This window comes from Aegilops tauschii, chromosome 1 (genome assembly GCF_002575655.3).
Source record: "Aegilops tauschii subsp. strangulata cultivar AL8/78 chromosome 1, Aet v6.0, whole genome shotgun sequence".
Taxonomy (NCBI): domain Eukaryota; kingdom Viridiplantae; phylum Streptophyta; class Magnoliopsida; order Poales; family Poaceae; genus Aegilops; species Aegilops tauschii.
The window spans coordinates 295,351,188-295,421,199 of NC_053035.3; the positions used below are offsets into that span (position 1 = coordinate 295,351,188).

The 70,012-nt window shown below is 50.1% G+C and overlaps 5 protein-coding genes across 5 annotated transcripts; all 5 read right to left on the reverse strand.

Moving 5' to 3' along the window:
* Positions 1-19,292: 19,292 nt before the first annotated feature.
* LOC120972665 (uncharacterized) lies at positions 19,293-21,183 on the reverse strand. The gene is made up of 2 exons (XM_040398139.2): positions 20,907-21,183; positions 19,293-20,374 (listed from the first exon to the last, which is right to left on the reverse strand). Exons 1-2 carry the CDS (start codon positions 21,075-21,077, stop codon positions 19,553-19,555), a joined length of 993 nt encoding a protein of 330 aa, XP_040254073.2. The 5' UTR covers positions 21,078-21,183; the 3' UTR covers positions 19,293-19,552.
* Positions 21,184-26,793: 5,610 nt separating this feature from the next.
* LOC109784646 (plastidal glycolate/glycerate translocator 1, chloroplastic) lies at positions 26,794-29,687 on the reverse strand. Its single transcript, XM_020343245.4, has 8 exons — positions 29,173-29,687; positions 28,743-29,058; positions 28,359-28,620; positions 28,078-28,193; positions 27,851-27,960; positions 27,562-27,739; positions 27,328-27,457; positions 26,794-27,252 (listed from the first exon to the last, which is right to left on the reverse strand). Exons 1-8 carry the CDS (start codon positions 29,503-29,505, stop codon positions 27,102-27,104), a joined length of 1,596 nt encoding a protein of 531 aa, XP_020198834.1. The 5' UTR covers positions 29,506-29,687; the 3' UTR covers positions 26,794-27,101.
* Positions 29,688-29,942: 255 nt separating this feature from the next.
* Positions 29,943-32,437, reverse strand: LOC109784648 (choline-phosphate cytidylyltransferase 2). The gene is made up of 8 exons (XM_020343246.4): positions 32,053-32,437; positions 31,756-31,869; positions 31,226-31,321; positions 31,096-31,138; positions 30,856-31,011; positions 30,633-30,701; positions 30,385-30,495; positions 29,943-30,278 (listed from the first exon to the last, which is right to left on the reverse strand). Exons 1-8 carry the CDS (start codon positions 32,241-32,243, stop codon positions 30,180-30,182), a joined length of 879 nt encoding a protein of 292 aa, XP_020198835.1. The 5' UTR covers positions 32,244-32,437; the 3' UTR covers positions 29,943-30,179.
* Positions 32,438-35,265: 2,828 nt separating this feature from the next.
* Positions 35,266-39,584, reverse strand: LOC109784645 (4-coumarate--CoA ligase-like 3). Its single transcript, XM_020343244.4, has 6 exons — positions 38,489-39,584; positions 37,414-37,603; positions 36,712-36,848; positions 36,539-36,606; positions 36,328-36,430; positions 35,266-35,696 (listed from the first exon to the last, which is right to left on the reverse strand). Exons 1-6 carry the CDS (start codon positions 39,539-39,541, stop codon positions 35,541-35,543), a joined length of 1,707 nt encoding a protein of 568 aa, XP_020198833.1. The 5' UTR covers positions 39,542-39,584; the 3' UTR covers positions 35,266-35,540.
* A 1,040-nt stretch (positions 39,585-40,624) lies between these two features.
* LOC109784644 (CSC1-like protein At1g32090) lies at positions 40,625-46,952 on the reverse strand. Its single transcript, XM_020343243.4, has 11 exons — positions 46,413-46,952; positions 43,847-43,999; positions 43,548-43,683; positions 43,356-43,457; positions 43,136-43,255; positions 42,979-43,059; positions 42,508-42,848; positions 42,172-42,417; positions 41,600-41,924; positions 41,275-41,508; positions 40,625-41,179 (listed from the first exon to the last, which is right to left on the reverse strand). The coding sequence occupies exons 1-11, from the start codon at positions 46,715-46,717 to the stop codon at positions 40,817-40,819; spliced, it is 2,406 nt and encodes an 801-aa protein (XP_020198832.1). The 5' UTR covers positions 46,718-46,952; the 3' UTR covers positions 40,625-40,816.
* Positions 46,953-70,012: the final 23,060 nt, after the last annotated feature.

A 70,012-nucleotide genomic window follows, 5' to 3' on the forward strand; every position in this document is an offset into this window, starting at 1 on the left:
AGGCACGTATTGAATTGTTGCCATCGAGGATAACAAGATGGGGTTTATATCATATTGCATGAGTTTATCCCTCTACATTATGTCGTCTTACTTAAAGCGTTACTCTGTTCTTATGAACTTAATACTCTAGATGCATGCTGGATAGCGGTCGATGTGTGGAGTAATAGTAGTAGATGCAGGCAGGAGTCGGTCTACTTGTCTCAGACGTGATGCCTATATACATGATCATACCTAGATATTCTCATAACAATGCTCAATTCTGTCAATTGCTCAACAGTAATTTGTTCACCCACCGTAATATTTATGCTCTTGAGAGAAGCCACTAGTGAAACCTATGGCCCCCGGGTCTATTTTCCATCATATTAATCTTCCAACACTTAGCTATTTTCATTGCCTTTTATTTTACTTTGCATCTTTATCATAAAAATACCAAAAATATTATCTTATCATATCTATCAGATCTCACTCTCGTAAGTGACCGTGAAGGGATTGACAACCCCTTTATTGCGTTGGTTGCGAGGAATTATTTGTTTGTGTAGGTGCGAGGGACTCGTGCGTGGCCTCCTACTGGATTGATACCTTGGTTCTCAAAAACTGAGGGAAATACTTACGCTACTTTGCTGCATCACCCTTTCCTTTTCAAGGGAAAACAAACGTAGTGCTCAAGAGGTAGCACCCATAAAAATCATCGTGAAGTTTCGTGGCATTTGGACTTCGTTTGATATTGATTTCCTGCGATGTAAAAAAACATGGAAAAAAACAGCAACTGGCACTTGGCACTATGTCAATAGGTTAGTACCAAAAGATGATACAAAATGACTATAAAATGATTATAAAACATCCAAGATTGATAATAAAATATCATGGAACAACAAAAAATTATAGATACGTTGGAGACGTATCATACCACCGGAGCCAATCATCGGCCGACAGACCGACCACATCGGCCTCCTCATCGAGTGCCTTAATCTGGTCCAACAGGGCCCCTTTATGGGCCCGGAGGTTAGCGCCAAGGTTAGCTCCCCATCCTCACATGAATTAGCGAGCGACCTTAGTGCAGTGATGCCATATGTCCGTGGAACAAAAATGCCTTGGCGGGGTGGCTACGACTTCGACCCAACGGTCTCGCACCATCTCGAAGAACCCCGGATGCAACAGCCAAGACGGTTCGAAGTGGAAGCGTCTCGCTAGTGGTGGTGCCCCTTCCTTTGAGGAAAAGAGCAAAGGGTCGTGGTCAGACCCAATCCATGTGACCGCCTTAAGTGAGCACAGCGGGAACATGACTTCCCACTGGACAGACACTAGGACCCTATCCAACACGCTCCGAAATAGGGTCAGCTTGCTTATTAGTCCACATGAATCTAGCCCCTACACGGGCTATCTCCCGTAGGGCCAAATTGGCAATGCAGTCATTGAACAAGTGCATACACAACCGATCCACATTAGGAGAGCTCTTGTTAGCCTCATGCCTAATAAGGTTAAAGTCTCCAGCCACCACCACTGGTGTGGTGCAGCATTCGACCTTAGCCATAAGCTCGGCCAAGAAGTCCACTGACCGTCCGTGGTCCATCGCTTCGTTTGCTGCTTCTCTTCATGTCCCTCAAGGAATATCATCTAGTAGATTCCGTAACTCGGGTCATCCGGCAAAATTAACCGTCGGTTTACGGGACGAGCTTGATTTTTCAAAGTAGATCTCGTAAAATCGGTCGTCCCCTAATTTTTTCATGGGACCCTGTAAAGTCCGGACCATTTCCTCTATATCTGCGATACCTCCCCCTCTTTTTACACAGACCTCTAAAACAAGAAATTTTGGTGGGAGGAAACTTTCACCTCCCGCCATGGTCTTTCGGTTGCTGCCCGCGCACTGCCGCACACCATCGCACGCGACCTACTACTGCCCGCCGCCAGCGCGAGTTATGGCTGCTGCCCACCGCCACCCTGAGCTGCTACTGCTGTCGGCTGCTGCCCACCGCCACCCTGAGCTGCTACTGCTGTCGGCTGCTGCCCATGAGTCGTTGTTGCTGCTAGCCATGAGCTGTTGTTGCTGTTGTCGTGGCCGCGAGCTGCGACTGGTCGCGGCGGCGAGGTCGTCGCTGCTGCCCGAGAGCGAGCACATGGTGACAAGCGAGGAGGAGTGGAACAGTCACGGCTTCTCAGCGTCCCGACCATAGTTAGCGCCGAAGCAGCTTCCGAGTGTCGGGAAACGTAGTAGAAAACAAAAAAAATCACGCCTACGCACACCCAAGATTAATATGAATATGCATAACGGGTTGTGATCACGATCATTGCCATCGTCGAGTTGCAGCAGAAGAAGAACGTGTCGGTGTAGATCGTACTTGGTGTCCCTCGAACCGTCAATGAACGATCCCGTGAACCGCCCACGAACAGTGCCTCGAACTGAAGACCAAAAGCACGGACTCTCTACTTGGTTGCAAGCGTGCAGCCTTCACGATCCGGCAGTGCTTCGGCGTCCAGAGCTAATCGTCACTGAAGAATTAGAGGGAGGAGATTAGAACCACAGTGGACTTCTAATTATGAGGATTAGAGGAACTAGACCAAGCTCTAATTAGTCAACTAGGACCAACTAGGACTAGGGCTAGATGAACTAGAAGAGGCTCCAAAACTTGTGTATAGAAAAGGGTCAATACCTCATGTATACATAGGTTGGAGGGGAGGAGAGGCGCCACAAGGGGGGAAGGACTCCCCTCCCCTTGCGCTAGCCAAGGGGGGAAGGAGGAGTTCTTCCCCCTAGGATTCAGCCTCCCTCAAGGGGGAAAGGGGGCGCCTCCCCTATTGGGCCTTGGTGGTCCAATTCTTCCTCCACCACTTGGCCTTTTTAGGCCCGTTGATATTAAATTAAATATAAAAGCCCTTTAAATATTACTAGATAATATTATATGTAATTTAACATCACCAGAAACATTTTTAACCTATATATTAATTATCGGTAATACCCGGTATTACCCGATAAACTCCGAAACCCTTCCGGTGACCTCGAAACGCTTCCGGTTCCTCTCAGAACTATTTAGAATATTAATGTAACAATTCCACAAATATATTTTGATCACTCCTGCCCTACTAACACTCAGTAGATCGTGATTGCCTTAAGCTTGTGACCCCGTAGGTTCGGTAACTCATAGACATGAACGAAGCCCCTTCGTTCAGTGATCGACAATGGGACTGTGGATGTCCATATCGATCCCTATGAGCACACAAATGATATTCGAGTGAACCTTTGGTTATCATGTGATATTCCCTTTGCTCTGTATATTTCACAAAACCCAAGATGTATCGGTATCCTCCAGAGTCATCACATGCTCACTATACCGTTAACCTCGTTACTGGTTTTGTTCTTCTTTCTCGTTGTTATGTTCCAGCATCCCTGTGAAGTAGTCACCTGTGTCTGGCCAGACGATGATGGATGCCATCACATCGAGAGGGCTCTAAAAATATCTCTCCATCATCGGAAGAGCAAATCCCACCCTCGAGCTATCTAGTCCCTTGTCAAACTTTCCGATGAGCCTGTAAGTTGTCGTTATGATCACCGTGTTATAGGTGACGTTTGAGCAACTCCAAAGTCCACCGTGCGGTAAGAAGTGACTACGATACCCTCATGGTCTAGGAAAAATCACACGTTAACACTCCGTGTTATTACAATTGAATACAAATGATATTAACTCAATTCATAACAGACAACTTTGGGTCGATTCAATATGATCATTCTTCCAACGTCATAATCTCAATGTTGTTTTAGGACTATCGTGACACTTAATGATATCCTAAGATCCGGAAAATGTGATCACCAACAACACTTGAGCTAGTCCTAGAGGCAAGACTAGGAACCTTTTATTTTACCGTTTATCATTCCACACGTCGATATGTCCATTTTGCATTATGCTTTCCTATTGTTATTTATTATGTTTCGGGTCAATATTTTACTTTATGATGCCATTCTAATGTCTTTTCTCTCTCATTTTGCAAGTTTCACATTAAGAGGGAGATTGCCGGAAGCTGGAATTCTGGACCTGAAAAGGCTACAACATAGATAGATATTCTTCACAGCTCCAAATGACCTGAAAATTTACGAATAATTATTTTGGAATATATAAAAATATTGGCTGAAGAAAGACAAGGAGGGGTACACCAGAGAGCCACGAGTTTAGGGGGCGCGCCCTATGAGCTCGTGGGCCCACCAGCAGGCCTCCGGTTCCCATCTTTTGCTATATGAGGCTATTTGCCCTAGAAAAAATAAAAGGAAGACTTTCGAGATGAAGCGCTGCCGTCTCGAGGCGGAATCTGGGCAGGACCACTTTTGCTCTCCGGTGGAGCGACTCCACCGAGAAAACTTCCCTCCAGGAGGGGGAAATCGAAGTCATTGACATCACCATTGATCCTCTCATCATGGGAGGACCAATTTTCATCAACATCTTCACCAACACCATGCCCTGCGCGATGGGATTGCAACTCTGGAAGGCGAAGACACTGTAACGCCCGGATAATCATGCTACAGTAATCCCACGCTAATGGTGCCACGTCACCACGGTTACTTTGCTAATCTACCATTAGGTCAAACCGTTTAAAAATTCAAATTCAAATTAATGTCAACGATAAAAGTTTTTCCAAATTTAAAACAAAATTGTTCGGGAGGTGCCATATTTTGCATAAGTAAATATGGTGTAATAAACACATTTTTATAAATTCCTAGATAAATTAAAATGATTTAAAACAGAAAAGAAAATAAATAAAAGACAAGAAATTACAAAACAGAAAAAAAAAAAAAGAGAAAACCCCCTAGGCCGTGGCCCAACTGGGACAACCCATCAGGCCCAGCCGGCCACCCACTTCCCCCCCCCCTTATCCACTCATCATCCCCCACCCAAACCGCCACCGACACTCCACTTCCCCGCGCAAAATATCTCTGCCCCCCCCTCTCCCGATTGGATCGGGATCGAGAGGAGGAGCCAGACGCCACCGTCGACGACGACTCCTACGACACTGGAGGTGCCTACTACTACGTGCAGCCCGCTGACGACGACCAGGAGTAGTTACGGGTAGGTTTAAGCTATGCGATGCTACTTGGAGGACTTCAATCTACTCTCTTCTACATGCTGCAAGATGGAGATGGCCAGAAGCGTAGTCTTCGACAGGATTAGCTATCCCCCTCTTATTCTGGCATTCTGCAGTTCGGTCCACCGATATGACCCTTTACACATATACCCATGCATATGTAGTGTAGCTCCTTGCTTGCGAGTACTTTGGATGAGTACTCACGGTTGCTTTTCTCCCTCTTTTCCCCTTTCTATACCTGATTGTCACAACCAGATGCTGGAGTCCAGGAGCTAGAGATCCCGAGGATGATTCTACGTGGAGTTCGGCTTCGAGGAGTAGTTAGGAGGTCCCAGGCAGGAGGCCTGCGCCTCGTTCGATCTGTATCCCAGTTTGTGCTAGCCTTCTTAAGGCAAACTTGTTTAACTTATGTCTGTACTCAGATATTGTTGCTTCCGCTGACTCGTCTATGATCGAGCACTTGTATTCGAGCCCTCGAGGCCCCTGGCTTGTATTATGATGCTTGTATGACTTATTTATGTTGTAGAGTTGTGTTGTGATATCTTCCCGTGAGTCCCTGATCTTGATCGTACACATTTGCGTGCATGATTAGTGTACGGTCAAATCGGGGGCGTCACAAGTTGGTATCAGAGCCGACTGCCTGTAGGAATCCCCCTTCCCACACTCCTTGGCCGAAGTCGAGTCTAGACATTACAAAACTTTTACTAACATGGCTCTGTGTCTTACGGGCCCACGTCGCCATTGGGTGGTACTAGGATCTTTTATTCCTCGACCTTTACTCTGGGACTCTGAACTCTCTTCTACTCGGGTTAAACGAATTTACTAACTCTAACACTAGGATCCCGTGACCGCATTCACCCCAAAGTTGGATAAGCCATAGTTATTTCTTAGAATAGTATTTTGAACAATTCACGCACTGTCATTTGACTCCTTTGAAACATCTTTGCTTTTAGATGGAACCCACGAGGCAGGTCGTGCGCCACACGACGGCCATTAGTGCCTCGGGATCACCTGCTGTGCTAGCTGAGATGATGACCTATCTGGGTTATTGCTGGCACCCTGATTACACCGTCTACGAGGAGTACCAGGACTTTAACCAGGAGCAGTACCGTGCCATCGTCCACCTCTACTCGCGGGAGTATGACTCCACTACTGTGCTGCACACCGCTCATGGTGTTGGAGTGACCATCGATATGGCTGTCCACGATGCTGCCTATGCTGCTCTGACACGTCTTCATGGAGAGTATCGGGAGTTGGACACCTCACCTTTCAGGCACATTGCTATCGCATCTGATGTTGGTGCGGAGGGATACTATACTGCTGCCTACTCCACTGTCACCCGAGAGCCCTTCTACCATCAGAACCTGGTTCTGCATGCTGATGGGCTGGATCGAGCTAACCGAGCTCTTCGCCACAAGTTGTACACCACCCGTCAGCACCTTTACCGTGCTCTGACGCTGTTGCACCCCTTTGTCCGATCTAGGGAGCTGCCCCGTTCTGCGATCTACCCAGCCAGGACTGTGATGCCTCAGGGTGTCGGCTGGCCAGATGTGAGAGGCCACTCTCCCGCACTTGGACCTCTTCTGCCTCCTGAGCGTCAGGTTCTGCACCAGAGTATTCACGGACCCCAGGTTGCTGACGTGGAGTTCCCGATGCGACACTACCAGCTTTCAGGCTACACCTACCTCCACAGTACCTCTTGGGACTAATGTAGGCTTGCTTGTTGGTGTTAGATGCATTCGCCGCGAGCCTGTGTGCCGCCTATGTTGTTTTAGTCTATGTACTGAACTCTATGCATGACCCCTTTTGTAAGTTATGCCGACTACTATGTAGTAGCTATCGTGCTCCTTTCATTATGCATGTTTCATCATGAATGATTCTTGTCTTTGCAAATTTCTCAATGCTGAACTACCCCTGTTATATATTAGCAGGATGGTTAGACCAGGTGGTCGTGGTAGTGGTGGCATTGCCCCACCACCACCTGAGTACATGGCTGGTATGATCCAACAGTTTGAACTGAACCGCCAATTCATGGAAAATATGATGGCTCAGTTTCCTCGCCCCAATATGGACCAGCAACCAACCCCAGTAACTCTGCAGGATTTCATGCGCCTCAATCCAACTGTGTACCGCAGCTCAACTCAGCCTCTGGATGTTGATGACTGGCTCCGTGACATCACCTATGAGATGGAGTCTGCCGATGTAGCGCCTGCCAGCTATGTCACCTTTGCTTCCTTCTTTTTGAAGGGACTCGCAGCTCAATGGTGGGACAACCACAGGCGTACTCTGCCAGCTGGAACAATCATCACCTGGCCAGACTTCCAAGTAGCTTTCCGTGCCCGCTTCATTCCTCAGGGAGTCATGGACCGGAAGAAGCGTGAGTTCCGCAACCTCATCCAAGGCAACAAAACTGTTGAAGCTTATCAGCGGGAGTTTCTGGACTTGTCTCGCTATGCTGAAGAGGACATTGCAACTGATGCACGCAGACAGGAGAAGTTCCGTGACGGCCTTCAAGCTGACATCAAGCTTGCACTTCTAGTGCATGACTTTGCTGATTTCGCCACCTTGGTGAACAAGGCCATCAATGTCGAAACTGGTCTGCAGGAATACCAGAGCTCTCACAGGCGCAACCGTGACACGGGCTCATCTTCGGGCCCGCCCTCACAGAAGCGTAAGATATGGATCCCGAACAGCATGTACCGTCCAAATGCATCTGCCCCAAGGCAGACCTATGCTGCACCTCGTCTGCCTCCACCACCATCTAGGCAGTCAAGACTTCCAGCTCCACCACCCCAAGCTCCTGTTCCCACTCCCAATAATGGTTTGTGCTTCAGGTGTGGTCAACCAGGACACCGTGCTAGAGAATGCAACCAGAATCAGAATCAACTGGCCCTTCCAGCAATTGGCCATGGAAGCAACCAGCCCCGCAGCAACAAGGCCAAGTCTTATGGTCGTGCTCATGCCAACCACGTTGATCTGAACGAAGCTCAAGACCAGCCTGCTACTGTGATGGGTACACTCCTCATAAATTCAGTACCAGCATCCATTTTATTTGATACAGGTGCATCACATTCATTCATTTCAGAAGATTTTGCATTCATGCATGGCATTAAAAGCGAAGACATGAATGCTTCACTATTAGTACACACCCCTGCGGGCCAATGTCGAACCTCCATGATTTGCAACGACGTCCCCGTTGAAATTGAAGGACTGGAATTTCTTGTCTCTCCCATCGTACTGAAGTCCTGTAGCATTGATCTCATTCTGGGAATGAACTGGTTAAAACCACATACTGCTTCAATCGTTTGCATCACTAAGACCGTCCATCTGCTACACCCTTCAGATGAAATAGTTACTTACCAAGCTCATCTGGTGCAAAATGCCGAGGCAAGGCTCTATGCATTGAATGCATTGAACGCTGCACCACTCGAGGGCATTGAAAACATTCCCGTCGTGCGTGAATTCCTCGACGTCTTCCCTGAAGAACTTCCAGGGATTCCCCCTGCTAGAGCTGTCGAATTCATCATCGACTTGAAACCAGGCACCACTCCTATAGCCAAGCGACCCTACAAGATGCCGCCGCATGAACTCCTTGAGCTTAAGGAGGAAATCGACAAATCTCTTCGCAAAGGATTCATTCGCCCAAGTTGCTCTCCTTGGGGAGCACCTTCTCTCTTTGTCAAGAAGAAGGATGGGACAAACCGATTAGTTCAAGACTACCGTCCTATAAACCAAGCTACCATTCAGAATAAATACCCTCTTCCTCGGATCAATGATCTATATGATCAACTAGCGGGTTCATCAGTGTTCTCTAAGCTCGACTTGAGGTTGGGTTACCACCAGATCTGTGTTCGCGAAGAGGATATCCCAAAGACCGCCTTCGTGACTCGATATGGTTCATACGAGTACACCGTCATGTCTTTCGGTTTAACCAATGCTCCAGCCACCTTCTCTCGTCTGATGAACTATATATTCATGGATTACCTCGACAAGTTCGTCGTGGTTTATCTGGATGATATCCTGGTATTTTCCAAGAACGAAGAGGAACATGCTGAACATCTTTGGCTTGTGCTGGAAAAGCTACGAGAGCATCAACTATATGCCAAGTTCTCCAAATGTGAATTCTGGCTACCCGAAGTAACTTATCTTGGGCATGTCATCTCTAAGGATGGTATTGCCGTCAACCCTGAACGAGTCCAGGCTATCCTTGATTGGACTCCTCCCAAGAACGTTAAGCAAGTCAGAAGTTTTCTCGGTCTCGCCAGCTATTGCCGTCGATTCGTCGAGAACTTCTCCAAGATCGCCAGGCCTCTGACTAACTTGTTGCATAAGGGCGTCAAGTTCCAATGGACAGACAAATGTCAGGAAAGTTTCCAGGCACTCAAAGACAAGTTGACTTCTGCCCCAGTTCTAGCTCCACCTGATACTAAGAAGGACTTCGTCATTTACTGCGACGCTTCCCGTCAAGGATTAGGCTGTGTCCTAATGCAAGACCGCAAAGTGATTGCTTATGCCTCTCGGCAATTGCGCCCTCACGAAGAGAACTACCCAGTTCATGACCTCGAACTTGCTGCTATCATTCATGCGCTGAAGCAGTGGCGACATTACCTTCTCGGTAATCGTTGCGAGATCTTCTGACCACCAAAGTCTGAAGTATCTGTTTACTCAGCCAGACCTGAACCTCCGTCAGCAGAGATGGATGGAGCTTGTTGCAGACTTTGACTTGGGTATTTCCTATACGCCAGGCATGGCTAATGTAATGGCTGATGCCTTGAGCCGCAAGTCTTACTGCAACCACCTCTAGGTTCACAAAGTTCAGCCCTCGCTTGTTGAAGAATTCTGGAAGCTAAACCTCCATATTGTTCCTCCGGGTGCACTCGCTCCCCCTCCTAAGGAGTTTCGCAAGATGAACCTCCGTGTTGTTTCCCAGGGTTCCCTCAATACCCTGGCCGTCGAACCAGATCTCTTGGACTCCATCAAGAGAATACAGGGATATGACTCTGAAGCCCACAAGATTAAGCGCTACCTTGCAGAAGGAAAGCCCTCATTCTTCACTATTGCTGAAGATGGCACTTTGTACTTCAAGGGCCGCCTAGTGGTGCCATGTGCAGAGAAAAACCTAGATATGACTCAGGAAGTTATGAAAGAAGCTCATGATACGCCTCTATGTATCCATCCTGGTAGTACAAAGATGTACCAAGACATCCGTCAGAGATTCTGGTGGTCTAATATGAAGCAAGACATTGCTCGTTATGTTGCTGAGTGTGACGTTTGCCGTCGTATCAAAGCAGAACATCAAAGGCCTGCTGGAACTCTGCAACCTATCTCTATTCCTGAATGGAAATGGGACCATCTTGAGATGGACTTCGTCACTGGATTTCCCAAATCACAGAAAGGTAATGATTCTATTCTTGTCGTCATTGACCGGCTTTCCAAAGTTGCACATTTCCTGGCGGTCAAAGAAACGATCACTACTAGTCAGCTGGCAACGCTCTATATGTCTAGGATTGTTTCACTCCACAGTATTCCATTGGTTATCAGCTCAGACCGTGGCAGCTTATTCACTTCAAGTTCTGGGCAAGTTTCCAAGAAGCTATGGGAACTCATCTGTCATTCAGTACTGCGTTTCATCCTCAGTCGCAAGGGCAAGTTGAACGCGTCAACCAAGTTCTCGAAGACATGCTTCGAGCTTGTGTTATTTCCTTCGGCAAGAAATGGGAGGAATCTCTCCCGTATGTTGAGTTCTCTTATAATAATAGCTATCAAGCTAGTCTGAAGATGGCCCCCTTCGAAGTGTTATATGGACGAAAGTGTCGAACCCCTCTGAACTGGTCAAAAACTGGGGAACGTCCACTCTTCGGTCCGGATATTATCCAACATGCCGAAGAACAAGTCTGCATTATTCGTGAGAATCTCAAGACTGCTCAGTCACGTCAGAAAAGTCAGTATGACCGTCATCATAAAGACATGGTCTACCAACCTGGCGAAAAGGCTTATCTTCGAGTCACACCAATGAAGGGTGCTCACCGCTTCGGAATCAAGGGCAAACTAGCTCCTCGATATATTGGCCCATTCACTATTCTCGAAAGGCATGGAAAAGTGGCATACCAACTGGAGCTTCCGCCGAACCTTTCTCAGGTTCACGATGTGTTCCATGTGTCACAGCTCCGCCGTTGCTTTAAGGACCCAATCCGAGCAGTGGATCATGAAGTGCTCGAATTGCAGCATGACCTCTCCTATAAGGAGCATCCGGTCCGCATTCTCGACCAGGCTGAACGCCGCACACGTCAGAAGGCGATCAAGTTCCTCAAAGTCCAGTGGTCGCACCATTCTGAAGATGAAGCCACCTGGGAACGCGAGGATCGCCTGCGTGATGAATACCCCGCCCTTTTTCCTTCTACCTCCTAAATCTCGGGACGAGATTTCTTGTAGTGGAGGAGTTTTGTAACGCCCGCATAATCATGCTACAGTAATCCCACGCTAATGGTGCCACGTCACCACGGTTACTTTGCTAATCTACCGTTAGGTCAAACCGTTTAAAAATTCAAATTCAAATTAATATCAACGATAAAAGTTTTTCCAAATTTAAAACAAAATTGTTCGGGAGGTGCCATATTTTGCATAAGTAAATATGGTGTAATAAACACATTTTTATAAAATTCCTAGATAAATTAAAATGATTTAAAACAGAAAAGAAAATAAATAAAATAAAAGAAATTACAAAACAAAAAACAAAAAAAGAGAAAACCCCCTGGGCCAACCCATCAGGCCCAACCGGCCACCCACTCCCCCCCCTTATCCACTCACCATCCCCCACCCGAACCGCCACCGACACTCCACTTCCCCCCGCAAAATATCTCTGCCCCCCCTCTCTCCCGATTGGATCGGGATCAAGAGGAGGAGGCCACCGCCGCCGTCGCCCGCCGCCGACAGGAGCACGCGCCGCCTCGCCGGACTTCCCCACCGGTCTGCTTCCCCGTCGCACGTCGTCCCCGGCATCCTCCTCGTGCCCCACTGCCCTATCCCTACGGCCCCCGTGAGCACCTTCCCTCTTCCCTCCCCGTCCCCGTCGTGCGTAGTCACCGCACTCACCACGCCGCCGTCCCGCCACAGCCCGCCGTCCTGCGCCAGTCCCCGCGGCCTCGCGCGGCCCCACGACCCACGCACGCGCACCGCCTTGCTCTGCCTGCTGCCCCGCCGTGCTCCCCGCAGCCTTGCCGAGCCCGCTGCTCTGCCTCCGTCGCCACGGCACTGCTCCGCATGCTCGTGCCGCCCGGCTCCCCGCCGCCGGGCTGGCCATCCTTCGCCCGCCCCGCTCTCCGGCGTCTGGCCGCGTCGGCTGCGCCCACCGCGGCCTCGCCCTCTTGGCCTCGCGCGGCCCCGCTCCCGCGCCGTTGCGCCCTGCTGGTCCCGCCCCGCTCTCCCTCGACGACTCCCTGCGCCGCGCCGCCGAGCGCGCCCCCAACCCCGGCACCCCGCCGGCCGTCGCCCCGCGCCTGTTCGCCGGTGCCCCGGCCCTCCTCGCCCCGGCGATCTGGGCGAACGCCCAGTCGGGCGCCGCAACGCCCGACCCGCCCCGTTAGTGCCCAGCGCCCGATAGGCCCCCTGGGCCACTCACCAAATGGCCCCACGGCCCAGAGAACGTTTTAATAAAAAAATGATTTAAAAAATTAATATAAATAAATAAATAATAAAGATAATTAATTAACTTAATTAAGCCTGTTAATATTAACTAATTAAGATTAATTAACCTAATAACTAATTAACCTAATTAACTACTGTTAATTAGCTAACGGCCCCTGACAGGTGGGACCCACCTGTCAGGTTGACCAGGTCAACGGTCAACGTTGACTGCTGATGTCATGCTGACGTCATGCTGATGCATTAATTAAATTTCGAATTAAATTAATTTATTAAATTCTAAAAATGATTTAAATCTTTAAAATTTAATATAAAATAAACCGTAGCTCGGATGAAAAAACTTTGTACATGAAAGTTGCTCAGAACGACGAGATGAATCCGAATACGTAGTCCGTTTGTCAGCCACACGTTCCTAGCATAGCGAGCATGGAACTTTATCCCTCCGGTCCGTCTGTCCGAAAACATGATACATCGGGAATACTTTCCCGGATGTTCCCCTCCTTCGCCGGTACCACCTACTGCCGCGTTAGGGCACACCTAGCACCGCTCATTGTCATGTCACGCATTGTCATGCTTATGTTTGCATTGTATTTACTGTTTCTTCCCCCCTCTTCTCTCCGGTAGACTACGAGACCGACGCTGCTGCTACCCAGTTCGACTACGGAGTTGACGACCCCTCCTACTTGCCAGAGCAACCAGGCAAGCCCCCCCCCCTTGATCACCAGATATCGCCTATTCTTCTCTATACTGCTTGCATTAGAGTAGTGTAGCATGTTACTGCTTTCCGTTTATCCTATCCTGATGCATAGCCTGTCCTTGCTTCTACTGTTGTTACCTTTACCTGCAATCCTACATGCTTAGTATAGGATGCTAGTTTTCCATCAGTGGCCATATATTCTTGTCCGTCTGCTGTGCTATACTATCGGGCCGTGATCACTTGGGCGGTGATCACGGGTATTTACTTATATACTATCTACATGACACCTGGTGACTAAAGTCGGGTCGGCTCGTAGGAGTACCCGCAAGTGGATCTTTGTGGCGGAGCGACAGGGCAGGTTGAGACCACCTAGGCGAGAGGTGGGCCTGGCCCTGGACGGCGTCCGCGGTTACTTCAAAATAACACGCTTAATGAGTTCTTGGTATTTGATCTGAGTCTGGCCATTTGGTCTATACGCACTAACCAGCTACGTGGGAACAGTTATGGGCACTCGACGTCGTGGTATCAGCCGAAGCTCTTCTTGACGTCAGCGACGGAGCGGCGCGCGCCGGATTGGACTGGAACGCCTGCTAGGCTAGGTCTGCTTCCGGCCGCCCTCGCAACGTGCAGGTGTGCAATAGGCGATGGGCCCAGACCCCTGCGCGCATAGGATTTAGACCGGCGTGATGACCTCTCTGTTGAGCCTAGGTGGGGCTGCAACGTGTTGATCTTACGAGGCCGGGCATGACCCAGAAAAGTGTGTCCGGCCAAATGGGATCGAGCGTGTTGGGTTATGTGGTGCACCCCTGCAGGGAAGTTTATCTATTCGAATAGCCGTGTCCATCGGTAAAAGGACGACCAGGAGTTGTACCTTGACCTTATGACAACTAGAACCGGATACTTAATAAAATACACCCTTCCAAGTGCTAGATACAACCCGATGATCGCTCTCTAACAGGGCGACGAGGAGGGGAACGCCGGGTAGGTTTAAGCTATGCGATGCTACTTGGAGGACTTCAATCTACTCTCTTCTACATGCTGCAAGATGGAGATGGCCAGAAGCGTAGTCTTCGACAGGATTAGCTATCCCCCTCTTATTCTGGCATTCTGCAGTTCAGTCCACCGATATGACCCTTTACACATATACCCATGCATATGTAGTGTAGCTCCTTGCTTGCGAGTACTTTGGATGAGTACTCATGGTTGCTTTTCTCCCTCTTTTCCCCTTTCTATACCTGATTGTCGCAACCAGATGCTGGAGTCCAGGAGCTAGAGATCCCGAGGATGATTCTACGTGGAGTTCGGCTTCGAGGAGTAGTTAGGAGGTCCCAGGCAGGAGGCCTGCGCCTCGTTCGATCTGTATCCCAGTTTGTGCTAGCCTTCTTAAGGCAAACTTGTTTAACTTATGTCTGTACTCAGATATTGTTGCTTCCGCTGACTCGTCTATGATCGAGCACTTGTATTCGAGCCCTCGAGGCCCCTGGCTTGTATTATGATGCTTGTATGACTTATTTATGTTGTAGAGTTGTGTTGTGATATCTTCCCGTGAGTCCCTGATCTTGATCGTACAAATTTGCGTGCATGATTAGTGTACGGTCAGATCGGGGGCGTTACAAGTTGGTGGCACCTCCCGAACATGCAAGAAGAGGACGATGAAAAAGAAGCTGGAGTAAACTGAGTGGCTATTTGCGATGGCCACAAGAGATTGGGTTTGATGTTGGTTCTTGTAAGTGTAAAATTGGGGCTGTTGTTGCCTGGATTTTAAGTTTCGTGTTCACCCACACTCTCTCATACATACGCGCATACATTCACCTGCTATGAACGCACACACGCACGCCCTATCCCCATGAGCACCTCCGAGAGACTGAGCCGGCATATCATCTCGAGATTTACGAAGTCACCATAGGCGTCTCGTCATCGACGGGAACGTCTCCTCCAACGGAAAGCGTGTCGTCGAAAATCCTAAAATAAATCCAGAAATAATGCGAGCACCTGGTAGGCTGGGGATATCACTGTCCCTCTAACCATGCAACCACAGGTTGGTTCGCGTTAGGGCCTGGTGTTGGATCCTGTGAGAGTGTGTTTAGTTCTTTGCTTTTGTTGTTTTGTAGTGGTGGCGCACCAGCGACCTTTCCTTGGACGCCGTTTTGAAACCCTCTTGTTCTGTTATCTTTGATAGTGAAACCCGATTCAGTTCTCTGAATCGTATGGGAAAAAATATACAATATATACAGAAGCCAAGGGCCAAAAAGGAGAAAAAAAACTAAAGCCTAATACAATTTCCCCTTTAAGGTGGGAGGTCCTAAACTAGGCTTAATCCTATGAGCCTATAGTCAAATTATTATACAAAACACAGATAGCACTCTCTAAGCTTTGGAGTCCCAAAACATGGTACAAAACCTTGGCTTTAGTTTTGCTGTGTGCATGGGCTAGAGGAAACCACTAGGGCAGAAAAACCGGAAACCATTATGGATTGTACGGCACCATCGGTGTACACCCATGCACAGTTAATGATGCATGCCATGTTATATTGCGAAGAAAAACACGCTGTAGCCGTCAATGCATTTGGACCATTGCTCACAAAGACATCAGCACCAAAGATCTCTAACGGGCTCGGCTGCGCTTTTTCGGCACTAGTACACAGATTAATGGCCCGTACACAACTCGTTTATAACCATATAAAAAAGTCTGTAAATAAACTAGTACAGTGCTCACTGGTCTGTGACTAGACTAACGGCATCTCCACTCGTTGCCCCCACGGACTCGAAATATCGCCGCTTGGGGTCGAACCAGCGGAAATTTTGGCGTGGGAGGCTCGGGTTCCCAGTCGCCGTCCCAAATGGCCCAAGACGTCGTTTTTTCAAATACAAATTTGGCTAGATTTGGAAGAAAGTGACACAAATTTGGACGAAATTCAGGCAGTTTTCATTAATATTTGTACAAATTTAAGACATACTAAAAACTTAAAAACTACGCCGCCGTCGCCCGAGCCTACTGCATGTCGAGGAGCATGTAGAAGACGGTGTAGTCGCCCCCGTCGCCGCCGCCACCGCCGCCGTCGTCGTCCTGCACGCCGCCGCCGTCCTTGCTGCAGCCATGTCCTGGGTCGCCTTGGCGGACGGGGTTGGTGGGCGCCGGCGCCTCCTCGTCGCCGTCCTCGAGGACGATGATGCCGCCCTCATCGCGGCCGTGGCGCCGAGCAGAGATCTTCCCGAGGGCACGACGCTGGCGCTCCATGTCCTCCCGAACGTAGTCGTCCCGCACCCATTTGAGGCATGTCTCGAGGTCGGTGTCCATGTCGGCGTGCTCCTGCTTGACGACGACGGGCGGCGTCGCCAGCTCCTTCTTCAGCCTGACCAGGCGAAGATGGCCTCGGGGAGGAGGGGAAGGTTGGCGCCGGCCCTCGTTTATGACGAGGCTACCGTCGCGGCTATGTCGGCGCTCCGGCGTCTCCTAGGGCTCGGCCTTGACGGCGGCGAGCAGCGTCGTCGTGCTGGAGGAGTGCGAGCTGGAGGAAGAGGATGACGCCCCTGCCATGCGCCTCGGCAGCCAAGAGCTGCCGCCGCTCCAGCGCGAGAAAGTGGGCGTTGGGTACTCGCGCGTTGCCGCCCTCGATGTACTCGACGACGGCGTGAAGCGTGCGCCCGGGGACGCCCCACCACTGCTGGTGGCCGTCGGAGTTGTGGTGCCCCTGTGGGGCCGATGCGTCGTTCGTGGACGCAAGCTGGTCGACGTGGCGGCGCTGGAAGTACACTGTCCACAGCGCGTGACTGTCGGGGGCGTACCTCGGTTGCTGCCGCGCTTCTCCGGCAGCGCTGCCCGGTGTTGGAAATATGCCCTAGAGGCAATAATAAATTGGTTATTATTATATTTCCTTGTTCATGATAATCGTTTATTATCCATGCTAAAATTGTATTGATAGGAAACTCAGATACATGTGTGGATACATAGACAACACCTGTCCCTAGTAAGCCTCTAGTTGACTAGCTCGTTGATCAATAGATGGTTACGGTTTCCTGACCATGGACATTGGATGTCGTTGATAACGGGATCACATCGTTAGGAGAATGATGTGATGGACAAGACCCAATCCTAAGCCTAGCACAAGATCGTGTAGTTCGTCTGCTAAAGCTTTTCTAATGTCAAGTATCATTTCCTTAGACCATGAGATTGTGCAACTCCCGGATACCGTAGGAATGCTTTGGGTGTACCAAACGTCACAACGTAACTGGGTGTACCAAATGTCACAACGCAACGTAGGTAAAGATTTATATATGGGAAGTCCTGTTTTGGTCACCGGAAAAGTTTCGGGTGCTATCGGTAACGTACCGGGACCACCGGAAGGGTCCCGGGGGTCCACCAGGTGGGGCCACCGGCCACAGAGGGCTGCGTGGGCAAAGTGTGGGAAGGGACCAGCCCCTAGGTGGGCTGGTGCGCCTCCCACAAGGGGCCCAGGGCGCAGGAAAGGGGGGAAGGGGGAAACCCTAGGCTCAGATGGGCCTAAGGCCCACCTAGTGGTGCGCCCCCCCTCTCTCCCCCTTGGCCGCCCCCTAGATGGATCTAGTGCTGGCCGCACCCCTTGGGGGGGAAACCCTAGATGGGGGCTCAGCCTCTCCCCCTCCCCTATATATAGTGGGGGTTTTGGGGCTGCCAAAGGCACGAGACTTCCTCTCTCTTGGCGCAGCCCTACCCCTCTCCCTCCTCGTCTCTCGCAGTGCTTGGCAAAGCCCTGCTGGAGTGCCACGCTCCTCCACCACCACCACGTCGTCGTGCTGCTGCTGGACGGAGTCTTCCCCAACCTCTCCCTCTCTCCTTGCTGGATCAAGGCGTGGGAGACGTCACCGGGCTGCACGTGTGTTGAACGCGGAGGCGCCGTGGTTCGGCGCTTAGATCGGAATCAATCGCGATCTGAATCGCTACGAGTACGACTCCTTCATCCGCGTGCTTGCAACGCTTCCGCATCGCGATCTACAAGGGTATGTAGATACACTCCCCTTCACCTCGTTGCTAGATTACTCCATAGATTGATCTTGGTGATGCGTAGAAAATTTTGAATTTCTGCTACGTTCCCCAACACCCGGATCCGCGCGATCTCGGCGCGGCGTTCAGCGTCGGAGGGCGACAAGGGGCACGGGGACGCCGCCAGCGTTGAGCCTCCACGAGCCCGGCCTGCGAATGTCGGGTGGCGCCGGGTAGTTAGCCTCGTAATGTTGACGGGCCTCCCACTCGTGCAGATGGCGGCGGACGAAGTCGTTGGCCGCCGCTCCGTCGTCGGGGAAACGCTCGGCCATCTGGGAAGGAGGAGGAGAGAGCAAAGGGCGCCGAGGGGGGAGAAGGTGGTTGGCGGCGAGAGAGTTGTGGGAGACGGGTGTGCGGCCAGCGGCGACAGTGGGCGGTTTTTATAGCGGCGAGGGGGCGGCAGTAGTGTGGACGCGTGGCGGGAAGGGCACGGGATGCGCGGTGGCGCGCCTTGACTGTGCCACCCATGATCAATGGAAGGCTGACCGACGGCAGCCTTCGCATTGATTCGCATGAGAGCCGAGGCGGGCGCTGAGGACGACGATGCAGCCGCTGACTCGGCGGGCCCACGGGGTGGGAATCCGGCGCGGGAAGGTTTGGCACGTTTTTACTTTAGCCCGGCGCCTCCGATGTTGGATTCGGCCTGGGTCCATTGGCGCCAATTTCGGTCCTAACCGGCGAAATTTGGCCTCCTGAGGGCGCGACATGTTTTTTTTTAGCGCCGGCGATAAAAAAGCGACCTAGGGGCCTGTCGCGGGAGGGGAGGGGGAGAGGGGGGCGAGTGGAGATGCTCTACGTTCTCAGCCAGTTTCTCACCATCGTATTTGCACGGAAAATAAAATAGAATTGACCCATGGCAGCTAGTAAAAGCTCCGAACTTAAACACGCTTGGGATTTCCTTACTTAGATCACTGCACAAGATTCTAGTACTTCTTCAGTGTGTACTTTGATATATATGCAGGAAAAATACATCCGCCGCTAAGTAACCCAAAAGAGCACAATTAGTGTTCCCAACGATAATTAGGTGTTCCCAACGTGAAGAGCACGACATAGTTACGCAGATGCCCTCCAATATTACATTAGTATTCTTCCAGCAGAATAAGCATAGCAACCAAGATAATACAGTCACTATCGATCGAAGAACGAACCCCGACGATAATTAGGTGACTTGTAACCATCTGGAAGGACACCAAATCTTGTGACGTATTCACCATGCGGAGGCGCATCAAGGATGGCAGTCCATTTGACCTTCACTTTGAGTTTGCAGGAACCGAATTCACAGACAGTCTCGCGCAGAGGATATCTGAGAGTGACAAGATTCTTAGGGTCCACAGACCCATCCTCGTCTTCTTCAGTTTCCCCTTCACTATCCTCTTCACTGATTTCCTCGTCACCTCCAGCCCTAATATAATCCGCATCCTCAAACACAGGCTCAGCATAATCCTCATCCTCAATCTCACAACCTGCATCAAGAAAACAAACATAGACCACCATTTGTTCGTCGTCCTTGAACGCAGTGTCTTCTGAAGGCTCCTGGACAGCTAGCAGATTACGATTTAACACAAGGGAGCCATCTTGTCTGATCAAGTGACTGCTGGGAAGACTGCTATCATAAACAATCATGTGTTGTCTATAATTTCCAGTAGTCCCAACTGTTATTTTACCATTGAAGTCGACACCGGGCTGTTTATCCAGAACATAGACTTGAACACTAGCTGCCACTGGGTTTGCCACATGTTGCAATACCAATTTCACTGTACTCTGGAAGCTAGGTAGCTGGCGGGTGAAGCGCTTGTGATACTGGTCGAGATGGTACAGTATTACACCTTTGCTAAACTGTACTTCAGAATCATGCTCACCCTTGCCCTTGATCTTCAAATCGAACTCAAAAAATAGCAAGTCATCAGTAACCAATGCTCGGCATGGACCTGTGAGAGCTAACATATCCTCCTGCATAGGTTTCACAAAAATAATTAGACAAAACATGACTCCCCAGATAGTTGTGCAAGCTTATCTACAGTTGGAGATGAAAACCATGCTAGTCAATAAATTCAAACCATTTCAAAACTGCACTACCGTTCCTACCAATGGTTCTGCACATTTGTGAGTTGTATGGTCAAATGAGCAAGACATGACACATTCCATGATTAAAACATGTCAACATTAAGACATTTCCTGATTAATCAAAACCCAAAACCCACCTTTACACAGAAAGAGATTAAACAAGTATCAAGACCTCAATGGAGAAATCTCACATAATATAGAATGCAGCAGAATTGATGAAAAGAATATTTTTTCTGACAAGATGAAACAATGGGTTGGATATGATAACAAGCTGCAAACAATATAATGTTCCAATTGAAAAGGTTAAGATGGTGGTTTTACAGTGGGGTGGATAACTACATCATCTGGATTTTATTACTATAATAAACATTGAATCGATTAAGCAAATAGTAGTATTAAGGAAGGGACAAATATATACCTCCGAATTGATGAGTTGGGCATTGTTCTTTTCACGATCGAACAGAAGGACACATTTGTAGTCAACCTCATCCCTAACAATAACTCTGCCAAAAACCTCGACCGGGTATGTGTAATCAGGGCCGGTTTTAACAATCCTCAAGGAAATAACATTGATGGATGAATCTGCCATTTTAGGTACACCAGGATCATATGATGGCCCAAGTTTTGCATTTGCTGTAAATTAAAAAAGAGCAGAGATACAAATCAGAAAAAACAAGAGGATGAATGCTTCTGATCAATAGCCAAACCTAAAAGGAAGTTAATGGTTGTGACTTGTGAATACAGAACTACAGTCTTCCTCTAGGAGCCGCGACCTGCTCCCGCAACCCGCTCCCACCCCCGAAACCCTCGCCGCCGCCACCTCCCCTGCCCGTCTCCGGCGGGATCCGGCCGCCCTCGCCGGCGCGCGGCCCGGATCCGTCCCCCCTCCCCCGCCCTCCCTTCCCCGTCCCTCCTTCCGCCCTCGCGTCGCCTCCCCGGGAGGCGGCCGGGACGGCCCCCGCGCCTCTCCTCTCGGCTTCGCCTCCTCTTCCTCTCCCCTGCCGTCGCCGGCGGGCGCCCCCGGCTCCGGCCCGAGGGGTGCCGGCGGTGGCAGGATCTCCTCTCCCCGCGCGCGCGTCCTCCTTGCCCGGGGCAGGGGGGCGGCGGCGGTGTCGCTCGGCTGGGCGGCGGTCCGGTGACCCGGCGGGGTGGCCGGCGGCGGACGTGGTGGCGGCGCTGCTCCTTGGCGGCGGGGCGGCGTGGTGGTGCGGGGTGGCCGACGTCGCGCCCCCGGCCCAGATCTGGGCCCGGCGGGCCCCATCTGGGTCCTAGCGGGCCGGCCCCTGGCGTGGCCTCGTTGTCTGCGGCGCGGTGAGGAGGAGGAGCGGCTCGGATATGGGGCGTCGGCGGGAGCTTTACGGGCCCACGAGGGCTCGGCCAGGCCTGTGGGCCCACGGGCCTGGTGTGCTCCTGCTATTAAGTCCGGACGGCTACCGTCGCTGACGGAGGAGGTGGGGCCCTCCCGTGTGCCGACGGTGCTGATGCCCTAGTCCCGGCTCTGATTCTTTGCCGCGCTGTCCTCACTTCGCTGTGCCGTGGTGAGACGGCGTGGGGGCCTCATGACCACGTTGGCGCATGGTGGTGGTTGGTTTGGTGGCTGGATCCGGAGCGCCCGAGGTGCGGGTTAGGATAGGAGGAAGCCCCTGTCGGCGTGGCTGACACCGGCGCGGTGGCGCCTGTGGGTGCCACCTGACCTTCCGGGAGGGCGTCGGGGGCTACCTTCCTCTCGCCTCGGCGTGTACCGGGGGAAACCCTTGGCAGCAGAGTCGTCATCGTCGCAATCCTTCTTGGAGGTGTTGATAGGTGCCGGCGCTTCGGAGTCTTGGAGCCTAGTGGAAGATTCCGGTGGGCGCAGCGTTCGCGAGGCTTCTTCGTTTTTGTTGATCCGCCGTTGTCAGCATTTGTTTCTTTTGCTCTTTATCTGTCGTTTCTTTTGGGCGTGACTGTGCTGCTTCCGCCCCAGCACCTATCTCTGTATGGTTCGGTTGGTTGCTTTGTATACAAAGCGGGGGGAAACCCTTTTTCGGCGAACTACAGTCTTCGGATACTCACACTTCTCATCAAGGTCGAAGTTGGCCAGGTGGAAGCCGCAGAAGCGGGTGAAAACATTAGAGTGCCTCTTGGGATCGTAGACCATGAGCTCCTGAACTTTTTTCTTGTGCATGTCATCCAGCTTGCTCTTATCCGTGCTGCGCAGCAGTCCAAGGAACGTGGGCTGCTTCTCATGCATTATCGTGCATTCCTCGCACATCTTGCCCGAATAAACGGGATCCATTATAGTGCATTCGCAGATCATACACTTGAGAGGGACGCCCTCGGCAGCTAGTTTAAACTTATCCCCGGACAACTTCGGCTGGTTTGTTAATCCCTTGATCCCACTATGAACCTTCAGAGGGTCCCAAACAACATTCAGATTCTCCGTCCTCTCGGCCAGGCTCGGCATCTTGTGGAGGAAGGAGAAAAGTACCGGGGTGAGGATCCGATTGCGCCGACGCCGCGGAGGGTTAAGGACGGCGGTGAGGATCCGATTGCCACCCGTCGGGAGCGATTGGATTGGATTGACGCAGGTGTTGGGAGAAGGCCTCCTATGTGTATATAGCTCAGGCCTCCTATTTGTATATCGCTCAGGCGGGCTTGCAAGCCCAGCTCGTCTGGCCCAACAGGCACGCGGACGGATAATTCCCCAAACTAGTAGGACATACTACTAAAAAAAAGTAGTACATACTACTACAAGACTAGTGTCTCTTCGGTAAAATTTTCAGTAATGTTCAATGGCAAGAGACTGGAGGAGTTCAACCCTTCCAGAGGTATAAGACAAGGGGACCCGATTTCTCCATACTTATTCTTGTTGGCAGCAGAGGGCCTTTTGTGCCTCCTAAAATCTAGAAGTGACTCATCCAATCTACAAGGTTTACAAGTGGCACCCTCGGCGCCACCGGTGAACCATCTTTTATTTGCTGATGACAGCCTGCTGTTTTTCAAGGCAAGCGGTATGGGAGCAACCGAAGTGAACCTCGTTTTGGACATCTATTGTCAAGCAACAGGTCAGAGGATAAACTACTCCAAATCATCTATTTTCTTCAGCAAGGGTGTTCCTGAGGGAACAAGACAGGAGATTAAAACATTGCTACATGTCCCCAATGAGACTCTCAATGAAAAATACTTGGGTATGCCATCTGATATTGGTACTTCAAAGAATGGTGCTTTCAAATATTTGAAGGATCGCTTGTGGAGCAAGATTCGGGGTTGGATTGAAAACACCATGTCAGCGGCCGGGAAGGAGGTGTTGGTTAAAGCGGTTGCTCAGGTCGTACCAGTATATTCTATGTCATGCTTTAAGCTTCCGAGGGGCCTCTGCAAACATCTCAATATGCTTATTCGGAAGTTTTAGTGGGGATCCAAACAGGGACAGCGGAAACCACACTGGGTTTCTTGGAAAACCATGACACAACCTAAGTGCATGGGGGACCTCGGTTTTAAAGACTTTGATTTTTTTAACATGGCTATGGTCGCAAGGCAAGCCTGGCAACTATTGTAAAACCCGGAATCGCTTAGTGCGAGAATTCTGAAGAGCATCTACTACCCAGACTCATCAATCCTAGAGGCGGTATAGGGAGACCACCCAAGTCAAATTTGGAGGGCAATGATAGAAGGTAGAGACACTCTCAAACTTGGTTTGATTAAGAGGATTGGTAATGGACAGGACACAAGGATTTGGGAAGATCAGTGGTTGCCACGGGGTGAGATGTTGCGCCCTTATGGGTGTGTATCACAGAATCCACCCATCCTTGCTTCGGAGTTGATTGACCCAACGTCAGCCAAGTGGAATATACAGAAAGTGAATGAAGTCTTTATGCCAATGGACGTGAAGGTCATACTAGAAATTCCTATATGCACAAGAAACATCCCGGACTTCTGGAGCTGGTTCTTTGATAAGAAAGGAAACTTCATAGTTCGTTCAGCGTATAACATGCTCGTGGCAATCCGGCAAAGAAGAGAAGCTTGGCTTGAGGGGTCTGCCGGCCCGTCTAACTCGGCCAAAGAGGAGAAGGAGTGGAAATCTCTTTGGAAGACGGCGGTCCCCGGAAAAGTTAGAATGTTCCTATGGCGTTTATCACAGCACTCGATACCTACCAATGATGTAAGAGCACACAGGCACATGTCGGACTCCAGTTCATGCGGAATTTGTGGTGCACCCGACTCATGGAAGCACTCTCTAGTGGACTGCACCATGTCGAGGTGTACGTGGGCACTAGTTGATGAAGAGCTCAAACAGCAAATCGCAACCACCTTTGAACCCAATGCCAAACAATGGTTATTTACACATATGCAATCATTATCTCATGAGTTGTTCGTCAAGCTTTTAGTCACGCTATGGGCAATCTGGGCGGCTAGGAGAAAGGCCATCCATGAGGGAATTTTCCAAAGCCCCCATGCTATACATTCTTTTGTGGTCTGATTTATTCAGGAGCTAGAGATGCTTCGGGAAGAAGGAGGAAAAGAGGTTCGGGGCAACCCAACTGCCCGTAGTACTACAGCAAGAAGGCCGAAAGCCCCACCACCTGATCATTGCAACATACACGTCGACGCCGGGGTTCGAGTGGGACAAAGAGGGCTGGCAGCTGCGGTCTGCCGGGATAGCGAAGGGAATTACTTGGGGAGCTCAGCCCTGTCAATCTACGGTCTCCACGACCCAGCTACCTTAGAGGTTATCGCATGTAGAGAGGCTCTCGCACTTGCTTCAGACCTGAATGTGCAGCAGTTTGTCATTTCTTCTGATTCTAAACAAGCCGTCCACGACATCAACATGGGAGCCAGGGGAGACTACGGGGCCATCATCAAGGAGATAAAACTTCAAGCTTCAACTTTTACTTGTTCTTTTATTCACGAAAGTCGTGCTGTCAACTATGAAGCACATAGTTTAGCCAAATATGTACTTAATCTCGGTCAGGGGCGCCATGATTGGTTTGGTCAACCCCATGATCTTAACCGCATCCCACTCCATGTGGCGTTTGATGAATAAAGTTTGGCTAAACCCTCAAAAAAAACTACAAGACTAGAAGAGTAGTTTCTCTCCTTAAAAAAAGAGTAGTTTCTCAAAAAAAATAGACTAAAAGAGTTCCTCAGAAGAAAAAAACAGACTTCACATAAAAAAATGACTAGAAGAGAGACCTTCTGCCCCTCAAAAAAAAGAAGAGAGACCTCCTAGTCAACGCCTTAGGCGCCGGCTAAGGAAACCAGCGCTCATGCGCCTTGTGCGTCTGGGCCAACCCAATAAAAGACTACCACGCTCTCCCGAGTCTACCTCGCTCACCCGGTGCCTAACCTCGGGGATATGTTTGGCATCAAGCTTGTCGAAAACCTATCTTGGATGCAAAATTCGAAAAAAAATGATTCGATGTCTCTTGAGGCATAAGGCTCAAGGAACAAATGCAAGAAGGATGGCGTTCACCCTCAACCTGGCATCCACAAGAAGAAATCTAGAAGTGCAAGGGCAAGAGTGGTAATGGGGAGGTGCATATGCTTTCATGATATACTCCCTCCGTTCCTAAATATAAGTCTTTGTAGAGGTTTCACTATGAACTACATGCGGATGTATATAGATGTATTTTAAGTGTAGATTCATTCATTTTGCTTCGTATATAGTCCATCTAGTGGAATCTCTACAAAGACTTATATTTAGGAACGGAGGAAGTAGTTGTCTAGGTTGCACGCGTGAGCTCAGATTTGTCCGTTGTCTCTATCTTTATATCCTTTTCAAGTGGTTGTGGGTCGATGGGTTTCCATTGGTGACCAAAATGTTTGGGTGCTGGACTGGTTCTGTGTTGAGTGTGTTTGTTGGGGATTCATGTGGGTTCATAGTCTGGGAGTAGTTCACATGTGTGGTCAAGATTGTAACAGGGTTCGCCTGGTTTCCTGTCAGCTAACTGGGCAACTATCTTCTTAATTAATGGATGAGGCAAAACTTTAGCTCCGTTACGATTTTTTTTACCAAAAATTCAGAATTTCTTAAGAGCAATGTTAATAATATAGCCAACAACTGCCTATATAAGACTGTCATGTCATCAAAAGCTAGCAATATTACTCACTCATACAATATGGTTGGTTGTAAGGTCGCTCTTAAGTTAGTGATTTTTAGCACTTTCTCTTTTTCTCCTTCCTCTTATCTAGGAGCACGTGTAGAGATTGACTCTTGCATGAGAGGACATATAGAGACTGACTTGCATGAGAGCTCACTTCCTTCCTTTTTACTTGTCTCTCGGCTTCACATAGGCAAAAAGGGCCATGTAAAGAGGCAAGAACGATTTGTTGCCAACCAACCAATTGATAGGAATGCCAATTGTTGGCATCAAAGCAATTAGGCTATTACTCTTGTTCCTTTAGAAAAAACATCACATGAAGAAAAGCAATCACTGAACATTTTGCAGCTATACAAGCAAGGGAGTACTACTCACACCTTGACTTGTTGCAACCATCCATTTTTACATGTTGACCTTTTTTTGGCGGGAAATTTTGCACTTTTGTTCTCCAATCACTTACCATTTTTTTATAAAAAGGAAAGAAAAACTCATCACAAGCTGCTGTTGTTGCTGTATACCAGTATATATGTGTGTCAGCCGGCTATGAACACCAGGCTTTGCCTGACTGCCGGGGAGGAGCAGATCAGTGAGCCGAAAATGCCGGTGAGCGCGTAGGCGATCGCGCAGAAAGGGAGCGCCTCAGGCTCCTTGGCCGACAGCGCCGCGGTTCCCAGCCCATGAGCACTGCACCCACCATCAAATTTAGCACGCTTTCAGAGCGAACGCAAGGACAGGTTCCCAAAGTTTCATCAAGTTTACCTGGAAGCTGTTCCGATCCCTCTAGCTATGGGGTCGTTGAGGCCAAGCTTATCCATGGCCGCTTGCACAAAGTTGGCGCCGATCAGGCCCGTCAGAACAACCACGGCAGCCGTCAGCGAAGTGTTTGCGCCTGCGCCATCGACGCACAAAGCACATCAGTTAGCTAGTTATATCACCACATTCCAAATTCAGTGGCTACACAGAAGAGAATGCAAGGGGATCTCATTTAATCACCTTCGAAGAAAGACACTATGCTCAGAGCCAACGCCACGGTTATGCACCTTGGCAAAATCGAGATGGTCAATGTTGGCTCCAGCCCAATCAGGCGTCCTAGGATGGCCGTGGAGTACAGGGAGAATGTCGACGCAATCGCGATCGACGTGAAAATTTCTGCCGCGTGCCTTTTCACAAGCTGAAAATTCCCACAGCGACACAAGTTACTACGGATTCGATACAGAGCAACCGTAACAGTGTTGCAAGATAACAATGCTAGCTTAGCTAGCTGGCTGGGAATTACATGTACCTTTCTCTGCTTGAACATTGAGAAGGCAAATGATAAGATGACAGACCCCAGAAAACCCATCAGCACGTCACCAGCTCCAGGATTTGATGGCACCTTTGTCAGGTAATCACCTGCAAAACCAACCACTTGTGTTAAGAGCTGAGTATATACGGCCGCAATTACAAGGCAACAGTTGTGAAACTACAGAAGAATTCAGAATTTGATTGCAGTGAAGTTTAGCTTAAAACCTAGCGCAGCATCGATTCCGGACCCGGAGAGGTACCCGTATGCGACCGCCGACAAATTTGCAGAAAGCGCGCAGCAGATGATCGGGTGTAACAATTTCTTGATACCAGACGGTAACCTGAAAAAATAGCATACCATGTATGTTGTAGTCAGGCAAATGCAAATGAAGTAGCCGTAGTACTAAACCCTGCACGTAGTATAGTACTGTATTGGTATCTTATTAACTGTAAGTGTATAGGAGTATATATGTTAGTACTAGTAGAAAGACATAGTGATGAATTACCCAGAACCAACCATGTATCCCAGTACAGTGGAAGCGAGCATGAACGGGAGGCACGTCCTGGCCGTGGTGCCAAGCGCCGTGGGGTTCACGAACGCCGTCGCGAACGAGGCGACGAAGACGGCGCCCCACGCCCAGAACTCCAACGTCGCGAAGGCGGACGGCTTGCCCATCGGCTCGGCCGCGATGAGCTCCGTCTTGACGATCTTCCTCACGGTGAGCGCCGTGTACCCCGCCACCGCCAGCGAAGCGAACCAGCCACCGACTGCCGGCGACACACGAAAAGGAAAAATGCAGCATCGACGACGACAGCGTCAGTGAAGAAAAATAAATCTTGTCGCAGGACAGGACTGAGTGGCAATGGCATGCGTGGTGGTGGTAGAGTACATGTGATGAGGCAGATCTTGAGGCCGGAGGCGGCCGGGACGTCCCTGACGGCGAGGGGCAGGACGACGAGGGAGGGGACGTAGAAGAGCGGCAGCCAGCGCTGGATGAAGAGCGTGGCGGGCTCGAAGAAGTCCATGAAGGCCTTGGCCAGCGCCGGCGCGACGGTGTCGAGGACGAGGAGCACGGAGAAGATGCAGAACATGCCGAAGAGGGCGCTGGGGAACTTGATGGACGCCGCCACGAACGCCTGCTTCAGGTACTTGTCCGTGGCCAGCACGATGCCCAGCGACACCGCCAGGTGCGCGATGCCAACAACCTATACATACATACATACAAGCGCAGAGGATAAGAATATACATATACTATCTACTATCTGTCGTCGACGATTGTTCGATTCTCTATCAAGAGGAGGAGGAGGACGAGCACTCACGCTGGGCAGGCCTCCGGTGGCGGCGGCATCTCCGGAACCGGCGGTGGAGTTGGGGGCGATGAGGCGGTGGCGAAGGGCGGCATTGTTGGGAGCCAATGCCATGAAAGCAGCCGAGTCGGGGGCGCCTGGCGAGAGTGAGGCGCGAGGAGAGGAGCTGCAGCAAGAATGGGGGAGGCTGCGTCGGCATCGGCATCGGCATCGTAGAAGCGTGAGCGAGCTGGGTTGGTGCGACGTCGGCGACGTGGCGCGGGGGAGAGCCGTGGCCGGGCGCGCGGTCGACAGGGGGAGCGGGTGGTGGGAGCGCAAAGCGGAAATCCCCATCATCGCGGCCATGAACGACCGGCCGGCCAGTGGAGTGGAGCAGAAGCAGAAACGGAGACGGAAGCAGCAGGGTTGGCTGCCTCTCGCCGCTGATGCGAACCGGGCAGACTTTTCAGTGTTCTGTCTGACGCAAGTGTATGTGGCCAGGAGCCCGAGGCCAGGATGTATCCGGATTGGTATCCTTCGGTTACCATTCAGCAGGGCACCCAGCACACATCACCACTCCATGTGTAGCAGCTGTTCAACACCAACGTTCTTTTCTTCCTTCAAAAAAAGCATACTTGATGGGTTACAAAAATTTTGGTCTTAATCTTGTGCTCCCTTTTTCTTATGGAGTAACCACGAAAAATGGAGCAACTTCTTTTCTCTCATTATAGAAGATACATCCTACAAATAACAAGGGTAACAAAACTCTCTCCACATAGTAAGTAGGTAAGACGCTCGACCGATACCAAACGCCTCTGCTATAGACATCATATCTGCGTACAAAACTGTGAAACAACACACACACAAACACACACGTCCTCCACCAACAACAAAAAAACAATAATAATACAAAGGATTTGCTCAGCTAACTCAACCACTTTACTCGCACAAGCATCACATTCCATGACACAAGCACAACTAAACAACTTCTCGCTTCCTCGGTGTTTGTTCACACCTTCACCAAGACCTGGTCTGAAAGATCAGGCCGCCGCCACCGGCTGCCGCATGAGACCGCCGGCAATGCCTTTGCCCGCCTGCCTCCCCAGCCTCTCCTGTATCCGGTCCTTGATGGCAGTCTCCTGCGCAATTATTACAGCAGCAGCAGCATCAGTATGTCTCTTTCTCCTGAATTTCATGCTCGACCTGACTACTCTGTTCGTAGATTTTAAGCAAAGTATACTATACCATGACGTGGCAGTGCTCCTCGAACTTCTCCAGGAAGCCGGCAACCCAACGATCCGCGTTCGCCAGCCACTCTTCGTGGTTTATCCCAGCCGTCTTCGCCACCGTTTGCAACTACATACAACACAAGGAGATAAACACAACTAATAATCATCAGGCCTAAAAAAACATCTATTCTGCCATGTGGATGGAACTGGTCTGTAGATTGCCGGCAAGCATGATTTGAGCTGAGAACGCGCATGGCTGATTACCTTTTCTTGCTGTGCCTTCACAGTCTCCCGTAGTTTATTGATCTTCATATTCACTTGCAGTTGTTTCTCCTGAAAACAAGACGGCCAAAACAAGTTATTACCTGGGCTGGGAGACCAAACGAATAACATCATAATATTCTGGAAGACAAAAAATAAGCGATGTGCCAAGCTTTACTTGTCACAAAAAAAGGATTGGTTAGGTGTCATCAGAAATGTGGCTGACCTTAACATAGCTCACGCCCATATCTTTCCTTGAGTAACCTCGTGCTAAATTCCTCATGACATACTGGTTGTAGTCCTTGACTATCCTCATTATGAGGTCCGATGTCGATACTCCATCAGTCCGTTTTGTTTCCTTGAATTTTCCAATCTTCTTGACCTGATAAGACAATAGGAATAAGTAAGCAATGGTAAAGATAACGCCGTCGATCGACATATACTAGCTGTGGAGATGCAAACTTACAAACTCATAGACGTCATTTGCAGCACCGCTGGTATCAGCATAACTGCAATGAGTATGTTTATAGTTAGTGGAGCTGATTAGAGGGGGAAAAGTGAGGATCTGATATAGCCCTTGTGCGGGTATGACTTACGGCAAAGCATCATGTGCGACATAGTCAATCTGATGCTTCTCAATGAATTCTGGCGTGAGAACCCAGGGAGCATCAGGAATGACCTCATCAACCCACCTAAAGCAGCAGATAAATAGTTAGACGATCGGCAGAGCAGAAAATACCATTTTGTGATTAAATATCATAAAAGAACCGGGCATAAAATCATCGAGATGCGTGTTCTCTAATTGATTCTTATAAATAAATAAACATAGCATATGCTTAGAACAGGGGGAAATGTCAAATGGGTCAACTCGAGTATTTATATAAGCGTGGTATTGCAATGAATCACATCATCTAGTTCTCCTGGTGATCAAAAGAATAACAGGAAAGGATGGCTCCAATGCACAAATGGAGCCAACTGGTGGCATTTGAGAATCGAAAGCGATGTGTAACTGGCATACTGGTGATGCGTGTCTGCATCTCGTAATAATAACTGAATGAAGAAATGCGGTGTGATGTATACTAATTGAAGAGGTGGGAATGAGGAAGGGTTGGTGGTTGTTACGCACTTGCAGTGGCGCAGGGACTCGTATCGCTCCTCCTGGTTCATGACGGTCTTGCCCTTGTAGCGCCGCGTGAGGTCGTCGTTGCAGCATCCCACCAGCAGGTACGTGTTGGGGAACCTGTCGCCGGCCAGCCACAGATCGAAATGAGCATCGATTTGAGGCAGTTGGACCGAGATTCAGATGTCGCCTTGGAACGAGGCGACAAACGCGGCCCCAGATCCAACAAATTCAACCGCCAAGCGGGGGCTAGATCTACATGTATGTAGAGAATGGGCGAAGAAGGAATATACAAGAACGTACAGCAGCTTGGCCTGCTCGAGGGCGCGGGCGTGGCCGAAGTGGAAGAGGTCGAAGATGCCGTCGGCGTAGACGCGGACGGGGCGGCCGTCGGCGCTCCCCGCGGCGGTGGCCGCGTCCTCCTTTTTGTTTTGGCTGTTGCTGCTGCTGTTGGTGTGGAGCATGCGCTTCTTGGAATTGGAGACGCGCGCCATCGCTCGCTCGTCGCTCCGGGGTGGTGATTGAGGGTGAGGACGAGAGGAGGAAGCGGCGAGCGCAGCTGCTAAATAGGCGGAGGGACGGACGGGACTCGCTCGGCTTTTCTGACTTTCTCTCCGCCTTGATGATCAGACTCGTGGGCAAACAAACAGTGTTGTCATCGCGTGGGTCCGCCCGCCAAAATCCGTCTAGTTGAGCAGACCCGTCCTGGGTACGGATATATACTCACCCCTAATTCTGCGGACGCGTAGTACTAAATCATCACGCGGCTGCCCATGTTTTTCATCGCCCTTCTGCGCGCCTTCATGTTTATGTTTTGTATAATGTTCCATCATCTCACTTTGCACATGTAAAAAATGATCCTAACGATGACGGTCCTCCGTTCAAAATTTTCCTCACCAATTTACTCAATCAATGATATACCACATTTAAATCTTTTCTCTAAACTGGAAGGGAGATTGTCGATGAAGACACCTCGAGGTTTGTGTGTGTGGATGTTTTATACTCCCCCGTCAAGAAATATAAAAGCTTTTAGATCACTAAAGTAGTGGTCTAAACGATCTTACATTTCTTTACGGAAGGAGTACGTGATAGGGCACATAAGCAGAGAGGTTGCCCCTATGTGTGACTTTACGTGGAAGTCCAGGGCATCGTTGCAGTGCAGATTCTTCACCTGACTGGCACTAAGAAATAGGTGCTGGACATTCGACCGGCTCGCTTGACGAGGGCTGACGCATCAAGATTCATGCCCATTTTGTGTTCAACATGGCGAAACTATAAACCACATCCTTTTGGATTACATATTTGCGAGAGAGGTCTAGGCGATTGTGTGCACGGCACTCCGCAAGCCTGACTAGGCACCCAGGAGCAATGATCAGCTAAACACTTGGTGCACAGACAAGAGTGGAGGTGGGCATCACATCAAGGACTTTCACGTGATTCTAGTTCTCACCATGTGGACATTATGGAAGCACCGCAACACTATAGTTTTCAACGGAGCAACTCCATCACAACACCTTGCCATCAACTACATCGAGGGGGGGAGAGCTGGAGTCAGGTCGTACTCTTTCAAAGGCGACGTTGACAACTTCATAGGCTACTTAGGCAGTTGGGTACTCGGGAGAGGGTGGGCTAGTGCACTAACGGCAGAGGGTGGAGTCGTGTTCTGGATATAACATCTAAGTTGTAAGGTGGAGGGGTTCTCTCCCCAAATTCTCTTCTTTAATATATAATACGACACTCGTGTGTATTCGAGAAAGCAGCTTGCTGATCTAGCTCGACTTGACTTCAATCTATGAATCCACCAAGAACACTCACTCTCTTTGTTGGTCTGTTTGAGCTAGGTCAAATCTTCATGTAAGCCTTAAATCTCACCACCACTTTCACCCTCATCTCTATCATTGTCGTCCACATTATTGCCTTAGATTTGATGGTGAACGAGAGAAACCACCCACCACATTTATGGTGATCCCGCTCCCTCAGATACCCGTGGTAGCCCATCAGATTGCCGCCACGCGGCATCATCTAAAGTTGATCTGCATGCAAACCCCGACTATAAAAGCCCAACAGCGAGGCATTCCCACCCTACCCCTAGTCGTTGCTCCTCCTCAACCTCCCCTAGCCCCTCGGCGCGACAATGTCATCGCGGCAGAATGCCAAGTACTAGCTCAACATCCTAGCGGACGCGAACCTACCATCGCAGACCCCACGCGCCACCTTTGTGAACTCTCCCCACGACCCACAATCAACGACAGTCGTCGCATCCTCCTCCCGTCGTGGCTTGCATGGCACTGGTAGCTCCTGTGACGGCTGCGTGGGGGGGGGGGATCTGGCGGCTCGCGCGACGCTGGTGACTCTCGTCGTAGCTGGAGGCATGGTCTACTGCTTCGTGCGCCATCGTCCCCGTCAACCACGACAATGAGAAGGAGGTTGTCACCCCGCTAATCCCGTCATGATGTCCGTCATCGTAGCCCAGCTCGAGCCTGAGGGCAAGTAACCAATCGAATAGCAACATTGCATATATGCAAATGTCGTTTAACGATACTTGAAGTGACAATATATATATATATATATATAATACAACATAGTTTGACCACTTATATAGTTGCCAATTAAATTGTTGTGTTTATTCACTGTTTGGTTAGGATTACATGTCGCCTAAATTGCCCTTAGAAGTTTGAAGCAAATCAAATTAGGTTAACGATTATGTGGTTGCACATAGTCCCTGCAGCCTTTAAAACATTATGAAACACACTCCATACGAGGGATGACTGACTCGAGTTTTGGCAACTTTGCTAGAGTTGCTCTAGGCGTGATGTGCCCATAACCCTTTGCCACACATATGCAGTGCCCAAAGAAATGGCTCTACGTGTCCATTCTTGTTAGCTTCATAAGAAACATTCGATTGCTACGTCATGGCAATTCAGTATATCTTTAAATGAGTAATTGCTTGCCATTCGTGTCATTTTCAGATGCACAAAGTGAAATTTACTGTTCACATATTCACGTTCTCTCCAGAAGATATGAAGAACCGATCGGCACAGATGCCTGCCTAATTAAGCAGGCAAGGTGTATGGATACACGCAGTTCGTTGGTTGGTTGGCATTGAATTAATTAGCTGAACATGTCAATCTACTAATGCATCACAATGCCAGCAGCACATTCCATCCAATGGCCGCATATTCCCTCTTCCAGAGTTTTCATTTTGTTGCTATATTATACAATGAAAGCACTCGAGTTCCATTTTAGCAGATCCACGTTGGTCCCTCCAGAAGAACCACACATCCATCACAAGAATTAATCGACCCCCTAAAAAACAAGAATCAATTGAGATATGGAAAGAAAACACCTATGACTAAATCGACCTCGTTCGCAACAACGCTTTCAAGAAGGAATAAACACCCTTGCACCATCGTCGCCATGTCCGACCGAAGAAGGCCTAGACAAGGATTTTCAGACCGGTAGACGACACCTTCAACAAGGGAATGACCCAAGTTCGTCGCTGTTGAGCCTGATCAATAAAGTTCATGACAAACGCTTTCACCTTTGGATACGAAATGGTGTTCCAATCAACAGTCTTTCCTGACAAATCTATCTACAGACTATAGTAGCACACAGAGACATGTATTCCATTGACGTACCCACACACATCCTATGGGAGCATGGTATGGTACTGCTAGTATGCAACCACGAGCAATCCCAATCCCTGGTGAACCAACATATCACACACAAAAAGACATGCAGCAGCTAAAACATGTACTTCATCCATTTCGATGGAAGCTGCTCGACTCCGTTTACAGTCTTGAGCTGGGTTTGGTATGATCTGAACGGGAAGCAGCAGCATCAATGCGCAGAGAGTCCTTGAGAAGCCTTCTCAGAACCTTGCCAGCAGCTGACTTGGGTATTGCCTCCACGAATATCACCTTGCGGACTTTCTTGTACGGGGACACCTGCACCCACCATCATCAGATCAATTCGCAGCTTCAGCAAAGAAAAAAAAATCTTTTACTGTCTACAGAATCGCAAGTAAATAAATTTTCGGTGTAATAAACCACTAGTCCTATCTCACTACTTGGACATGGTCAAGAAGAAACAACAAATTCCTGCCGCAATCTTTCCTTGAACGTCTCTCTTCCAGCCAGACAAGGTCGCCCAGGAACAGCCGAGCTCCTGTATTTTGTCCAGCACCGCGCATCACTCTTGAATGGATCATGGGTTCGATTGGTCAGTCAACAAAGAGATGGGGGAGGAGTGCATGCCAGCCTGACCTAGCATACGCCACTAGCTCGGGAGTATAGAATGGCATGTGTGCCAAACAACCTGACCTCATGTTAGTGAGTATGCGTTTCCGTCCGCACAGCGAGTCAGGACAGGTGGGGAGCATGCACAGCAATCACTCATGGAAACTGTCTTGACAACCACTGATATCTCAGGATTCCTTAGAATGTTTGTCATGTTCGATTGGACTGGAAATTTTATGATTAAAAGGATGCGTCATACTGCTATGACACGTCAGCTTCAAGGAAGGAAGCAGAAGAGTGGTGATGTGCTGTGCTGTGCAATGTCGTAGCATCTTTTTACCTGCTTGGCCACGTACTCCATCACTTGCACACAGGTCAGACGGCTTCCAGATCTCCTCACCACGAAAGCTACTGGTATCTCTCCAGCTTCTTCATCTTCGGCACTATATGCAAGTCGAGAAAAGCGAAAGAAAAAGGATTCAGTTCCATGCCAACAGATAAGTTCAACCAGCGTAATACGAGTATTCTCTAACTAACGGTCTCAAACTTACGATGTCACAGCAACATCGACAATTTCAGGGTGCTGGACCAAAACTGCTTCAAGGTCAGCTGGAGCTATCTGATATTCAGAATGATAATTTGTTATAACCAATAACTTGTTGCACAACTGTGACAAACAAGAGCAAATGTGGTGTATTGTAGGGCCAGCTACATGAAGGCATACCTGAAATCCTTTGTACTTGATAGTGTCTTTCAAACGGCCCACTATGTATAAGCAACCATCTGAATCAAAGTAAGCAAGGTCACCAGTCCGCAACCAGCCATCGTTTCTCGTGCATGTGTCCTCATCATTCAAGTAACCTGTGAAAAAGGAAAATTTTAACCCAAATATAAATGAGAAAATAATGGATAGAATATAGGTAATTCAGGCTGAATGGTAGCAGCCGCAGCCCATATTGTTAGACTAGACCTGAGAGCTGATTCTGTTTACCTTTCTAAAGAGAAAAATAATCACATAGCATAGTAAAGCCAGTATAAATCAATTCTTTTGTAGCATAATTAGATACTTAAGCATTACAATGATAAGGAGTACCCATATCACAGACACAAGGGAGTTGTATAAAAATAACCATTAAGAGGACGAAGAAATCATGTTAAGCACAAAGAATGATCTTATTTTCTAAGTGAGCTGAAAAAGAATGGCAGAAAATGCAGAGACAATGCATATGTCAAGTCTTCATAGGGTCTTCAATAACCACCTCAGCATTGAGTTAAGTAAAGGCAAGTCAATTTGTTTTTAAGGAATACTCAAGTCACTTGAAGTGATCTTTTTAACTAGACATCGGTTTGCATCAAACTACAAATGCCAAAATTCAAGGTGTGTGTTTTCGTTGCAGTGGCTGAGTTGGGGCTCATGAAATGTTACCTTTCATTATAGCTGGCCCATGGAGCCATAACTCCCCACAAGAGCCAGGAGGTAAACATAAGCCAGTTTCCAGATCAACAATTTTGGCATGCATGTTTGGGGCTAAAAGACCTACAGATGCATACTTCTTGTGCTTCGAGGTATTGAAACCACGAGTTCCCACAGCAGTAGATTCTGTCATGCCATAGCCCTGTTCAAAGTGTAAACAGTTACTCAGAATATTACAAGCAGTTGGAACTGGAGCAGTCTATTTCAGTGATTACATTGCAACTATTTACTCGGAATATTGCAGGCAATTGGAATGGGTAACTTCGAATCACACTGCTAACTTTCAGTGCTCCAATTGCATAAAAAATAGCAGTTTACTCAGAATACTGCAAACGAACTGGAACTGGAAATGCAGTAATAGTTTCACTGCTTGATTGCAGAAGTATTAATTGTTTATAAAGTTCGATTTGAACTAGTTAATCCCTACTCGGTTATCCCATCTACAATATGCACATACATGTCTGTAATGTTCGCAAAGTCAAATCAACTGCATCCTCATCTGCAAAAAATTGGTAGGCTGAACTTTAAGGTGATAAAACAAAAGGACCAACATACATGAATGGATCTACCTATGTAATAGACTAAGTATTATTCATCACATATCAGCAACAAGGCATATGAAATATTATCAATACATTATTTTAGTACCCTCTTATTTGGCGAACGTCAGCTGGGAGGGGGGTGGCAATTGCGACAATTTTGACTGGCAATTTTACGTAGTGGGAGGATGGCAATTTCTTCAGAAACATAACTTCTGGGAAAGAAGAAAAAGTTTGCTGCAAAAAGGGGAGGATTTGCCGTCTCCCACCACGTAAACTTGTCATAAAAAACGTTCGCATGTCACCCTGCCAAGCTGACGTTCGCCACGTAACAATACCGTTATTCCTTCCCGGCTGACGTTCGTCACGTAACAATACCGTTATTTTATACTCAGAATATGGACACCTGGACTACAACAATTGTTTGCCTTCACCAACCCATGTTTCCCAGAATACTACAAACAGTTGAAATTTGGTAGGCTATGTACCTGAATGAAATCGACGTGTGGGAAAGCCTTGATAAAGTCTTGAACGAGTTTGCCGCTGAGTGGAGCTGCACCGCTGGAGACCTGCACCAAGGAGTCCAATGACGAGGCGCCTGTGGCCTTGGCCCTCAGCAACGCGGCCATGATGGGCGGCACGAGCGGCAAGTGCGTGACCTTGTACCTGTGGACGGCCCTGACGGCCTCGCCGACGTCGAACCTCCTCATGACCACCACGGTGGAGCCGAGCGAGAGGAGGCCCGCGGCGAAGAGGGAGAGGCCGTAGACGTGGAACATGGGCAGCGCGGCCAGGTAGACATTGTCACAAGCAGGTCGCGCGTACTGCGACGCCTCGAAGCGCACGAAGAGCTCGACCATGGCTATGAGGTTGCGGTGCGTGAGCACGACGCCCTTGCTCCGTCCGCTGGTCCCCGAGGAGTAGAGGACGGCGGCGGCGTCCTCCTGGCCAACCTCCGCCGACGGGAAATCGTCGGCGTCGGAATCGAGCAGCGCGCGGAAGGGCGCGAACTCGTGGCCCGCCGAGGGCGTAGGATTGAATGTCTCCGGTACAAGGACGACCGGGGCGGCGGAGGGCGGGAGCTTGGCGGCGTTCTCGGGCGACGCGAGCACGAGGGACGGGGCGGTGTCCCGCAGGCGCTCGGCGATCTCGGCGCGGGAGCTGGAGGGGTTCATAGTGTTGGCGACGCCGCCGGCGGCGAGGACGGCGAGGAAGGCGACGGGGAAGGCGACGGAGTTGGGGAGGACGAGGAGCACGACGGAGCCGGCGCGGACGTTGTGGGCCCGGCGGAGGCCGCGCGCGAGGGAGGAGACGAGGCGGCGGAGGTCGGCGCGGGAGAGGGAGGCGGCGGTGGCGGCGTCGAGGAGGCACGGCGGGGAATGCGGCGGCGCCGGGCCGAGGGGGAGGCGGGAGAAGATGTGCGGGACGAGGGAGAGGCCGGGGTCGGCGGGGAGCGGGACGGGCGGGTGGGTGCTGGCGTAGAGGCCGGCGGCGGCGGAGTAGAAGGTGGCGGCGCTGGGGTCGTGCGCGGCGTCCTGCATTGCTGCTGCTGCTGCTGATCTCGCTGTGCTACTGAAGTTAAGATCTATTCGTCTTTGCTTTCGGGAGACGGTTAATATAGCCGGTGAAGCAGCGGATTCGCATGACTCGTGCGTTCTTCTTCCTTCCGTTGATCCACGCTCTGCTCTGCTGTTGCCCTGTCCCGAGCCTTCACGTTTTGCTTCATGCGGTTCGGCTTTGCTTTGATTGGTTCATGCAAACAGCCGTCCATCTCATCAGCGGAAGCACGTTTTGGCCAAACTTTTTTTAGGAAAGAACACTAGTAAACTGTGGATGCTCGTGGCTTGACAGGCATGCACTGAATAGCTTTACATGTTTGACAAATTCAGAAAGAAAATGACATCTTGAACCCACGTCTCGCCCTAAAAGGCGTGTCACCCATGTGTGGCTTGATCACGTCACCTCTGAGCTCACCCTTTTGCATACACCGCCTCTGCTTCAAACATTGGCTTACATTGTCTCTGTGGGAAGTTTGTTGGGGTAACGCCCTCCCCCTCACGAGGCGACGGGGAGGGCGACCCCATATCCTGCCGCCGGTCTTCCCCCTCCTTCCCTCGCCATCGTCAGGGGGCGCGCCCAGGCAATTCCCGTTCGGCGGCGGGGGTGGGGGGCTTGCATCCTCACGCGTGTCAGGTCCTTCGCGGGCTGGTCTCTCCATGGTCAAGCGCGGTGCTGGTGTTGGGTACCATGGCGTGGCGGCGTTTGGGTGTGACGACGGTGCCCTGTGGCGGTGGCGGTGGACTAAGGAGCCTGTAGTGCGACGGGCGGAGCGTGCCTAGGCGTGGCGACCATATTAGGTCGATAGGCAGCGCGGGCTGCGGCAGCAAGGGCCGATGGCTGTGGCTCTACCAGTTGGGAAACGCAGTAGAAAACAAAACAAAACCTACAGTCATTCAGGAATAATATAAAGATGCATTAAGCGGTTTGATAGGAATAATATGAAATGCATTAAGCGGTTTGATTTACGACATTGAGTTGCCCTAATTTCAAAAGATGTTTGGGAGTTAGGTTTTTTCGGATTAATCAGAGTTGCCGTAAGTATCGCCATCCAACGCCGATTCGCATTAGTACTCAAAGGTAATTGCTTTCTCCCTTTGCAGAGGAAAAATCAATCAACTCATAAGATTATCATCACACGACTACATATTGGCATGTACATCAATCATCAGCATCATCTGGACTGGACTAGAGGGGCAATCATTTTCACCAAAATGCGAGGCAAAAGGTCTAAGTTAGGGAGTGGTAAATTGGCAGCATCAATGGTCGACTCCAGGGTGGTAGACAAAGTGTGGCGGCGACTGCTCACTCCTCATGTGAGTTTCCTCAAGCTGGTGATACTGGTGCTGGTACTGGTACTGGTACTGGCTGCTGGTCCTCTCCTCATGGTGGTAATGCGTCTGTGCGCTCGTCTCCTCCTCATACTGTGAGTGTGAGCTTCTCACATGCTGCTGCTGCTGATGCTCCGATTTGTCGATTCTCACCTCTATGGTGGCCTCCTCTTTCTGATCCTCCTGCTCAAACATGTGGAAGATGGGGTGCAGGTATGCATTTGCTAGGTAGGTCTTGAGGTTCAGGCTTGGCTCCGATGCGTGCTCCATCCTGTCCTTCTCCATAGCCTCCTGATGTTCAGAAAAGTAAACAGCCATTTCAGGTCTTGCAAACGATCTTCCAAGCAAAAAATCACACGTGATGCAGATAGAGGCGGCGCACTGACCTCTAGAGGATACTTTCGGAACGCGGGTTCGAACCGACTCTTGCAGTACTTGTGGAACCATATTGTCAGCAATGGCAGGAAGATGAGCAGCGGAGTGGAGTAGGCGGCCTTCATTGTGCTTAGCAGCCCAAAGAGAGTCACATGAGAGATGAGCAGGCTCGCTATGATGCGCGAATGGACCTGAGGCCAGAATGCCGCCGCGCTCTCGTACTCCTGGTTGTACACATTGATGATCTGAACCCAGGAATGAAGGTGGGTGGGTGGTCAGTGCACTGGTTCTGACACATCGAAGATATAGAGGTCAAGGCTGTATCCATGAACTCACCTGATGCCTGTAGACAAGGTAGGCGAAGGCGAAGAAGACGATTATGAAAGGGAGGAGAATGGGGGTGACCACCGCGTACACGAGCCCAAGGAGGAAGTACAGCTGCAGGGATGGAAGGTTTTCTCCAAGCGCAATGCTGCGTGGATCCATCGCCCTCTCCCTGTCACGCTCGGTTTTCACGATGAACATGTTCTTCAGATGGTAGATGACCAGTGGCTTCATTCGAAGAATCTCGTTGGCGATGCCGGCCCAGCCATCGACCATTATGTATGTCATGAAGAATGTTGCTTTCATTGGTACAGCCACTCCAATGGTCCTTGGTATTCTGTAAAGAAAAAAAAGGAGATGTGACGGATTGTTACTGTTTATGACTATGCATCCAACATTTTTCATTTGTACATTTTGAGAGTGAGTACTAGTACATTCTAGCCATATGAAGCGGCAGCACAATGATTAATGAAATTTAGACATTTTTCTTTCCGAAAAGGGGACAATTAACGTAATGAAGACATGGGAAAATAAGTTTTGGTTCATGTATGCATGTTGGCAGAAGAATGTTTGAAGAAACTTACTGTGAAGGAGGATCGTGAAAAAAAGAGTCCAGCTGTTCAAAAGCTGTGCCAGCAATTATGCTTCCAAGAAATACATTCACCAGCATGAAGTAGTAATATTTCGAAGCAGTTCTTCTTTCCAGAGATGACAAAGAGACATAGCCTTCAACTTTCGACATGATCATAAGAACTGTAGGGAGGATATAGAGAAAGAGCTTCAAAGCCAGACCGGGAAGGAAACCCTGCAGGAAGGACTTCACCACCTTTCTGCAAGTTGAAAATAAGTCGGGTGAATGATTAGAATAATGAGCAATCTCAAGAAGCATGATGCGCAAAAAGAAAAAGCAAAATCCTTACACTTCTATTACTGGCCTCAAGAAAGGCGCGACTCTTTCAATACCCTCAAGATTGGCAAGTGATTGCACAAATGCAATAGGTATCATGTAGAAGAACACCAAAGCAAAGACCGCGATTGATATGAGAAACTTGCGTATACTCAGAGAGAAAAATGGAATAGCAAGATTCTGCCAATAAACGTCGCGTGGTTCAGGAGCCCAATTGGTCAGCCATTGTGTGGGATTCTTTGACTGTTGTGTCTGTGCACATACAGCAGCACCCCATCTTGAGTCAAATGTCACAAAAGAAACTGGCATAACGGCTTTTGGATCATTCAGAACTCTGTGACGCTCCGATGCAATCTGAAAATATCAACGTAAATGTATGTTAAAATCATAATCATAGGTACATGTGCATGGGGTCACAACGTGCACGGTAATTTTTTTCTTCTCAAATATAAGGAATCATAACACCAACAAATTGTAGACGTACCCTCTTATCAAGTTCGCTAATTCTAGCCCGGTAGTAGTCGATTTGATCCACTTTTCTACCACAGAAACCAAAGCATCCTGTCTGAAATACCATGAACAAGGTTAGCAGTTTATACGCACATATCCAAAAATAACAAAAGCAATGATTGAAACATTACCCTTCCAGTTGGTCTTTTCTCAGGATGCCTTTCAAACTTCAGCTGGTAGTAATCCAGCCAGTTTTGAAGTCTCTCCTTTTGCTTTACAAGTTTAGCATACCGGTTTGCATTGTAAACAGACTGAAATAAAAAATAAGGTAAGCTCTATAATCAAAACACTAGCCAGCAACCGTTATTTGCGAGTGTGTGTGTAAAAATCAACTAGAATGAGGATGTATACCTGCTGACCAAGATAGTGGTCTGGATGGTTCCTGCGGAAGAACTCATCAACTGTCTCAGACGTCGAATGGCTTGAAACATGAGGTATGTTTCTAACAATCACCTGGCGTTGTTTTTATTATTAGTATTATTATTATTAAATGCTACAGTAGGGCAGCTGTCGACGCGTAGCAAACTTTGTTGATGTACTTACAGTGAACTGATCAGCACAACGTTTCTGAGAAGCCAGGAAATGCAATCTCATGAACGCCACATTACTGTACTCTTTGTACAGCATAAAGCACGTCCAAAATGTGAACACATATGCCATTAGAAGATGAATAAAGAACCTGAAATGAAGTGGGATGTGAAGGGTCAACATTTTAGAGTACTATTACAAATCAGAACATACAACCTAGAACAATGTACAGTTTTAAAGAACAATGTTCTGACTTTGTGTTAGGATAAAAAATGAACTGGCAAATTTAGAGTTCATAATTTACTGAAGATTACCTGTTGGAGCCCGGGCTAACATTTGATATGGACAGCTTATCAATATCACTGAACATAACATCTTTTCTCAGTTTCAGTAGTGTCCCACCAGAGACATTGACCGGAATGAGAACCAGCAAGGCGACAACCATGACGGGCAGAAAAATCTTGAGGCTGCAAGTGAGACCAGAGGAAAAAAATAGTCAAGTGTATGAAACACAGGGCTCAAACTGAACCTGTAAAATAGCCACACACAAAAAAAAAAACTACTAGAACTATATTGAAGACTTGAAGTGCATGAAACACTAAACAGTAGTCCCATCTCCTGCAACAGAGTTCCAAATCTTTTCCTTGACAAAAAGGGGGGAGGGAAAGGTAAAATTTCTCCAAAAGCACCGCCTGAGCAACCAAGGTCAACAGAATGATTTTTGCCTCTTGGTCGGATGGCTGTAAAGCATCACCCACATGCGAGGATAAACGTGAAAGAGAAGTTTCGCCGGATCGAGAAACGCTTATATTAGATGGTGGAATTTAGTTTTATGGCCCGTCTGTACAGTAGAAGGGACCAGCGAACCAGGTCGTCCATCAGTTTTTACTGTTGAAAACATGGCTGCATTCTGAAGAGGGAAACCTTTGGGATGAAATTCCGTCCAAGGCGGCAAGGAAAGCATCTCCAGTTTGCAAACGCCGGTGGTTGGTCCCCACATGCTGAATAATCGGTTGGAGCCACACAGAAAAGTTGCGTGTTGTTTAGAGCAACTCCAATGGGGCGACCCATTTTGTCCGTTTGGGTCATCCGGACAGAAAACTTGGCCCAACGGGGCGATCCAAACGGACGTCCGTGTCCGCCTGCTGTCCGTTTGTCCTCCCTCCCGACCCAAATTGGACGCAAAAATGGGCCACGAATGGGTCCGCGGCGGACAAAACAAGCGCTCTCGTCGTCCGCTCTCGTCCGCTGCTGCCCTCTCGTGTCCGCCTCTGGACCCACATATCAGTGACCAAGCAAGAAAACCAATCGACAAACCCCAGCCGCGACCCCCACCCCACCCCCGCCTCCTCCCACAGTCGCACCAGCAGCAACTCCCTGTCGCGGCGATGCATCTCTTCTCGGGCGGCGGCGGCCGCGACCCCCACCCCGCCTCCGCCTCCTCCTCCTCCCGCCGCGTCCTCCAGCTCGTCGCCGCCTGCTTCTTCTTCCTCATCGCCTTCCTCCGCCTCACCCGCAGGCCGGCCCTCGCGCCGCCTCCGCTTCCCCTCCTCCCGGTCCACCGCGCCGTCCCCCGCCAGCCCTCGCGCCCGCCTCACCCGCAGGCCGGCCCTCCGCCGCGACTCCTTGGCGGCAGAGGCCGCCGCGGCCGCCGTCGCTGCCAGGGACCTCTACACCAGATCCAGTTCGACGACATGGACGGCGGCGCGTGGAAGCAGGGGTGGAAGGTCGCCGTCGGAGCTGGCTGACTCCGCGCGCCCACCTCGATCTCGTACGCTCCCAGTGCAGGTTGTGGCAACGGAGGAACGCGGCGGCGCCGGGAGGAAAGCTGCATCTTGCTTGTCCGTTTCATCCACGAGCGGCGGGTTGGGTGCCTCCGCGGACCGTGCCTGTCCGCTAGGCGGACGGGCGACCCAAACGAACAAAAAACGGACAAAATCCGTGTCCGTTTGGGTTGCTCCGTTGGAGTTGCTCTTAGTGGGCGAGCACCACTACTTAGCTAGGAATATGATACGGGTCGGTGGCGGTGTATACTCGATTACACCAGGCAGGCTAAAGTACTAGTCTAAAGCTGGATAAGTCCGTGCCTTGGCTGAAAGAGCGCCCGTGATCGTGCAAAACAATCCAAGGATATCTGACGGGCGGGCGGCGCCATTTTCAACGCACAACTGAATTGGATGGCAGGCACGACGTGCCAAGATGACCTCTATCGCCAACGTTGTCACCAGACACAAGCAACATTTCTCCGGATAATCACGCAACCCGTCACTCTGAGATCCAATCAGTTGTGGGCTGAATTGATATATAGGTCTAATTAGCGAGGATTAATATCAAAAGCACAAGGGTTAAAACCTTGGGAGGGAACTTGTACAGTGTTTCGTTGGGGAAGAATGCTGGTTTGGGTTTGGGTGCGCAATCTCCGGAGCATGTGAGGATCACATGTTCCCTGTGACGATGAGAGAACCGAACAAGCACTGTGCTGTGCAACAAAGGAAACAGCTAGCAGCAGCGAGAAGGCAAGGTATAGACATGCATTATTGACACGCAAACCAACAACTCATCCAGGCAGGCAGGCAGGGGCAGGCCATGGTTGCAAATCTGGCGAAAAGCAATTGTAACATTAATGGCAATGGCGTAATCCGCTGCCATTAATTTGGCGAAAAATGAAAAGATGAACCAAATGCGACTGTTATACTATCTGGGGATCAGAGCAAATTTGCTGTCGAGGAATTGGTTGAGAAAATAGTAACCGATCGCATGACTCCCAAATTGCACAATTCTGTAGTAGTAGTCGACAAGAGCAGAGCAGAGCAGAGCAGTAGTGGTAGTGGGAGTGGGAGGATTTCCGGAAGTTAGAAGGGAGTGAGTGGCGTGGCGTACCCGAGCGTGTAGATTCGGAGGTAGACGGCGGAGTCGAGGCCGGCGTGGTGTATGAGCTCGGTCTGGGTCATGCGGAGCGCGCCGGGCACCCAGCTGAGGAACTTGAAGTAGGTGCAGAGGTTGAGGTTGATGGCCCTGCGGGCGCCGCGGTGGTCGGCGGCGCGCTTCCCGGCGATGTAGAGCTTGGGGAAGTAGACGCGGTCGTTGATGGGCTGGATGCGGAGCACGGCGAAGAGCAGGAGGAAGACGAAGGCCCCCAGGATGTTGATGAAGGCCGACACCCCGAGGTCCTGCAGCGTCGCCATGGCTGGGGCCTCCTAGGGTGGACGGACGGGCCGCTGGTCGCTGGGTTTGTCGTCTGCGCCGCCTAGCAGCAGCCGCGCCGGCGCATACGCGGCGAGGAAGGGGAGAGAGAAGGCGGGCTGGCGGAAATTGAGGGCGCGGGGGCGGGGGTGGTGGCGTGATGGAAGGTGGAGTGAATGGAGGGAAGAGAGGAGGAGAACGGCAGGCAGTCGAGCCGGGTTCCTCGCTTGGAATTTTGTGGAGCCCACCGGCCACCGCCGCTTTATCTTGTCACGGATGCTACGTAGCGCTGTCTCTGCTTGGCGTCACAGTCCGTTGTGACCATGTACACGCGGCATGGATGAGTGAGGATGGTGTTGGTTTCTTCTTTCCAATCCAGAGAGAAATTGGGCGTAAACTCGTGACGGACGACATGAACACTGTACGTAGTAGGCACTTCAAGTACAAAGCGGCCGCACGGGCAGCTAGCTGGTACTAGTACTACTCGAATGCAGCGCAGGCGGTTTTTGACTACTCTGTGCCGCCTAGCCTGTTCTCCGCGTGGCCGCGTAGGCGCAAGTAAAGTTTGCGCGTTAAACTTTCGTTCACACAACGACCTGCCTGCCTGACACCCATTTTTGTAAGAGCAACTCTGGCAGACCCCGCAAAACGCGTTTGCAGTTCGCGCAAAATCGCTTTTGCGGGCCGGCGCGGGCTGGCACAGATGCAGACCCCCCAAACGGATCCGTAAAAAGATATGTTCGCGGAATATGCTTTTTGCGGGTCGGCTATGCGGGTTCTGCTCGGGCACCAGCGCAACGACCCGTAAACAGAAAAACTGCAAATCTGGAATTTGACATAGGGTTTCACAAACAAGTTCAAATTCAAATGACATAAACAGTTTGCGCGCAAATAAAAGCGAAGTTCATTACGTAAAAGAGGGCATGCAAAGGTTTGCGCCCATGTCCGGCATCATCTTGGGGGTCGATCTTCACTCCGTGCCATGGAGTTCATCTTGAAGTTCATCGGCGCCACCGTAGCCACCTCCATCGCTTGTTCCAACTCCCGCACCGAAATCATCCACGTTGCCACCATATGGAGCAGAGAAAAATCACCGGAACGGGAAGACCGGCCGAGGCGACCATTCTCTTCTTCAAGATCTCTCTCCTTGCCATATCATGCCATGTTTTGGTGACGTCGTCCATGTCATTGCGGTTCATTGACATGATCTTGTTCTCTTCGGCGAGCAACAATGACATCGATTTGTTTTCAGAGGCGCGTGATTTTCTCTCCTCAATGGCAGCTTTGCGGAGCCCCTCTTCCTTGAGCATTTGTCATTTTTCTTGCTTCTCTTTTGCCTTCTTCTCGGCCAACTCTTTTTTGATCTCCAACGACTTCAACAACATCAACTCGTTTGATTGCACCATGGCATCAATCTTCTCCCTCAAGCTCGATGCTTCTTGCTCTCTCTTCATCTTCTCTTTAGTCTTCTTGTCGCCATCCGGCTTGTGCAAATTTCTTGGGCCATCATCATCCTCATCTTCATCCATGTTTGTAAGTGAGCCTCTCTTTGGTGGGGATTCTTTGTCGATCAACTTCCACTTCTCGCACTTTTGGAGCAACTCCCAACAATGCTCTAATTTCAAGAATCTGCCTTCCGAAGCTTCCATGTCCTTGTATCTATGTTGAGCAATCTTGTCCTACACAATGTGAACAAAGTGATGCAAACATTCTCATGATACATTATGACGATGCATAACTTAAACAAAGGCAAAACAAACTCACATAGTCGGACTCCACGGTGCCACTTGGAGGTGCATTGCGTACTTGCTCCAAGCAAGCTGCCCAACGGCTGCACATAGGCTTGATGTTCTCTCAACGACCTTGAAGCGACCGAAATGTGCGTGGAGTCCTATTGGGATAGTTTTTCATAATGCGGAAGTATTGATCTTCGATCCTTTGCCAATATCTCTTGGCGGTTTGAGAAGTACCCGTGCATGCATCAAGAGACACCGCACTCCATGCTTTGATCAAAGCTTGATCTTCCAAGATCGTGTAGTTCTTCGATCTTTGGCTTTTCCCAGTTTTTGCTTGTGATTGCTCAAACGCTTCCGCTTCGATCTCCTCCAACTCGTCCGCACAACCATGATCGTTCACGCCGCCCTCCGTTTCATTGTAGTCGAATGGTTCGAAAGGGGCTTGATCAATGTCAACCGCGTTCGTGTCCAACAAGTTCACGAACTCGGTTGTTGCATTGTTCGAACCATCGCTATAGCGAACGATAACAAGTCACGAGCTATCGAGAACAATGGCGAAAAATGAAAGAGAATCGCCGAAGACCGAAGAGATATACCTTCCGGACATTTCGTCGAACACCTCGCTCGCGGGGGGAGCGGCACCGTTGAACGGCATCGCCGGAGCACCTCCTTGCAGGGGGGGGGGGATGGAGTGAGAGGTTGAAGAAGGTGGCTTCCTTGAAGCCGGAACCTTCCTCCGCTTTGCGCCCGCGGCCTTGCCGGCCTTCTCCGCCGCCGGCCGGGATCACACTGCGGCGTTGGCGCCCGGAGCGCGGGCCATCGCGGCGGGGGCAGCCGGATTCCCGCCCTGCACGACCACGTTGCCCTGCCGCTTGCGGGCAGGCGCGGCGTGTGCTTGGGCGACGGCGGCGGGGCCAACATGGCCGGCGACGAGATTCGCCCGAGGGGAAGGGGCGTGCGCGACCTCGACGATGACGGGGGACAGCATGGGGTCGTCCATGGCGGCGAGGGACGGCCGGGGAGGAGCAGCCGGAGCTTGCGGAGGGGTTCAATCGTGGCGGAGGGTGCGGGGAGCGGGAAAAGGCGCGCGGAAATGTCCCTCCCGCCAAATCTCGCGCCGGATAGAGGTTGAGCTCGGGTCGGCCTCCCAGCCCGTGAAGATAGAGGTTGGGGGAGAAGATTTACCGCGCCCTGCAAAAAAATTTACGGGCCGGGACGGGATGCGGGGTCTGATCATGCAGATTTCCTGGCCCGATCCGCAATTTAACGATTATTTTGCGGGCCGGGGCGTTTGGCGGGGTCTGCTAGAGTTGCTCTAACAACCTTAAAAATGAAAGGTTGCATCACATGCACCATGAATTGACTACTCACTTCATCATCGCAGGCACGGACAGAGGCCCAGCGAACCATCCAATTAAGACAGCTTGGCAGGCATTTGCAGCATGTGAAACTCTACTCGTCGCAACGCGTGTCATGTCCATGTGCATACACACCGCGCCCACGCGCCTCAATTTTTAACCTTGCCAACGGAACAGCAACACGAAAAGAGGAGGATATGTGTGGGACGGAGGGAGGTGCAACGCAAGAAACAAATGATCCAACGCCTAGCTCGTGCACATGGGGTCGGGGCTCAAGCTTGGCATTCCCTAGAGAGCTTCCTTCATTTCCGGTCAACTATTCTGCATACCGTTCTCTAGCTCCTATCAACAGCCGGGTCACATGCATACATACTCTTGTCAGATGGATGGAATTATAGTACTCCCTCTGTTAACCTTCTGAGATGTTCTCTAGCTCCTATTTACGGAGGGGGTACTTTATAGCTAGGGAGCTAGCTAAACTGTGATAACATTACGTGTTTTTTTTTTCATTTTGGAATAGAATTATTAGGCCTGGCACGTTTAATAATTCAGAATTTTCCAATAATTTCTAGTAATGCTAGGGCACATGTGGCTCATTCATGCACGACAAAAGGATGTGAAAAGTTTAGTCTTGTTGAGTATAAGGATTATTAGGAAGTATAGGATAGACTAGGATTTGGTCCTGTCTTGTCTTGTACCTCAAGTTGATCTTTGTACTCCTATATATATGCCCACGAGGCTCAAGCAATACAACGACGAACTATTCAATCAAATCCCTCTCTCCCTTCTAACATGGTATCAGCCTAATCTATTCTAAACCCTAGCCGCCGCCGCTTCCGCACCTGCGTGCCGTCCCCGGGGCAGTCGGCCTCCATGACCGCCGCCGGGTGCCGCGCCGCCCGTACCTAGGGTTCGTCCGCCGGTCGTGTTGACCGGCTGTCCTAGAGAGTCTTTTTTCCGAGCCCTTGCTCCGGGTTTTTTCGCTCTCTCGCCGGTCGTTTTTTATCGACGTTTTTCTTTTTGGTTTTCCGATCTCATCTTGATCGGTTTGCCTCGCCCGCCACCGCCGTCGACCCCCGTGCGCCTCTACTCCAACACCGGCGCGACCAACCGGCCTCTCCTTCGACCCGGCGGACACGGGCGCCGAGGCGGCTCGTCAAGGCCAGCCGCCGTCCGCGAATCGGTCCACCCGTCGCCCTGCGCCGGTCGTCACCGCCCTGCTCCGACCGGGAAACATGCATCGCCCCGACCCGGCGGCCTCGCGCCATGCGACGGCCAACCATAACCGTCGTTCGCGCGCCGGCCCGCCCATCGATCCACGTCACCCGCCTCCGCCGCGTCTGCACGGCGTCTCGGCGGTCTACCTCGCCGACCTCGTCCTCGGCTACGTCGGGACGGCTGCGTCAGGCTCGTCGGCTGCCTCAACTCGGGCGCCGCTGCTTTGTTGGTCGCTCGGGCCTTACTGCCCGGGTGCCGACGCTGCTTTGGCAGCCCGGCTGCCGGTGTTGACAAGCTCGTCCGCACGACGTCCCACGCCGTCTGTCATCGCCGGCCTCATCCCGGACTCCGCCGCCACCACTCGTCCACCGAGCGGCGTCCCCGACCTGGCGCGCGATCGGCTTGATCACCCGCTCGTCGTCGCGATCCGCCTCATCTACGCCGCGCGACCGACCTAGCCCGTTGGTTACGCGCGCCTCCGCAGGTCCCGTGAAGATCATCCCCGAGTTCAGCGCGCCTCTCCACCGATCGAGCATCGGCCTGCCGCTGTGTTGCCCCGTCGGGCCGCAGCGCTGCCGCCCCGTGGTTCTCCTCGGGGCTGCATCGACTCGCGCGTCGCCCCTTCGGGCCGTAGTGCCGCGATACGCGGTCCCCGCCGCCGCCCCGAGGTCGTCCCCGTGGTTGCACCAACTCGCGAACAGCCGTTGCGTCGCCCCTTCGGGCCGCAGCGTCGCGGCCCGCGGTCCCCGCCGCCTCCCCGAGGTCTTCCCGCCGTCGCCCCGACCTACCTGCCGCCGCTGCGTCGCCCCTTCGGGCCGCAGCGCCGCGGCCTGCGGTCCACTCTGCCGTCACCCCGCGTCGACCTCCCGTGGTATGCACCGCGCCATCTCCCTTGGCGCGGGAACGCCACCGTCCGCGCTGGTCTTCGTCACGCTGTCAGGGTTCTTCGCCTACTTCGAGCACCGCCGCCGCACTCCTAACCTAGTTGCGCCGCCGCCGCCCGTCCACCCCCTTCGTCTTCATCCAGCACCAGCTCGTCGCCAACGTCGCCGTCATCTACACCGACCGCTTCATCTACTCCGACAACCGTGGGCGACATTGGCCCCGCGCCGATTGGCGCCGCAACTGTCGTCGAGTCCTTCTCTGCTGGCCTCTCCGACTTCTCCAACATGGCGTACAGCTCGTGCAGGTCCCTCGTCTAGGCATGCCCGGTGCTGTCAACACCGATGCGTGCTTTCATCCACGACATGTCCCCGGGCCTGGCAAGCCTGGTCGGCGCTTCGTCAACTTCGTCTTCGTCTATCTACGCATGCCCGGTGCTGGCAACACCGGTGCGTGCCTTCGTCCACGATGTGTCCCCGGGCTTGGCAAACCCGCCGCGACGCGTCGTCAACAACATTTTCTTCACGGTGTACCGCTACTTCGACACCACTGCGCCCATGCTAACTCGGCGCCCCCTTGCGCCCGCGGCTCCACGGCGACTTCCTCGACACCGGCTACCCCGACTCGACATCGACCACGGCATTCTTCGCACGGCTACCTCGACCATGGCTCCACCACCCACGCTCTCGGCTACATCGAGAAACGGCACAAAGGGCTACCGCCTGCTTGAGCAACCTCGTTGGTTTCCACCCCGGCCACGACTCCGCGATGCGTCGACCGTTACGACTGTGGGGGGTGTCCGTCGGCTTGCCTTCAGATTCTTCTCCAGTCTCACCGTCTGCGTCGCTACCGTTGTGACTGCAGGGGGATGTTGAGTATAAGGATTATTAGGAAGTATAGGATAGACTAGGATTTGGTCCTGCCTTGTCTTGTACTCCAAGTTGGTCTTTGTACTCCTATATATATATGCCCACGAGGCTCAAGCAATACAACGAAGAACTATTCCACCAAATCCCTCTCTCCCTTCTAACAAGTCTCATCACGCTAGTGGAGGCAGTGGCGGACCTAGCCGGTGTGCCGTGGCACACCAGAATCTAATCATTTTTTGTCATATAAGAATTGAGCCTAGGCTCACCTCATCTTCTCCGTTAGAGATATATTTGGGATACTTGTATTTGGTAGTCTAGGATTTGTAATCCGTCTCCTACCTTATCTCCAGGAGATGCGTCTTGCTCTTCAAGTCTTGTACTCAATATATACTCGCCCTCGAGGCTCAATAATACATCCATCATATTCCGCAACAATCCTCTCTCTCCCTTCTAACATGGTATCTATCGCAAGTCGATCCTAAGCCCTAGCCGCCGCCGCTTCCGCACCTGCGCGCCGCCCCCGGGGCGGTCGACCTCCATGACCGTCGCCGGGGGCCGCGCCGCCCGTACCTAGGGTTCGTCCGCCGGCCGCGTTGGCCGGCTGCCCTAGAGTGTCTTTTTTCCCGATCCTTTGATCCGGGTTTTCTCTCTCTCGCCGGTCGCTTTGACCGGCGTCTACTTTTTGGTTTTCCGATCTATGTGATCCGGTTTGCGTTGCCCACCGCCGCCGTCGACCCCGTGCGCCTCTACTCCAACACCGGCGCGATTGGCCGGCTTCTTCACCGACCCGGCGGCCTCGCGCGTCGGTCCGCGCGTCGGCCTGCCGGTCGCCCCGACCCGGCGGCCTCGCGTCATGCGGCGGCCCTTCACCGCCGCCGTTCGCGCGACGGCCCGCCCGTCGATCTACGCCGGCCGTCACCGCCTTGCTCCGACCGGGACTCCTGCATCACCCCGACCCGGCGGCCTCGCGCCATGCGGCGGCCAATCATAGCCGCCCCGCCGCCCGCCGCCGCCGGCTTCATCTCGGACTCCGCCGCCACCACGCCTCCACCGAGCGGCGTCCCCGACCTCGCGCGCGATCGGCTTGATCACCCGCTCGCCGCTGCGATCCGCCTCATCTACGCCGCGCGACCGACCTGGCCCGTCGGTTACGCGTGCCTCCGCAGGTCCCGTGAAGTTCGTCCCCGAGTTCAGCGCGCCTCTCCACCGATCGAGCATCGGGCTGCCGCTGCGTCGCCCCGTCAGGCCGCGGCGCCGCCGCCCCGTGGTTCTCCTCGCGGCTGCATCGACTCGTGCGTCGCCGCTGCGTCGCCCCTTCGGGCCGTAGTGTCGCGATACGCGGTCCCCGCCGCCGCCCCGAGGCCGTCCCCGCGGTTGCACCGACTCGCGAACCGCCGTTGTGTCGCCCCTTCGGGCCGCAGCGTCGCGGCTCGCGGTCCCGGCCGCCGCCTCGAGGTCTTCCCGCCGTCGCCCCGACCCGCCTACCGCCGCTGCGTCGCCCCTTGGGCCGTAGCGTCGCGGCCCGCGGTCCACTCTGCCGTCACCGCGCGTCGACCTCCCGTGGTATGCACCGCGCCGTCTCCCTTGGCGCGGAAACGCCACCGTCCGCGCCGGTCTTCGTCACGCTGTCAGGGTTCTTCGCCTACTTCGAGCACCGCCGCCGCACTCCTAACCTAGCCGCCGCCGCCGCCGTCAGGCTGCCGCCGCCGCGGCTACCTTCGTAGCTGCCGCCGCCGCCCGTCCACCCCACTTCGTCTTCGTCCAGCACCAGCTCGTCGCCAGCGTCGCCGTCATCTACCCCGACCGCTTCATCTACTCCGACAACCGCGGGCGACATTGGCCCCGCGCCGATTGGCGCCACAACCGTCGTCGAGTCCTTCTCTGCTGGCCTCTCCGACCTCTTCGACATGGCGTACAACTCGTGCAGGTCCCAGTCTACGCATGCCCGGTGCTGGCAACACCGCCGTGTGCCTTCGTCCACGACGTGTCCCCGGGCCTGGCAAGCCTGGTGCGGCGCTTCGTCAACTTCGTCTTCGACCGTCTACGCATGCCCGATGCTGGCAACACCGACGCGTGCCTTCGACTACGATGTGTCCCCGGGCTTGGCAAACCCGCCGCGACGCGTCGTCAACACCATTCTCCTTCCTGGCGCATCACTTCTTCGACACCACTGCGCCCATGACTAACTCGGCGCCTCCTTGCGCCTGCGGCTCCACGGCGACTCCCTCGACACCGGCTACCCCGACTCGACATCGACCACGGCGTTCTTCGCACGGCTACCTCGACCACGGCTACACCATCCTACGCTCTCGGCTAGATCGACATCGGCACAAAGGGCTATCATCCGCTTGAGCAACTCGTCGGCTTCCTCTACAGTCAACGCGTCCGCGACGCGACACCGTCCACGACGCTCCCGCTAGGACTGCGGGGGGGGGGATGTCAGTCCGTCGGCTGCTATTCTCTCCAGTCTGACCGTCCGCGACGCTCCTGTTGTTCGCAACGCTACCACTACGACTGCGGGGGGGTGTTAGAGATATATTTGGGATACTTGTATTTGGTAGTCTAGGATTTGTAATCCGTCTCCTACCTTATCTCCAGGAGAGGCGTCTTGCTCTCCAAGTCTTGTACTCAATATATACTCGCCCTCGAGGCTCAATAATACATCCATCATATTCCGCAACAATCCTCTCTCTCCCTTCTAACATTCTCCCCATGAGAGAGAGAGGCAGAGCCGTAGAGCGACGACCTATCCCCGGCTCCCCGCTCGCGCTCGGTCGCTGCCGCTCGAAAATGGGACATCGGGACTGGCCAGTATGGTACCGTGAAATGTGAATCCATGTGTCACTGTTGTATTTATCAGTGCTAGCAGTATATCTCTGAAATTACACTATAGTAACCTATCCTAAGTGAACCATTTCTTGGGAACTAAACTGAACCATAATTCCATGTATAGGGATGCAATAGTTCAGTTTAAACGTCCTATAGCAGATAGCAGTTGGGTTTAGGTTCTGTCTGTTTAATGCAAAGTCTACACCTCAATAAATTATTTGTTATTATGTGTGTGAATAAATTGAACAATATCACATATATATCTCTCAACAAAAATACACTTAGCTCCTATTCCTGCACATAACCTATATGTAAGACTATTTGTATTGTAAGTTCCTAATTTAAAATATATTTTCTGAACGATAATGTTGCGAGACTTGATTGAGATTGTTATGTTATTCTGTTGCCATATACCATACGACACTTGGATTGTAGATTTTTTAGAGTGTGCACACCTTCCAATTTGTTCCTAGGTCCGCCACTGAGTGGAGGATGTGTGAGAAAAACATATAATGGGAATTGTTTCACATACCACTAAGAGATTTAGAAGAAAGGACATACACGCGCGCTGCTCCCTCGTTGCTCGTCTAGCGATTCACGTGTCGTGTTTCGTGATCGAGCCAAGTTAGGACCTATGCCACATGTATGGCTTTATTTTTGTCACACAAGAAAGAAGTTGAAACGCTTGGCCTACAAGTGGAAGACGAACTTGAACGGGCTCAGACGGTTTTCTCCTCATCTCCCTGGTGGGTTAGTGCGCCTGTTTCTCTTCTCCACTACTGAGGGCTGAGTTACAACTTGCCTCACCTATAAGAGGTCACTCCTCTTCCCAAACGAGACACACTTCATCTCCTACTTTTTTGGTTCCAAGCTCTGCGCTCCCTACCACTTTCCCCTCTCGCTTCTCGGCGTGCTCCAAGGAGTGAGATAGTAGGCCTCCGAACCCCGCGCTCTCGTGATCTGGTATGAGGGAGGGTTTCCGAATTGGGGCTCCGGCGACCCAAGAAGGATCGAACACTGGGGTGCGCTCGCTATCTTCGCTAAGCCCTGTCTCGTTACACACTATCTCACAGCGATGTTCCGGCGTGCTCAAGCTCAGGAAGAAGAACAAAGGACATGGAAGTTTACCCAAGTTCGGGCCACCTTGCGGTGTAAGACCGTACTCCTGCTTGTGGTTGGATTGCCTCGTGAGGGAGGATGAGTATGAGAGTACAAAGGGGGGAAATGAGCGGCCTTCCGGATCTCTTTCTACGGTGGCACCCTGCCCTTACTTATACCAGCCTTGGTCCTCTTCCCCCAAAAACACTTGGCGGGAAGGATTGCCACAACAGACAGTTTGAAGGGGACATGAGTACAGCTTATCCTGACTAAAGGTGGTCTTCGCCTGCAAAGGCCTCCTGCCATGACGCGCCGGTGGGCTCGATGATGACCTCCATCCTGACGAGCCCATAGTCCTGGTCTTCTTGCACCAAACGGGTAACCTTTGGGGATTGCTTTGGAAAGCGACATGTTGCCCTTGCTCCCTTAGCACCAAAGAGGAAAGCCTCCCTGTCCGCGCCTGTTGGCGCTCCTTTGGCTTCGCTCGTCGCCGCGCGCGTCACCGACGTGACGACCAGGGCCTTGTGACCCCACTGAGCAGCTCCTTGACTCGCACGCCTCCGCGAGGGGCCTCAGAAGGCGGCCTTGGGAAGCCGCCTTGTGAGAGGGCCTCGCGAGACTCTTGGAGATACTTGCTGACGTACGCCTCGCGAGGTAAGGGCCTCGCGAGGGTCTTTCTCGTGAAGCTCTACCATTGGGCCAACACTAGAGGGCACCGCGCACTGGGCCGCGGGGAGACAGGCCTGGGTACCCTCTGTCCCACGGGCCCGACAGTAGCCCTAGGGCCCGCGACGCGCATGAATCCTCCCGTTAGGGAGGGGGCGAAATGGCACGGGCCCCAACCGCCTGCGAGCCAGGCTCGACGCATGGCACACAACGGGGCGCAGGACGCCCCAACTCCCCCATGATGCCTCGGCAACCGCCCGGGCTGACATAAAGCCTGCAGGGCCCGACGCGGGGCCATCATTGCTCTTCCTCTGTTCCGCATTAGTCCTCAGAAGGCGAGGGGGCGCGGCCCGGCCCCCATCGAACGCTATATAAGGGGAAGGGGAATGACCCCTCGACTCATCTTCTTCCATCACACCTCTCCATTTCCACCCATCGTTGCAGTAGCCATGGCGCCCTGATGACCCATAAGTATAGGGGGTCAATCGTAGTGAAGGAAATATGCCCTAGAGGCAATAATAAAGTTGTTATTTATATTTCCTTATATCATGATAAATGTTTATTATTCATGCTAGAATTGTATTAACCGGAAGCTTAGTACATGTGTGAATACTTAGACAACCAGAGTGTCACTAGTATGCCTCTACTAGACTAGCTCGTTGAATCAAAGATGGTTAAGTTTCCTAGCCATAGACATGAGTTGTCATTTGATTAACGGGATCACATCATTAGAGAATGATGTGATTGACTTGACCCATTCCGTTAGCTTAGCACTTGATCTTTTAGTATATTGCTATTGCTTTGTTCATGACTTATACATGTTCCTATGACTATGAGATTATGCAACTCCCGAATACTGGAGGAACACTTTGTGTGCTACCAAACGTCACAACGTAACTGGGTGATTATAAAGGTGCTCTACAAGTGTCTCTGATGGTACTTGTTGAGTTGGCATAGATCGAGATTAGGATTTGTCACTCCGATTATCGGAGAGGTATCTCTGGGCCCTCTCGGTAATGCACATCACTATAAGCCTTGCAAGCAATGTGACTAATGAGTTAGTTGCGGGATGATGCATTATGGAACGAGTAAAGAGACTTGCCGATAACAAGATTGAACTAGGTATTAAGATACAGACGGTCGAATCTCGGGCAAGTAACATACCGATGACAAAGGGAACAACGTATGTTGTTATGCGGTTTGACCGATAAAGATCTTTGTAGAATATGTGGGAGCCAATATGAGCATCCAGGTTCCTCTATTGGTTATTGACCAGAGACGTGTCTCGGTCATGTCTACATAGTTCTCGAACCCGTAGGGTCCGCACGCTTAACGTTCGGCGACGATCGGTATTATGAGTTTATGTGTTTTGATGTACCGAAGGTAGTTCGGAGTCCCGGATATGACCACGGACATGACGAGGAGTCTCGAAATGGTCGAGACATAAAGATTGATATATTGGATGACTATGTTTGGACATCGGAAAGGTTTTGAGAGAGTTCGGGCATATACCGGAGTACCGGGGGTTACCGGAACCCCCCGGGGAGTATATGGGACCTAATGGGCTTTAGTGGAGAGAGAGAGAGGAGAGGCCAGGGCAGGCCGCGCGCCCCCTCCCCCTCTAGTCCAAATTGGACAAGGAAGGGGGGGCGCCCCCCTCCCCCTCTGGTCCAACTAGGGAAGGGGGGATCCTACTCCCGGTGGGAGTAGGACTCCTCCGGGGCGCGCCATAGAGGGCCGGCCCTCCCCCCTCCTCCACTCCTTTATATACGGGGGAGGAGGGCACCCCATAGAGACATAAGTTGATCATTGATCTCTTAGCCGTGTGCGGTGCCCCCCTCCACCATAATCCACCTCAGTCATATCATTGCAGTGCTTAGGCGAAGCCCTGCGCTGGTAGCTTCATCATCACCGTCATCACGCCGTCGTTCTGATGAAGCTCTCCCTCGACACTTTGCTGGATCGTGAGTTCGTGGGACATCACCGAGCCAAACGTGTGCAGATCACGGAGGTGCCGTACTTTCGGTACTAGGATCGGTCGATCGTGAAGACGTACGACTACATCAACCGCGTTGTCATAACACTTCCACTTATGGTCTACGAGGGTACGTGGACTACACTCTCCCCTCTCGTTGCTATGCATCACCATGATCTTGCGTGTGCGTAGGATTTTTTTTTGAAATTACTACGTTCCCCAACAGTGGCATCCGAGCCAGGTTTATGCGTAGATGTTATATGCACGAGTAGAACACAAGCGAGTTGTGGGCGATAATAGTCATACTGCTTACCAGCATGTCATACTTTGATTCGGCGGTATTGTTGGATGAAGCGGCCCGGACCGACATTACGCATACGCTTACGCGAGACTGGTTCTACCGACGTGCTTCGCACACAGGTGGCTGGCGGGTGTCAGTTTCTCCAACTTTAGTTGAATCGAGTGTGGCTACACCCGGTCCTTGTTGAAGGTTAAAACAACACATACTTGACGAAAAATCATTGTGGTTTTGATGCGTAGGTAAGAACGGTTCTTGCTCAGCCCGTAGCAGTCACGTAAAACTTGCAACAACAAAGTAGAGGACGTCTAACTTGTTTTTGCAGGGCATGTTGTGATGTGATATGGTCAAGACATGATGCTAAATTTTATTGTATGAGATGATCATGTTTTGTAACAAAGTTATCGGCAACTGTCAGGAGCCATATGGTTGTCGCTTTATTGTATGAAATGCAATCACCATGTAATTGCTTTACTTTATCACTAAGCGGTAGCGATAGTCGTAGAAGCAATAGTTGGCGAGACGACAACGATGCTACAATGGAGATCAAGGTGTCGCGCTAGTGACGATGGTGATCATGACGGTGCTTTAGAGATGGAGATCAAAGGCATAAGATGATGATGGCCATATCATATCACTTATATTGATTGCATGTGATGTTTATCCTTTATGCATCTTATTTTGCTTAGTTCGACGGTAGCATTATAAGATGACCTCTCACTAAATTTCAAGGTACAAGTGTTCTCCCTGAGTATGCACCGTTGCTACAGTTCGTCATGCCGAGACACCACGTGATGATCGGGTGTGATAAGCTCTACGTTCACATACAATGGGTGCAAGCCAGTTTTGCACATGCAGAATACTCGGGTTAAACTTGATGAGCTTAGCATATGCAGATATGGCCTCGGAACACGGAGACCGAAAGGTCGAGCGTGAATCATATAGTAGATATGATCAACATAGTGATGTTCACCATTGAAAACTACTCCACCTCACGTGATGATCGGACTTTTTTAGTTGATATGGATCACGTGATCACTTAGATGATTAGAGGGATGTCTATCTAAGTGGGAGTTCTTTAGTAATATGATTAATTGAACTTTAATTTATCATGAACTTAGTACCTGATAGCATTTTGCATGTCTATGTTGTTGTAGATAGATGGCCTGTGCTGTTGTTCCGTTGAATTTTAATGTATTCCTAGAGAAAGCTAAGTTCAAAGATGATGGTAGCAACTACACGGACCGGGTCCGTAACTTGAGGATTATCCTCATTGCTGCACAGAAGAATTGCGTCCTGGAAGCACCGCTAGGTGCCAAAGCTGCTGCAGGAGCAACACCAGATGTTATGAACGTCTGGCAGAGCAAAGCTGATGACTACTCGATAGTTCAGTGTGCCATGCTTTACGGCTTAGAACCGGGACTTCAACGACGTTTTGAACGTCATGGAGCATATGAGATGTTCCAGGAGTTGAAGTTAATATTTCAAGCAAATGCCTGGATTGAGAGATATGAAGTCTCCAATAAGTTCTACAGCTGCAAGATGGAGGAGAATAGTTATGTCAGTGAGCATATACTCAAAATGTGTGGGTATAACAATCACTTGATTCAACTGGGAGTTAATCTTCCTGATGATAGTGTCATTGACAAAATTCTTCAATCATTGCCACCAAGCTACAAGAGCTTCGTGATGAACTATAACATGCAAGGGATGGATAAGACAATTCCGAGCTCTTCGCAATGCTAAAGGCTGCAGAGGTAGAAATCAAGAAGGAGCATCAAGTGTTGATGGTCAATAAGACCACCAGTTTCAAGAAAAAGGGTAAAGGGAAGAAGGGGAACTTCAAGAAGAACGGCAAGCAAGTTGCTGCTCAAGTGAAGAAGCCTAAGTCTGGACCTAAGCCTGAGACTGAGTGCTTCTACTGCAAAGGAACTGGTTATTGGAAGCGGAACTGCCCCAAGTATTTGGCGGATAAGAAGGATGGCAAGGTGAACAAAGGTATATGTGATATACATGTTATTGATGTGTACCTTACTAATGCTCGCAGTAGCACCTTGGTATTTGATACCGGTTCTGTTGCTAATATTTGCAACTCGAAACAGGGACTACGGATTAAGCGAAGATTGGATAAGTACGAGGTGACGATGCGCGTGGGAAATGGTTCCAAAGTCGATGTGATCACTGTCGGCATGCTACCTCTACATCTACCTTCGGGATTAGTTTTAGACTTGAATAATTATTATTTGGTGCCAGCGTTGAGCATGAACATTATATCTGGATCTTGTTTGATGCGAGACGGTTATTCATTTAAATCCGAGAATAATGGTTGTTCTATTTATATGAGTAATATCTTTTATGGTCATGCACCCTTGAAGAGTGGTCTATTTTTGTTGAATCTCGATAGTAGTGATACACATATTCATAATATTGAAGCCAAAAGATGCAGAGTTGATAATGATAGTGCAACTTATTTGTGGCACTACCGTTTGGGTCATATTGGTGTAAAGCGCATGAACAAACTCCATTCTGATGGACTTTTGGAATCACTTGGTACTTGCGAACCATGCCTCATGGGCAAGATGACTAAAACTCCGTTCTCCGGAACAATGGAGCGAGCAACAGATTTGTTGGAAATCATACATACTGATGTATGTGGTCCGATGAATGTTGAGGCTCGCGGCGGGTATCGTTATTTTCTCACCTTCAAGATGATTTGAGCGGATATGGGTATATTGACTTGATGAAACATAAGTCTGAAACATTTGAAAAGTTCAAAGAATTTCAGAGTGAAGTGGAAAATCATCGTAACAAGAAAATAAAGTTTCTACGATCTGATCGTGGAGGAGAATATTTGAGTTACAAGTTTGATATTCATTTGAAAAAATGCGGAATAGTTTCGCAACTCACGCCACCCGGAATACCACAGCGTAATGGTGTGTTCGAACGTCGTAATCGTACTTTACTAGATATGGTGCGATCTATGATGTCTCTTACTGATTTACCGCTATCGTTTTGGGGTTATGCTTTAGAGACAGCTGCATTCACATTAAATAGGGCACCATCTAAATCCGTTGAGACGACACCTTATGAACTGTGGTTTGGCAAGAAACCCAAGTTGTCGTTTCTTAAAGTTTGGAGTTGCGATGCTTATGTGAAAAAGCTTCAACCTGATAAGCTCGAACCCAAATCGGAGAAATGTGTCTTCACAGGATACCCAAAGGAGACTGTTTGGTACACCTTCTATCACAGATCTGAAGGCAAGACATTCATTGCTAAGAAAGGATCCTTTCTAGAGAAGGAGTTTCTCTCGAAAGAAGTGAGTGGGAGGAAAGTAGAACTTGATGAGGTAACTGTACCTGCTCCCTTATTGGAAAGTAGTTCATCACAGAAATCCGTTCCTGTGACTCCTACACCAATTAGTGAGGAAGCTAATGATGATGATCATGTAACTTCAGATCAAGTTACTACCGAACCTCGTAGGTCAACCAGAGTAAGATCCGCACTAGAGTGGTACGGTAATCCTGTTCTGGAGGTCATGTTACTTGACCATGACGAACCTACGAACTATGAGGAAGCGATGATGAGCCCAGACTCCGCGAAATGGCTTGAGGCCATGAAATCTGAGATGGGATCCATGTATGAGAACAAAGTGTGGACTTTGGTTGACTTGCCTGATGATCAAGAAGAAGACTGACGCTGACGATAATGTTACTGTCTACAAAGCTCGACTTGTTGCGAATGGTTTTCAACAAGTTCAAGGAGTTGACTACGATGAGACATTCTCACCCGTAGCGATGCTTAAGTCCGTCCGAATCATGTTAGCAATTGCTGCATTTTATGATTATGAAATTTGGCAAATGGATGTAAAGACTGCATTCCTGAATGGATTTCTGGAAGAAGAGTTGTATATGATGCAACCTAAAGGTTTTATCGATCCAAAGGATGCTAACAAAGTGTGCAAGCTCCAGCGATCCATTTATGGACTGGTGCAAGCATCTCGGAGTTGGAATAAACGTTTTGATAGTGTGATCAAAGCATATGGTTTTATACAGACTTTTGGAGAAGCCTGTATTTACAAGAAAGTGAGTGGGAGCTTTGTAGCATTTCTAATATTATATGTGGATGAATTGTTGATTGGAAATGATATAGAATTTCTGGATAGCATAAAAGGATACTTGAATAAGAGTTTTTCAATGAAAGACCTCGGTGAAGCTGCTTATATATTGGGCATTAAGATCTATAGAGATAGATCGAGACGCTTAATTGGACTTTCACAGAGCACATACCTTGACAAAGTTTTGAAGAAGTTCAAAATGGATCAAGCAAAGAAAGGGTTCTTGCCTGTGTTACAAGGTGTGAAGTTGAGTCAGACTCAGTGCCCGACCATTGCAGAAGATAGAGAGAAAATGAAAGTCATTCCCTATGCTTCGGCCATAGGTTCTATCATGTATGCAATGCTGTGTACCAGACCTGATGTGTGCCTTGCTATTAGTTTAGCAGGGAGGTACCAAAGTAATCCAGGAGTGGATCACTGGACAGCGGTCAAGAACATCCTTAAATACCTGAAAAGGACTAAGGATATGTTTGTCGTTTATGGAGGTGACAAAGAGCTCGTCGTAAATGGTTACGTCGATGCAAACTTTGACACTAATCCGGATGACTCTAAGTCACAAACCGGATATGTATTTATATTGAACGGTGGAGCTGTCACTTGGTGCAGTTCTAAGCAAAGCGTCGTGGCGGGATCTACGTGTGAAGCGGAGTACATATCTGCTTCAGAAGCAGCAAATGAAGGAGTCTGGATGAAGGAGTTCATATCCGATCTAGGTGTCATGCCTAGTGCATCGGGTCCAATGAAAATCTTTTGTGACAATACTGGTGCAATTGCCTTGGCAAAGGAATGCAGATTTCACAAGAGAACCAAGCACATCAAGAGACACTTCAATTCCATCCGCGATCAAGTCAAGGAGGGAGACATAGAGAGTTGCAAAGTACATACGGATCTGAATGTTGCAGACCCATTGACTAAGCCTCTTTCACGAGCAAAACATGATCAGCACCAAGACTCCATGGGTGTTAGAATCATTACTGTGTAATCTAGATTATTGACTCTATCCAAGTGGGAGACTGAAGGAAATATGCCCAGAGGCAATAATAAAGTTGTTATTTATATTTCCTTATATCATGATAAATGTTTATTATTCATGCTAGAATTGTATTAACCGGAAGCTTAGTACATGTGTGAATACATAGACAAACAGAGTGTCACTAGTATGCCTCTACTATACTAGCTCGTTGAATCAAAGATGGTTAAGTTTCCTAGCCATAGACATGAGTTGTCATTTGATTAACGGGATCACATCATTAGAGAATGATGTGATTGACTTGACCCATTCTGTTAGCTTAGCACTTGATCGTTTAGTATATTGCTATTGCTTTATTCATGACTTATACATGTTCCTATGACTATGATATTATGCAACTCCCGAATACCGGAGGAACACTTTGTGTGCTACCAAACGTCACAACGTAACTGGGTGATTATAAAGGTGCTCTACAGGTGTCTTCGATGGTACTTGTTGAGTTGGCATAGATCAAGATTAGGATTTGTCACTCCGATTGTCGGAGAGGTATCTCTGGGCCCTCTCGGTAATGCACATCACTATAAGCCTTGCAAGCAATGTGACCAATGAGTTATTTGCGGGATGATGCATTACGGAACGATTAAAGAGACTTGCCGGTAGTGAGATTGAACTAGGTATTAAGATACCGACGATCGAATCTCCGGCAAGTAACATACCGATGACAAAGGGAACAACGTATGTTGTTATGCGGTTTGACCGATAAAGATCTTCGTAGAATATGTGGGAGCCAATATGAGCATCCAGGTTCCGCTATTGGTTATTGACCGGAGACGTGCCTCGGTCATGTCTACATAGTTCTCGAACCCGTAGGGTCCTCACGCTTAACGTTCAGTGACGATCGGTATTATGAGTTTATGTGTTTTGATGTACCGAAGGTAGTTCAGAGTCCCGGATATGATCACGGACATGACGAGGAGTCTCAAAATGGTCGATACATAAACATCGATATATTGGATGACTATGTTTGGACATCGGAAAGGTTTCGAGAGAGTTTGGGCATATACCAGAGTACCGGGGGGTTACCGGGACCCCCCGGGGAGTATATGGGCCCTAATGGGCTTTAGTGGAGAGAGAGAGGAGAGGCCAGGGCAGGCCGCGCGCCCCCTCCCCCTCTGGTCCGAATTGGACTAGGGAGGGGGGGAATCCTACTCCCGGTGGGAGTAGGACTCCTCCAGGGCGCGCCATAGAGGGCCGGCCCTCCCCCTCCTCCACTCCTTTATATGTGGGGGAGGGGGGCACCCCATAGCACTACAAAAAAATACACTTCCGTGATGATACGTGTTTGTCACAGTAGGTCGCGTTTTCTGTCATGCATGTACATCCATGACAAATTTATGACAGAATCAAGATAGTCATACCTGTGCTGTCGTAGAAGTGTTCCATGACATTGCCAAAATTATCATCACGGAAGTGTCCACTTCCATGACGATAAATCGCGCGTCACAGAAGTGGTTTCGTCAAGGGTGACCGACACGTGGCATCCACCATAACGGAACGCCGTTAAGCTATCGGGTCGGGTTTTGGATCCGATAACCCGTTAACAGCCCCGACCAATGGGGATTTTCCACGTGTAAAATCATCATTGGCTGGAGGAAACACGTGTCTGCTCATCGTTGGGACAGATGTCATCCACTCATTGGACAGAAGGCGCCTATGATACGTCGACACGTGGCACAGCCCAACAGAGGCCCATTCCTGTGAAAAGGCCGGCCCGTTTGACTTGGTCAAAAGGTGGCGGACCGGCCCATGGAAAGCCTGTTAACGGCTTGTTCGCATATAGCCCATTTACAGCCCGCTAACCCAAGGCCCGTTACGCCCTATCCAAATTAGGCCCAGTAGCGTCATCTGGGCCATCCAATATGATTCCAGCCCATTTTCACTTCTGGCCCATGTATGGCCCATGACGTCTTTCGGCCCATATGAGGCCCTATGTAACTCTTGGCCTATTAACGGCCCGTGGTGAAATTGGCCCGTAATGAACAGTGTATCACTTTACACCCATTAACGGCCCGTGGTGAAACTGGCCTGTAATGAACAGTGTATCACTTTATACCCATTAACGACCCGTGGTGAAACTGGCCCGTAATGAATAGTGTATCACTTTATACCCATTAACGGCCCGTTATTCTGTTGGGCCGTTTCCAGCCCATGTTATCTTTCGGCCTTCTCAGAGCCCATTTATTCTTGGGCTCATTTCCAGCATTCGTTTACTTACGGCCCGTTACTGTCATTTTCAGCTTGTGGGCCAAATTCAGCCCGTGGTTACAGTCAGCCCGTTTGTGGCCCGTTAATACGTTGGGCCGTTTTCATAGCGTCATCAAATACGGCCTATTAACGATGGCCCGTTATGGTCGGCCCATGAACGGATGATTCCAACTCTAGCCCGTTTACGGCCATAATGCGGCCTGTTATTGGCCCATGTTTGGCCAATCGATCATACGGCCCGTATAAGGCCCATTGATGATACGGCCCGTAGAAGGCCCATTGTTTCTACGGCCCGTAGAAGGCCCATTGTTTATACGGCCCGTAGAAGGCCTACTGTTTCTACGGCCCGTAGAAGGCCCACTGTTTCTACGGCCCGTAGGAGGCCCAGTGTCACTACAGTAAATATTAGCCCATGGTTATTGTGGCCTAGTTTTAAAAAATAGGTTATTGCAGCCACTAGCAAACCGCGGAAAAAGAACTGCACTGACTACAAGCAAACAAATAAACAAGACAACAAGGAAATAAATAAGCAAGCAACTTATGCTAGGCTATCAAAGTTCGCCACCAGTGCAAATATAGGGAACAAAGCAGCATATAAACACCGCAGCAAAACAAGTCCAGAACTGAAACCACTTCAGAAGAGTTCAAGAAACAATATCCTGGGTACCCATAATGCTAGCAAGATGCTTAGCAAGCTTATTAACTTTCTCTTGTTTGGCGCTTAAATCCTCCAGCGCTTGCTGTTGCACAAGAAAGTACGCATCTGAATTTTGCAGGGACTTCCTCAGTCCTTCGGCTTCTTGCCGCAGCACAACTGACTGATGCCTTTCAGCTTGTAGCTGAGACTGAAGAAGCCGAAGTGATTCAGGCAGCGAGTTCGAAGAGCTTGTGCCAGCGGTACTGGCCAGTAACTCGAACACTACATCAACGCAGGACTGTGGGGTTTTCTCACTGTCTACAAGATCGTTTTTATCACCTTTCTTGGAGACCAACAGGGTTGTCTCACTATCTTGAACCTTATCTGCATTACTTTCTCTACCATTGCATAGTGGGGTGCTCTTCTCCAATATTCTGTTTGCATACTACAAGAGAAACAAGCAGACACATCACAGGTTTAGCTTGTAGTATACGAAACTCATTTTGGTAAACCGGTTCAGTAGTAAGGTGGACAGGATAACAACATGAAACAAACATATATCTATGTACTATGGTCACTGTATTGTCCATATCATTCTAGTTTATGTTCCCTAATCAAGATAGAGACACAGTTCAACTCATATATTTTTAAGACACAGCAGCATAGACAGAATATAAGTGTGAGAAACTACACAACATTGGCAGCATTTGTAATGTGCATCACATGAGAACATAACTGTTTATACAACTTCAACTGAAATCAACATAGAGCAAGAAGTTAGAACAGCAATCCAGTTAAAGAAATAGGTTTAAAACATACCTGTTGCGCCATTGGAGTTTCAATTGGATCCTTCAAATTCGAAAGTAGTTGGTATGAGTAAATACAGTGATGCAACAACAAAGGAGTATGGACCATAGCTACGGAATCTGACCTGAGAACAGTTGCTCTTCTGCTTTAAATGTGGAGTTTGGGTTAGCTGTGGTGGTCTTCGTGCTTTGGGCACTACAGTAGCTTTACAAACTGCTCGTGTGGGGGTACTCTGTGGTGGACATGGTGCTTTGTCAACTATAAGTGGGTTACTATCCGCTGGGGTTGCGGTTAGATGGGTTGTAGCTGGTTCTCTGCCCAACGGTGTAAGTGTGCAATCTGGAAGAGTCTCGATTATGTGTGGTGGGGCTAGTTTGTGGGCCAGTACAACCATGGTTCTATCTGCATCGACGGTAGCACTGTCTTTTGTGAAGAACGGGTTTTTGCTCCCTTAGATACTGCCATCACCCCCTCCAATTCAAATGGCTGATAAACAAGAAAAGAAATTGAACATACAGACATTGTATGATAGACAGATGTGGTAATTCACATATATGTTCTCTAACCAAACAGGACAGCATGACACAATTTCACATATATGATGCCTAACTAAACAGGATAGCATGACATAGTTTCAGATATATGATGGATAACTTAACAGGATATAATGGCATAATTCAACATATGATGAGTACCTAAACAGGATGACATGACAAAACTATATGATGTCTTTCTAAAATAGGTTGGGCTGAAATAATTCACATACATGTTGTCTAAGTATACAGGATGGCATGATATAATTGACATAATTGATTCATATACTAAGCAGCTGGCACTCGCATGTATGATCTCTAAACTAAGCAGATAGAATTCATTATTGTGCATATGATGTCTAAACTAAGCAATGCAAGACACCATATGCATCATATTAGAAATATAAACATTGCAACTTAGAGCATACACCTCAGGTGGGATATAGGACTGGTCATCTGTCTCTGAATCCTCCTCTGAGGAGCTCCCTGTAACCATCGAGATATATGCTTCAACAGGTACCATTGCCTGCTCTGAAGACCTTGTTTTCACTCCAGATTTTTCCATAACCGGCTCAAATGGCTGATACACATGAAGAGTAGTTCAATATACACAGATTGTCGACAAATGGAATACGCAATGAAAAAAAAGATGGCATGAGATAATTCACATATATGATGCCTGGCTCCATGGCGGTGCATAATTCACATATATGATAACTAGCTGAAAAACATGGCATTGCATAATTCTCATATCTGATATAGAAAGCAAACAGGAGGCATTCACACAAAGCATGTCTAATCTAAGCAGATGGCATGGCAATGCAAGACACCATATGCATGATATGAGCAATATAACCCAGCCAAGTTAGAGCATGCACCTCGGGGGGGGGATACGACTGGTCATCTCTCTCTGAATCCTCCTCTGAGGAGCTATCTGTAACCAGCAAGAAATCTGCATCGACAGGTAGCACTGACTGCTCAGAAGACCTTGTTTTCACTCCAAATTTGCCCATGACCGACTCAAATGGCTGATGCACAGGAA

What these genes read in the sequence shown, in the direction of transcription:
- LOC109784645 (XM_020343244.4), bottom strand. Translation starts at nt 39,541, where the DNA reads ATGCAGGACGCCGCGCACGACCCCAGCGCCGCCACCTTCTACTCCGCC. An exon ending in GTCGATGTTGCTGTGACATC is followed by an intron (nt 36,431 to 36,538) that starts GTAAGTTTGAGA and finishes ACTTGCATATAG; the next exon opens with TGCCGAAGATGAAGAAGCTG. An exon ending in TGGAGTACGTGGCCAAGCAG is followed by an intron (nt 35,697 to 36,327) that starts GTAAAAAGATGC and finishes TGGTGGGTGCAG; the next exon opens with GTGTCCCCGTACAAGAAAGT.
- LOC120972665 (XM_040398139.2), bottom strand. Translation starts at nt 21,077, where the DNA reads ATGGCAGATTCATCCATCAATGTTATTTCCTTGAGGATTGTTAAAACC. An exon ending in CCCAACTCATCAATTCGGAG is followed by an intron (nt 20,375 to 20,906) that starts GTATATATTTGT and finishes AAACCTATGCAG; the next exon opens with GAGGATATGTTAGCTCTCAC.
- LOC109784648 (XM_020343246.4), bottom strand. Translation starts at nt 32,243, where the DNA reads ATGGCGCGCGTCTCCAATTCCAAGAAGCGCATGCTCCACACCAACAGC. An exon ending in GTCGCACATGATGCTTTGCC is followed by an intron (nt 31,139 to 31,225) that starts GTAAGTCATACC and finishes TACTCATTGCAG; the next exon opens with TTATGCTGATACCAGCGGTG. An exon ending in AGGAGCACTGCCACGTCATG is followed by an intron (nt 30,279 to 30,384) that starts GTATAGTATACT and finishes ATAATTGCGCAG; the next exon opens with GAGACTGCCATCAAGGACCG.
- LOC109784644 (XM_020343243.4), bottom strand. Translation starts at nt 46,717, where the DNA reads ATGGCGACGCTGCAGGACCTCGGGGTGTCGGCCTTCATCAACATCCTG. An exon ending in GTTAGCCCGGGCTCCAACAG is followed by an intron (nt 43,684 to 43,846) that starts GTAATCTTCAGT and finishes ACTTCATTTCAG; the next exon opens with GTTCTTTATTCATCTTCTAA. An exon ending in TTAGCGAACTTGATAAGAGG is followed by an intron (nt 42,849 to 42,978) that starts GTACGTCTACAA and finishes TGATATTTTCAG; the next exon opens with ATTGCATCGGAGCGTCACAG.
- LOC109784646 (XM_020343245.4), bottom strand. Translation starts at nt 29,505, where the DNA reads ATGGCCGCGATGATGGGGATTTCCGCTTTGCGCTCCCACCACCCGCTC. An exon ending in CCACCGGAGGCCTGCCCAGC is followed by an intron (nt 29,059 to 29,172) that starts GTGAGTGCTCGT and finishes ATGTATGTATAG; the next exon opens with GTTGTTGGCATCGCGCACCT. An exon ending in CAATGTTCAAGCAGAGAAAG is followed by an intron (nt 27,740 to 27,850) that starts GTACATGTAATT and finishes GGGAATTTTCAG; the next exon opens with CTTGTGAAAAGGCACGCGGC.